The sequence below is a fragment of the Nicotiana tomentosiformis genome, chromosome 9 (assembly GCF_000390325.3).
Source record: "Nicotiana tomentosiformis chromosome 9, ASM39032v3, whole genome shotgun sequence".
NCBI classification, from domain to species: Eukaryota; Viridiplantae; Streptophyta; class Magnoliopsida; order Solanales; family Solanaceae; genus Nicotiana; species Nicotiana tomentosiformis.
This window is the reverse complement of record NC_090820.1, coordinates 5,513,447-5,585,535: the sequence shown is the minus strand read 5'-3', so window position 1 is coordinate 5,585,535 and position 72,089 is coordinate 5,513,447. Positions and strand designations below refer to the sequence as shown.

General features: G+C 38.7%; 1 long non-coding RNA gene across 2 annotated transcripts; it reads right to left on the bottom strand.

Annotated features, from left to right (window-relative positions):
* Positions 1 to 36,720: 36,720 nt before the first annotated feature.
* Positions 36,721 to 41,649, bottom strand: LOC104110662 (uncharacterized). 2 transcript variants are annotated; one of them, XR_689519.4, is made up of 3 exons: positions 39,797 to 41,528; positions 39,377 to 39,444; positions 36,721 to 37,393 (listed from the first exon to the last, which is right to left on the bottom strand). It is a non-coding gene; the product is annotated as an uncharacterized lncRNA (long non-coding RNA). The 2 variants fall into 2 exon arrangements; XR_689518.4 differs by having other exon boundaries at positions 36,721 to 39,444; positions 39,797 to 41,649.
* Positions 41,650 to 72,089: the final 30,440 nt, after the last annotated feature.

Sequence of the window (72,089 nt, the reverse complement as noted above, 5' to 3'; positions counted from 1 at the left end):
GGTTGGTTTGATAGGTTCCGGCATGAGTTTTCAAAGTTGGAAGATTTGAAAGTTCTTAAGTTCGATTCATGGTGCAATTCGTATTTTCGGCATTGTTCGATGTGATTTGAGACCTCGAGCGAGTCCGTGTTAGGTTATGGAACTTGTTTGTGTGTTTAGACGGGGTCCCGGGGGCCTCGGGTGTGTTTCGGATGGGCCTCGGGCCAATTTCTTATATTTTTGGATTGCTGGTTTTTGGTATCTAGTTCTCTCTTTCGCGATCGCATATCTCCAGTCACGATCACTTAGTGTTATGTTAATCTGCCACATTTTTTTCTTCATCGCGTTCGCATAGTACCTCACGCGATCGCGAAGGTCTACTTTCTTCTACTTTGCGTTCACATCAGTTCTCTAGCATCCGCGTAGTAGAAATTAGGAGTTGGGGGCTGTTGGCTATTTCTTCTTCGCGTTCGCATCATTTGTCCCGCATTCGCGTAAGCTCCTGCCCATTGTTCATCGCGTTCACGTCCCTTCACTCACGATCGCGAAGGGTCTTTTTTGGCAGCCTCAATTCTCTTCTCCGCGATCGCGACCCAATCTCCGCGATCGCAATGCATAGTCATCTGGGCAGAATATAAGTTTTCCAAATCGAGGGTTAGGCCATTTTCACCATATTTTGACTTGTAGAGCTCGGTTTTTAGCGATTCTTGGTGGGTTTTTCAAGAAATTCGTTTGGGTAAGTGTTCTTCACCTAGTATATAATATATTCCATGATTTTATCTTCATGTGTATCATTTAATTTGTGTTTTGAGTTGAGGAAAATGGTGGTTTTTGAAGAACATTTTCAAAATGAAAAATCAAGATTTGAGGGACGAAATGGTATTGGAATTTGATGATTTTAGTATGGTTGAACTCGTGAGTGAATGGGTGTTTGTATTTTGTAACTTTCGCCGGATTCCGATACGTGGCCCCCACAGGCGAATGTTTGAGTTAATTTCGAATTTTTATTGAAAAATGTAGTATTTTCTTATGGAATTGATTCTAAAATTTTCTTTTTTTGTTGACTATATCGAATTAATTATGACTATATTCGTGTCGATCGGAGTTGGAAAACAATCGAGGAAAAGGTATACTACTTGATTAAATTGGAGCAAGTCGAGGTATGTGTCTTACCTAATCTCGAGTGGGGGAATTACCCCTTAATCATCGAGTCTTATGTGCTATTTGTGAAATGTGAAAAGCCGTGTACGCGAGGTGACGAGTACGTACTCGGTCTTATATGTGCAAAATTCATTGAGATAAAGTCTTAGGCATATTGTGTAGTAAATTAGATAATTGTTGGCATATATTTAATCATCTATTTGTCGTGCCTAAATCCTTGTTGTTGAATCTGTTGTTATATGACAATTTAATGTGATTGTTACTTAATTATTTATGTAACTCCGTGAATTTGTTGGTTTGATAATTATTAGAATTTAATTTCATTATGTATTTTTCCTTTACAAATAATTAATTAAATGAGCTTAAGAAGAGGTGTTTATATAATTATTGAGAATTTGGATTAATGAAGGCTTTGCTTTATGCTGAGTAATTTCTATCTCCGTTGATTGTTTTTGGGGTGTTATACACATTGTGTGGAGCCTTCGGCTATTTGTTGTGAAAGTAATTGATTTGGTTGTATCTTTGTAATTTTGGTTGTGGCCATTGGGCAAATTGTGATATGAATTGATTTTGTTATGTTGTGATGATAATTTCCCGTATAAATTGTTGTGTTGTGTGAGTTATTATTTTAAGGATATAAGGGTGACATTTCACCATTGCTATTATGTGGGTATAAGGGTGGCATTTCACTATTGTTGTGTTTGTTGGAATATTGTCTGGGCGGAGCGATAAAGGTGGCTATAAGAGAGATAAGGGTGGCAATAGGAGCAATAAGGGTGGCTATTGATATTGTCAGGGCGGAGGGATAAGGGATGCTATTATAGGAGTGATAAGGGCGGCTATAAGAGAGATAAGGGTGGCTATTGTCAGGGACGATATGTGATGATGTGGAGTTGTGGTGTTGGTGATTTTCATGTGATGTTGTGATTTTCTTGTGTTTATTTTTATACCTTGTGCAAATTGTCTTGTTGTTGGTAAATTGATAACAATCTGATTTATGTTGAAATTGAAAGCCTGTTGCTATTGCCAGGTGGATTATAAAATGAAATGCGGGCACGAGGTACTGTGAGTAAATAATGAGGATATTGGCACGTGAATTGTCTGTGCAGTTGTGATATGAAATGTGGGCACGAGGTGCTGTGACTAAATGATAATGATATTTGGCACGTGAATTGTCCGTGCAGTTGTGATATGAAATGAGGGCACGAGGTACTGGGGAAATATAATGATTTAATTATGGGCACGAAGTGCCGTGAAAATATAAAAAATGAGCTGAGACCCATGTTTATGAAAAATATGAAAATCGGCTGAGTCACGTGGTTGAATGATTATGAAATGAAGTGTCACATGGTGACTTTTTAATTAAAGGAACTATATTCAAAATATTTAATTGGAAGACTTTTTATCCAAAAAGATTTATTGGAAAGGATTACATTCGAAAGATATTTATTTAAAGAAATTATTTTTGAGAAAAATTTATTTAAAGGAAGTATATTTGAGAAATATTTATTTGAAGAAATTATATTTGAAAGAGAGTTATTTGGAAGAATTATATGTGAAAGACATTTATCTGAAGGATTTGATTTAATTGGGTGTAATTGTAATTATTAATTATTGAGCAATATTAATAGTGTTCTTATTGTCTGATGTGCATATCACTGGTTGTTTTATGTTGCCCTTATTGTTATGTGTTTCCTATTATTTTGTATATTATGTTGCACATGCTATTAGACTAGTGAGGGTCTTGACTGTACCTCATCTCTACTCCACTGAGGTTAGTCTTGATACTTACTGGGTACCGACCGTGGTGTACTCATACTACACTTCTGCACATTTTTGTGTAGAGCCAGGTATTGGATATATCGGACTTGAGCAACGTTAAAGCGGGATCGTAAGGATTCAAGGTAGAGCTGCTTGATCATCGCAGTCCCTTGGGGTCTTTTTCATTTTATTGTACTGTTAATTTTTAATCAAACAGTATAGTATATTCAGTCCTTGTGATCAGTCCACGTATTCAGTTAGAGTTCGTGACTCAGTACTACCAGTTTTGCGAGGTTGTATATTCCTTTTGTTCCGCTGTTAGTTTTGATTACTTATTTAATTAAAAACAAATGACTTCAAAATGTAATTGAAATCGGCTTACCTAGTCTTAGAGATTAGGTGCCATCACGACGCCTGTGGTGGAATTTTGGGTCGTGACACAGAGGGCCTTGGAGTTTGATCATAATTGGGAACAAGTCAGAGTGGGTGACTCTCAACAATGGTTCTAGTAGGTTCAAAAATTCAAAGTGCAATGCCTAAGGATTTCGAGTCTGCGGTATGGTTAAGTATCGAGTTTTGGCAACGGATTATGGAAAAGGAGACTTGGAATATCCTATGATATCTACAGTCTGCGGTGCAACATCGGAGGAACGGGAGGAAATAACTTTGGATTCATGGAAGAATTTTCAGAATGGGTGTACCAGTTGAAGATGCGAATATGCGATAAGGAGAGTATGAGATGGTTCGTGGGTTTTGGAGGCAACGATGTCTCGTGAAATAAGGTCATTCAGGATGAGTGCGCATTTGGGTTCATGATGTTTTGAATGGAGCTATCATTATATTTAGGGCAAGTCCCGAGTGAATTAGAAGAAGTTGCTCGGTTGGTAATGGTTGAATCTGCACGGTTATGACCGTGGCCAGTTTCTCCAGCGTGAAGTTATACATGTAGTTTGTGGTTGTACACTTGGGGTTGAGCGCCACCACAACTTGGTTGATTTGGGAGGTATTCTAATCGTATGGCTTTGTTGTGTAAAGGGATTTTCGAAAGAGTTATGGCAGTTTAGATTACGACAAGAGGTTGTATTTTCTGAGGTTTGGGAATTAGGTTGCGTGTTGCATTGGTTCTTCCGAAATGAGCTAAGTACAATGTTTGTATATGAAGAAGTGTTTATCCTGTTAGTGAATCAGGGGTTATTATGGAATTCTGGTTCTCTCACGTATTGGCATGTTAGGTGCAACGAGCGGCATGGGAAATTGGAAGCTAAGGATCAAGGTCGCGGTTCGGTGTTGACAAGAATGTCACGAGCTCGGATGATCAGGGAAGAATTCGGATGTTCAGAGTAAGTTGGTATTGTCTTTAGCATCACCTGAGATTGGTGTCCTGTGTAAGAGGCTTTATGTACTGATTTGTGGCTTCTTGATTTGCTTTACAGCATTAGTGTGACCGGTGGTATGGATGTGCAGACTTGTTACCTAATGCGGAGGGTTGTGGGAGTGTATCCCACGGAAATGTTGTATAAGTGTGACATGTAGTCACTTGATTGATTAAAGATTTAAAACCAAGTATGGAGATTGTGGTACTATTGCTAATGTGAGAAATTATGCCTGAAGGGTGCTCGGTTCATTTGGTTGTGGAAGGTGGAAATTTGTTCCGGATTTGACGGCTGTTCTTATGTGTCGTGAATAGGCCATTGTGGGTCCAGAGTGACTATTTAGCCAAGCATGGTATGATCAGAATCAGTTGAGGTCCATGGATGGATCTAAATGTGAATGTGGGCTCTATATCGGGCCAGATGTGCTCATCTCAGCATAATGTTGTTTTCAGAAGGGTCTTCGGGCCTTGGATGTTATTTCTGTCGTCAACTATTCCGTGTAATCTATATTATACCAGGTGGGTTGTGAGGCGGTTTGATTATTCACACTCATATTGAGGTCCCATATGGTTTGTGGTATTATGTGAGCAGGATGGTTCTCGAGATGCAGATCATATATCGCACCTTAGTTATGCTTGAGGTTTATAGCGTATGACGCTACCAATCTCCCCAGGATTTGTATTATGCACTTGGCGTGCTTATAGTTGATATTCTGGCATTTCGTGAGTATAAGCGTTACGACTCTATGTGTGTTTTCCTTAGATTATTATGTGTGGATCGGGTGGCACGCCGCCACAGATATGTTGATTGAATCGGGTGGCACGTCTCCACGGGTATCGTGGTTGAATCGGGTTGCACGCCGCAACGGTATCATGTGTGGATCGGGTTGTACGCCACAATAGTGTGTTATTGAGTACAGTTCCCATATCTATTATTGCGTGTTTTTCTTCTTATTTCCCGAGGAAGGTTCATAACATCCTTTCAGTTGTTTAATTAGTTATGTGGGTTGAGTAGTTCTTTCCAGAGTTCGTGTTTCCTTATGTATCACCTTCGAGCCTGTAGCTTCTTGGCACATTGTGGCATCATAGGAGATTTTTGGTAGTGTCTGAGGTGGCTTATTGCCTGAGCAACTTGTACTGGTTGAGACGAGATTATTGGACCTGGGATCATTGCAATCAGATTTATATGAGGCATATTAAAGAGTAAATATTATTATTCAGTCCAGAATGAGGTAATGGTTCTTGTCGAGGGGAGAGACTCCATAAATTGTGGTTCGGCAGGTGGTTATGAGTTCTACACATCTTCTCTATCGTGGCAGTATTGCAAGAGTTGGAACAGGACTTATATGGGTCATGAGGTATGTTATGAGCATCAGATTCGTGGGATTTCGGCTGTTTTTATCAGGGGATGTTATTATGGTCATGTGAATTATGCGGTGCACGGTGTGGATTCCGCGAAGGTATGCAAACATGTATTGGTGCATTGTGTAGTGATTAATACAATGTTCGCATGTTGGAAACAGACCTGGTAGACGATTTCAGATGTTGGAATTTGGCTCTAAGGCTTATTTGACTAGATAAAAGGGAGGATTTTTAGGTTTGCTCGAGAAAATGTGCTCAACTGGGTTATGGTAGCACGAGTAGGTGCACGAGGTGTTAAACAACGATTGCAGACAATCCCAGAGCAGTTCTTAGCACGATTGCGGACGAACGTATGTTTGAGTGGGAGAGAATGTAACGACCCGACCGGTCGTTTTGAGATCTAACGCGTCATTCAGCGGTTTGAGACCCTGAGCAGCTTTACTTCAGGTATTATGACTTGTACGTGTGGTCGGAATTTAATTTCTGGAAGTTCGGAGTTGATTTGGAAAGAAAATTCTAATTTTGGAAGCCTTAATTTGGAGAAATTGACTAAAGTGTGATTTTTGAGTAGACGACCTCAGAATCGGGATTTGAAGGTTCCAACAAGTTCGTATGATGATTTTGGACTTAGGCGTATGTCCGGATCGGGTTTCGGATGACGAGGGAGCGTTTCAGCGCCTATTATGGAAGGTTGGCATTAGGGAAGAATTTCATAAATTTGAGTTGAAGTGCTTTTCAATGATATCGACATCCGTTTGGGATTCCGAGTATGGGAATAGCTCTGTATGATTATTCGGGTCTTAGGAGCGCGTCCGGAAGTGGATTTGGAGGTCTATAGGTCATTGTGGGGTCATTTGGGCTAAAGTTGGAAATTTGGATAATTTTAAGAAGTTTGACCGGGAGTGGACTTTTTGATATCGGGGTCGAATTCTAATTCCAGAAGTTGGAATAGGCCCGTAATATTGAATGTGACTTGTGTGCGAAATTTGAGGTCAATCAGACGTGATTTGATAGGTTTTGGCATCGATTGTAGGAGTTTGAAGTTTCAAAGTAAATAAAGCTTGAATTGGGGTGCGATTCATGATTTCTATGTTGTTTGATGTGATTTGAGGCCTCGAGCAGGTACGTGTTATGTTATTGGACTGGTTGGTGTGATTGGACGGGGTCCCGGGGGCCTCGGGTGAGTTTCGGAAGCTTAACGGATCGCTTTTTGGACTAAGAGAAATGTTGAGGCAGCTGATACCTAGTGCAATCGCACCTGCGTGAAAAGGTCCGCAGGTGCGAGCCACGACTCACGAGCCGCAGAAGCGAGAAATGGAGGCGCACCTGCGTGAGCGCAGGTGCGAGAGACGTGGTCGCAGGTGCGACTAGGCTCGCAAAGCAGCCCTCCTTGTACGCAGATGCGGAGCCCGACCAGGTGAGGGAAAGGTGTACCTGCGAGGCATTTGCCGCAGGTGCGGGACCGCAGATGCGGCCCAAAGCACCGCAGGTGCAAAAGTCGCTGGGCAGTAAGGTTTTATAAGATGGGGTTTTGGCTCATTTTCACTTCATTTCGTCCATGGGAGCCAATTGTGAAGCACTTTTGGAGTGCCATCTTCATCAACTATAATGGGGTAAGTGATTTCTTCACATTATGAGTTAAATACATGATTTTTACTTGGATTCAAGCGCAAAAATTTGTAGAAATTTGGGATTTTTGAAGAAAAATCTAAAATTGGTATTCTTGGATTTTGATCACGAATTTGGGCATGAAATTGAGAATAAATTATATATTGGAGTTCGTAGTGCTATGGGTAGTGTTTGTCTTCGAAAAATTTCGGAATCCGGGCACATGGGCCCGAGGTTTGCTTTATCGAATTTTCGAGTGTAGTTGGAAATTGTTATAAATTGATTAATTATGAGTATTAGAGTACATTTTTATTGGGTTGCATCCTAATTGACTACTTTTGGAGCGACGAGCATTGGTTTGAGGTGTTAGAGGGCTTTGGAGCCGGTTATAGAGCTTCAGAGCGAGGTAAGTCTCCTGTCTAACTCTATGAGGGGGAAAACTTCTCCTAGGTGATGTATTTAATGTGTGAAACTTGTTGCGGGGACTACGTACGCACAAGGTGACGAGAGTCCGTACATAGTTAAGTTCATGTTATTGTCTGGGTAGACTTAGATTCACACCATGCTGTACTTGTACTATAGGGATTTTCCTTGCTCGTTTAATTCTTTAATTTACCTTTCTACTTGAGAGTAGACTTACTATTATAGAGACTTCACGATTTTACGATTTCACGATTTGTCGCCGAATAACTTTACTCCTCCTACGACATGTTTTCGTGATACATACATACATACATACATACATATATATATATATATACATACATACATACATACATATATATATATATATATATATATATATATATATATATATATATATATATATATATATATATATAAGGTTTTCGTTAAAGAAATTACAAGTCACACGTTTATTCGTGAGTGGGGTCAAGGACCCGTCAAAGCCTCTTATTCTTATGGGATCGGGCCGTTCGCCTCGGCAGGAATTTGTATTTCACTTCTTATGGGATCAGGCTATTCGCCTCGACAGGATTTATGTACCACACTCTCATGGGAGCGGGCTGTTCGCCTCGGTAGTTTAATAGATGCATCTATGGTTTGTGCCGTTCGACCCTCGGCAGTACATAGTTTAAATTTTATGTTAGATCGGGCCGTACGCCTCGACATTTACTAAATCATATCCTCATGGAATCGTGCATAATATATTGCAAAAAGCTAGAGAATCAGTGAGTTTTCCCGATTTGGGTTATGAAAATCTATCCGATGAGATCCAATATATATATATATATATATATATATATATATATATATATATATATATGATCCGGTTAAGGAGGGAATTTCAAATGGAGAGCTTGATTTCCTCGTAAAGAGGGGTATTTGTACCACATGATCTATACTTGTTTATTCTTTTATTTGTTTTGCCTCATATTTACTTACCTCTTTACTGTACATGATATTATTGGACCACTAGTAAGTGTCGATGTCGACCCCTCATCACTACTCCTCTGGGGTTAGGCTAGATACTTACTGGGCACACGTTGATTACGTACTCATACTACACTTGCTGCACATTTTTGTGCAGGTACATATGTGACTAGTGGTCTTGTGAGAGTAGAGGCGTATATGCATGCGGGGACATAGGTGAGCTGCATTCCATTTGTCGATCCGCAGCCAGCAGAGTCTCCTTCAGAGTATTTACATTTTCCTGTCCAATTTGTATTCCGGATAGCTGCTGTACTATATTTTATATTCCTAGTTAATGCTCATGACCTTGTGACACCGGGTTTTGGGATGATTATGGGTTGTTCTGTATTGAATTTGTTAAAAGTATTACTATTTACTCTGTAAATCCCCATTCTTCACTATTTAAATTGAAGGAAAAATATAATTTCAAAACTAATAAAATGAGAACCCAATTAAGAAATTATTGTTGGCTTGCCTGCTAGTGGTGTCCGCCGCCATCATGACCTTTATGGATTTTGGGTCGTGACAAAAACTAACACACATGGCACATGAACTACTCAAGACTGATCAATTTCTCTTCTTAATAAAGAACAATTAGAGCAATATCATGATAACTAGTGGGCAAAGAGTCACAAAATGAGCCAAAAAGTTATCACAAAAATTATTCTTCCCCATGCAACTTACTTTTTCAATTTACAACCAAAAATCGGAGGGGTATTCTTAATTCACACTTCACATACAAGATACTAATTCTATTAATACCAAACAATCCAAAAGTCTCTACATAACAAAACAAGACTAATTTCCTTAAGAAATTATCTCGCCATCCATCCTAGGGAAAAGTCACCTGGAAAGAACCGTAGAATAAAGAAAAACCAAGGAAATTTATTGAAAAGCATATGACTACTAAAGAGATAAAAATAATATAAACTAAAAACTACTAAAGAAAATAAAATATACACTAAAAGGAATAAAAATAAAATAACTAAAAACTACGAAAGAAAATAAAATAACAAAAGCAGCTAATACTAAAGGAATAAAAATAACATAAAATAAAAACTACTAAAGAAAATAAATAAATAAAGAATAATAAAATAGAATAATAGAATCGACTAATCCACAATTATATCACCAATCACAAACTACGCCCCGACAAAGGCACATGACTAACAATAGTAAAACAAGCCCGGCAAGGGCACACAATATCCATACAAAAGTTTAAGCTCAGCAAGGGCACAAGTTAAGCATCAATGTACAAATAAATCATACTCTCTACAAGCCACCCCTAACTAAAAACACTGCAGTGTCCTCATTGCACAATATCAAAATAAAATAAGAGTAGGTTGAGGGTCTCCCTGAGGTCCGCATCAGACTAGCAGACTGCGGGAAAAGGCTCATCACTGCCGTGTAGATCTCTTGGCCTCATCATCATCAGTATCATTAGTATCAACATCATCAACATTCAACAAGAAGGAATACTCTTCACTATCATCTTTGTCCTCGACCAATATCTTCCTGTTCGGCTGTCCCCATTTGAAAAGGGCCTTGATGCCTTTCCACATCTTTATCATGAACTTGCCATTCTTCTTATCTCTCTTTCTCCTTTTTGAAGTCCGCTTAAAGATCTACATGTGCCTTGGCCATTTTGCCATAGGCTGCCTCGAGCCTGCTAATAGAAGCTGCCAACATTTTGTGAGACTCTGCTTGCTTTTTATGGTTCTCCAGATAGGTCTTCATTTATTCCCTGGTAAAATACCCGGGTATAGGCTGGAAGTGTGAGGGCCCACTAGGGAGCTGTGACACTAAGTTACGAATGGAGGCATTCTGGGAATATTGTATCCCAAATGGTCCCTCGGTGTGAGTAGCTTGTGAGGAGGACCCCTCACATACATCAATCACCATCTTCCTCTTCTTGCTCTTTAGCACAATGCCTTCTCCTGTAACTCTCAATGGGTGAAAGGGTTTGTCTGCCGGTATCAAATGATCTCCATCCCATTGCTCAACCTACGCACGCCGGCACAACTCTGTAATCAATGATGGAAATATCAATGTCGAGCCACCCTGAAGCACATACTCCTTCAGCTCCTGAACGATGTAGTAACCGACATTCACTGGAATGCCATCAATGATGTAAGCAATTATCAGTGCCCTAGTATATGTGACATCAGACACGTTCCCACAAGGAGACACTCTGCTCGCAATGATATACAACCACAATTTTGCTTCAGCTGTGAAATCACCACATTTGATGCCTTTTTTCTTTTTAGCCCAAGTCACTGTTTGACTTGTGAGACAAAGCTCTGAGACTAGCCAATCACCATTGTCGCATGTATCTCTTTCTTGCATTGGCTCAAACGGATGATTTTGAAGCCCATAGACATCATTTATCTCTTAAACTCCAAATTTCACAATCTTTCCCCTTATTGTAAGTTCATGGTTTTTGAAATGTGTACGCTCTAAATTTGCATAAAATTCCCGCACCCATTCCTCATTGGCCTTGAATGAAGTGGGGATGAAGCAGGTCCAGCCACTTGAAACTAGACGGCCATGGAAATTTGGAAAGAGCTCGAGCACTTTGTCATCGGCAATTCCTTTCTCAAGTTTGAGCTTCTTCGTGAGGAGATTATCATAATACCAGTTTTGACAATCAGAAGACATGAATCTGTTGGTATCATAGTTCAATTCCTCAGCCACATCTTCAATTTCGTGATCAAGCATCGCATTTTCATTCATGTTCGGGTCCATTTTAAGCTCAAAGTACCTAAAAATCAAAATAAAGTTAGTGGGTATTAGAGTTATGTTAAGCAATTAAAAACACATAAACTAGGCCAAAGAACCGAGTCAAACGGGCTCCCGAAGCTCCAGTTTCAAAGCTATTGGAATTGCTGAATTCGACCAGTCATCGCACCTGCAGAATGTTCATCGCAGGTGCGGCTCCACGTTTGCGAAAGATGTTTCGCTTTTGCGAACTTCCATTTCTGAATAGAAATCACACCTGTGAATAGGCATCGCAGGTGCGTGGCCATATGTGCGGCCCTTTTTGCGCATCTGCGGTGTTCATCAGAGGGTTCAAAAGCCCAGATATTGCCGATTATTTTCAATTCCAAACATGGTTTTGGCGCACAATTCATATTCAAGACTTCTTACTTAGTGCACTAGATGATTATACGACTTGATTAAACAAAGTTTTAAGGTACTTAGCAACAAAATTTCTTTCGGACAATTTGTCGAACATATAACAAGCAAAAAGTGAGTTTTGATTCTTTGAAGCGATTTGGTACTCAAAATTCCCAACTGTTTTTCATCATCAATAGCACACACAAACACACTTTCAACCAATGTCCCTCACTCCTAAAACTAACATTGATAATAAAAAGGGGGAAAACGAGACTGTGAGAATAGCAGCCATGAAAAAAAAGAAATGAAGAAGAACTTCGAGGAAGAAAAGAGAATGAGAGTAGAGATAAAGATTATATGGGAGTTGTCTTGAGCGAGAACAATAGAGTGCACGAGCAGTGGAGATGAATGTGAGAGATGAGAGGAATTAGATTTTGGGGAAGAAGGGTTTCGAATTTTACCTGCTGAAGAATATATTGACACCTTAAAATTACCCGACGAGTCGCATCTGCGGATTTTAGCCCGCTTCTGCGAAAACTCTTTTGCGGCATTGATCACGCCCAAAGCACACCTCAATAGAGATATGAAATGGTCGTATGCAATGATAGAAACCCAACTAGAGTCGGGGTCGAATCCACAGGGAGCTAAGATGGGAGTTAGGGGTATATATTTCAACTTGCGCAATTGGATTATCTAGATTGCACTTCCACACAAATATTGGTTTTCTATTTCTAATTTTACTCTAATGATTTCAAAATAAAGGAAGAAGACTAGAGAAAATTGTTTTTAAGGTTTTTTCAAATGGATAAAAAGCATAGGGCTGTGAACCTGACTTATGTGTTAGCCTAATGGGATAAAAACTTTAATGCTTGTTCTGTTGATTGGGGCGTATCATAGATATCAACTCTAAATTATCCACTCAATACCTCTCGGCCAGATAGTGATATTTCCCATTTTAGCTTTCTCAAGACCAAATGGGTATCACCCAAAATAGTTAATAAAAGCTCAAGTCGGGTTATTACTATGTCTAGGTTAAACCCTTTAATTGGGTTAATCATTTAATTGGGTTAATCAATCTCTCAATTGACCTAATTCCTTATTAGCTAAGTTATTCTAGACTTGGCCCCTCTTTCACAAGTAGAGACTAAGTCAAATAGGCATGAATTAATGTTTGCAACCATTAATTCTACAATTAAAGCATGAACTAAGATAAATAATCAACACTCAATCATAAAGAAACACTAAATTAGATACACATAAGGTTTACACACTAGGGTTGGGTCACAACCCTAGTAAAAGTCTAGCTACTCATAATTGTGTTTGAAGAAAATAAGGAAGAAAAACTAATTAAACTCATAATGGAAGCTTAAAATGATTAAATCTATTGTAAATACACCAAAGCAATGTAAAACTTCCTAAAGTAGGAAAGAAAAATGGCTACAATAACTTCAGAAGTTCAAACTTGACCTAATTTTGTGAAACTCGTCTATTTATACAAGACTAAAAATCTCGGACAAAAATACCCCTCGGGAGGTTCTGCTGCCTCACAATTCCATGTGTGGTTCGCAGATTTCTTCATATGGCAGGAGCTGGAATTCTGCGGTCACACATTTCTGAACTGCGGCCTCAAGGCATTCTTCTGCGACTGTAAGGCAATCTTCTGCGGCCGCACAAATCTTGTGCGGTCCGCAATTCACTGAGGCTCTGGATTTGGTCTTTTGCCATACTCTCTGATATTCGACTCTTAGCCCAGCTTTGTGGCCGCACAATTCATGTGCGGTCCGCAATTTGCGCAAATGTATGCTACATTTTCCTTCTTTGTTTGCGGCCGCAGAGGGAATTCTACGGTCTGCAATTTCTTCTACGGCCATATAATTTCTTCTGCGGGCCGCACATTGTGTGCTTCTACGCCGTTTATTGCCTTGTGCTTGGACTACTCTTTTTTGTGTCAAATTTCATCTCGGGAGCCCAACTTCCAGTATTTGTGCAATTTTGCACAATTTCATAAGTTTCAGGAACATAATTCAATGGTTTTAGACTGAAACAAAAGCTAAAAGGTGCTAATAAGAAGACAAAATCCCCACTTATCAACTCCCCCAAACTTAAGTCTTTGCTTGCCCTCAAGCAAATAAATAAGTTCCCACCTCCAAAAGTTATGGGTCATTTTAGCGAGTTGAAGGTGAGCCATCCACACATCAGTTGGGACCAACAATTACCCACACTACTCATGTATTATCAACAAGACGACAAGTTAAACATTTATGCACATATAGTTCTAATGTGACATATGAGCTTCAAAAATTGACTACACTCATCAAGGACTCTTGCTCTATCATGTAGGTCATGGTGGACTCCAGAATATTCCTTCTCTACGTTCCATTTTCTTGGCTCACTTAAGAAATTTAGCACTCAATCCAAAGATTTATGAAAGGTTCACTCATCTCTCTAAGGAGAATGACACGAGTATGACTTCAAGTACCATAGGCCTACCCCTCATGTAATCGCCGCTAATGTAAGCTCACTAGGCTTGAAATTAAGTAGGACTTCTTTCGGGATGTAATGAAGGCTTTTGAATTAGTGTTGGATACAGTATGGGTGAGTGGTTACACCTTTCCTTAAGCACTCCATTCTTCATTTCTCGGCTCACACTTTGCCAATTCTTTGAGGCACTTTCTTTTCCTTGGGGGAATAGAGAGACTTAACATCACTCTTTCTTGATCATTACATTCATTTTCTCCCTCTTTGATTTCTCCATGTTTTGGATCATTACCTCTCTTTGAATCCCTTCAACTCTTCCACTTATTCATTTTTTTCTTTTTTTGTTGTCTTCTTTTCTTGCCTTTCTTTCTCATCATTTCTCTTCTCTTTTTGTGCCTTGATACCTTTTTCAAGTTCCTCGTCTCTCCTCCAAACTTATGTTTTTAGCGATTTGTTTCACAAGAGTGTTAAGGAATGCTCGGGGTGCCAAGATAGGGTCACGACAAAACGGGTAAAGGCTTGTAACATGGTTGTCAAATGAGAAAGGCTCGAGGCTCAAAGGGGTTGACTAGGGATAACAACATTGGTAGGCAATAGAGAACTCAAACGGACCAAGGGGGCCTACAATCACTTTTCAAACCAAGCAAAACTTAGTATTTTGCCTCGAAACACATTCAGGGCAAGTTCTACACGCTTCACACGGATACTTGGACTAGCAACAATTCATCTCACCCCTCATGCAACCGGATTGTTAAAGAGGACAGAGTCGAGGGCCCACAATGACCATATTCAAGTATAAAAATCATTATGGTTCAACTAAACTACTCGATGGTTGCCAAAGTCAACACAAGAGTCATTAAGTCACTAACTAGAGCTATTTCTTTCAAAAACCTTATTTTTAACCATAAGCATGTAGTTAAGTGTGTTGGTACCAATTGAAGCATGTTTGACTCTTCGAGCATGACTCGATTAGGTATTTTTATTTATTACTACTACTATTATTACCTAAACACAAAAAACGGGCTCATTCCCTTAAGAAGGCTGTCACGCCATCCATCATTAGGACGAGTCACCTTGTTCACACAATAACTACCTTTGGAACGAATCGTGGAATTTGAGAAAACCAAAGGCTTATTATCTACTAGAACATAAAAAAGGAGCTAATGAATCAAACAAAGAAGCTACTAACTCAAACTAAGAACTAACAAAGAAACAAAAATAAAGAAGCTAATAAACAAAAACTACTGAATATACATAATGAGAGAAAAAGAGAGAATATATACAGAATAAGAAAGAGAAAGAAAATAATATCAAGTTATTACAGGCCAAATGTCTTAGAATATACCAAATATAATCAAAATAAACTCCACCCCCTAAATAAAGATAACCATTATCCCTAATGCTTAACAAAATAAGAGTAAAAGAGGAAAAAGAGTGAAGAGAACTCCCTATGGCTCCTTGGGTATATCTATGTCCCCAGCAATGTCACCACCCTCAGTCTTATCCGATTGAATCTCATCATGCTCAACTCTAGGTGTGACTGGGTTGGTGAACATCTAACGCACTTCCTCGGCAGTGTCGGCAGCAGAGTCTGGCTCCTTAGACTAGCCAGCTGGTGCCACCGGTGCTGATCGTGCTGTATGATATGGGTCTGAAGGATGTGGGTCGATCAACATGTTAAAAGGGATATCTCTGGTTGCAACAAGCTTGATCACCTGTCTCCGAAGCTTGTCCACCGACTTCTTGCTACCCTGGGACTTTCTCATCTTCTTTACTTCTTTTCCCAACTTTTTGATCACTAACCCGTGCTGTACCATGGTAGCCATGATGGTGTTCTGGTTCTCTAGGATCTTCTTCAATGTCTCCTCAACTGTCGGGGGAAACTGAGGTGCCTGAACAGTAGATTGTGCTGCAACAACAGTGGATAAGTCAGACAACTTGGTAATTGTTGTCTGCATCCAGTCGTTAAGGCTCTTCAATGTGTGGGAGACTCGCAATGCAGAAAGTAGAGCAATAGGCATGGGCACTGGCTTCAAAGCTGAAGTGGAAACTATAGTAGGAGCTGCAAAAGGAGATGTGGATGATGGTGGAGGCATAACATCAGTATTAGAGTAAGGCTTGGCCAAAGTGGATGGAACATCAATTGCATTCGCAACTACCACAACTGGCTCATCAGACTGGCTTGTGGTGGTAGACGTCTGACCTTTTCTCTTCGGGTTGTTCGCATCCATAAGTGAGTAGCATGAGAAAGGCTTATTCGACCTCACCTTTGTATCAAAATCCCTTGGTTCCACCCCTACATCGGTAAGATACTCTGGAATGGTGTTGGGGTATGGGTAGGAAGAGTCATCCTACTGGGCGATCACTGTGACATTGGCTGACATCACGACACCCATTTTGATAGGGTACCCAGCCATAATAGAGGCAACTAAGACTGCTTGAGGAATTGACAAGTGAGTCCTATTTTGACTCCGGTCCAGTCTACTGCAGACAAATGATTGCCACCCTTTTACTTCGAAGCTCAATGTGCTATGGTGGATAGGAGCCCCAACGGTGATCCATGGTGGTGGTGGTCCTGGTGCAGTTAGAATCTCCGCTAACCAAGGACGAAGTGCATCCCCAAGTGCACAATTTTCCAGGTATTCTTTTGGCTCGACATCATCAAGGCCCAAGTATGTGTTCAGTGTGTGCTGATCAAATCACACTTTGAGGCTTCACACTTTTGTCACATTTGTCCCCTTTTTGATATGTGTAACACCGTTTCACATATCCGGGTTGTACCTCTCTAGATCTGTAGGCAGAATTGTCGCTCAAGTTTTAGCGACCTTGCCGACCACCAAGTGCGAAAACTAGTGAAAGCTACTAGGCTGATGAATTGGTCCTCCCAAACCTTTTTCTTCTTTGTTCTTTCAATCCTAGCAGTTGTGGCATCTCCCCTTCTACCATCATCTAGTATGTCCTGAATGGATGTATCCTGTGTCATAGGGACTGCTGCTGCTAAAGGCTCATAAGCCTTACTAACAGTTTTCGATCCCTCGGAAGTGCTGTGGGATGAGGACGGCTCGTCCCTCAGTTGAAATCTCCCTGACAGCCTGGACTGTACTACCGGTTATTTCTGAAGAGAGGCTTAGTTGCCCTCTGATACGTCCCTATACGGGGCATATGAACTCCTCTCAGAGAGATCTGCACCTCTCCCTCTACCAGTTGTTATCTTTTTTCTGATTTCCTGCGGTTGGGCACTAGGTAAAGCTCTCTCGTCTCGTCTTGAACCACTGTCTGTATCAAGCAAAGGCGGTTATTAGTTCCAATTCAATGTTAAGGCATACACAGGAGATAGACAAGAATACACCAGAAAACACAGTGGGGTCACATACAGAGTATGCTTGCATTGTAGGGTTCTCCGGTCCGCACAATTTTATTATGGCCGTAGATGAAGCCTTGTGGACCGCACAATTTTGCTTTGCGGTTGAAAAAGTGAAGTGTGGTCCGTACAATTTCACTTGCGGCCGCATCTGACTAACCCAAAATATTCCAACTCTTTGATGACAGAGAATTGGCTGATGTGCATCCGTAACATGATTTCTGCGGTCCGCACAATTTGACCTGCAGCCGCACATTTGAGTCACTAAATGTAGACTCTCTGAAGACAGTGAAAGGGTTGTTTTGCGGATGCAATGAAAATTCTATGATCCGCTCAAATTTGTTGCGGTTGCAGACCCATTCTTTACTAAAGCTGCTCTAGAATCAACTTCTGTGGACCGCACAATTTTAGGTGTGGCCGCAGAATTCAAAACACTATGATCAGTCCAATATTTCAATCTAGGGTTTGAAATTTTTGTGCGAAGTTTTACATGGTAACAACATAAAGGCATGGAAATACATTGACCCAGTCCCCATAGAGTATGTACTATTTAACACACTACTAATTTACCTCACATAAATGTACACTTGAATTCTAGTGACAAATGGCCTAAAATTGACTAAAAATCTACAAATTAAAAGAAAACGATTAACAAGACTTTGAAGCATACCAAATGAATGAGTGTGATGATTGATTAATCAAAGATTTTGTATGAGTGAACATGTAGATTCACCAAGAAACTTCAAAAGATTATTGTGATTTTTCTCAGAGAGGGAAAAAATGTAACAGTAGTCCCTAGCCTTCAATTTATAGTACTTGGTTTTTCAAAGGTCAAGAGAGGTGAGTGCGGCCGCACAATTTCATGTGCGGTCTGCACTCTGTTACCCGAGGTTTCAATTATGGTTCTCCATCTGCGGTCCGCAAAATTTCTACATGCGGCCACAGTCGCACAATGACCTTTTCTCTGACAGACTAACTTCAAAGAGTTTGCATTTTGCACCCTTTATTTGTGCGGTCCGCAAGGCAATTGTGCGGTCGCAGTGTTCTTTTTGCCACAACAGTCCAAATTGTACGGTCTGCACAAATCAATTGGGGTCTGTACTTCTTTCAATACTTAGCCTCATTTTTGTCCACAGTATTTGTAAGTCACACTCAGCCCTGCAGCACACTTCAAATCAAGTTAGCACAAAAATTAACACCTAACTACAAAAGAAGAACAAGCGAAAGGAATAGAAACATGGGTTTCCTCCCAAGAAGCACCAGATTTAACGTCGCGACACGACTTAGAATACCATCAATTGAATTGAACGACCGCCACGACATGGCCATCTCCAACTTTTCCCAAATAGTGCTTCACCCGCTAATCATTGACTCGGAATACCTCATTGTTTTTATTCTTCAAATCCAATGCACCAAAAGGCGTAACACCCACAATTTCAAAAGGACCACTCCATTTAAACTTTAACTTCTCGGGAAACATCCTTAACCTTGAGTTAAACAACAACATAAGATCGCCCACCTTGAACTCTTTGTTCCAAATGTATTTGTCATGAAGATATTTTATATTTTCTTTGTACAAGGACGAACTTGCATACGTGTGTATCGGAAATCATCCAATTCATTCAAATGTGAAACCCTCAAGTTAGAGGGTACATCCCAATCAAGATTCAGCTTCTTTAGAGCCCACATGGCCTTATGTTCTAGTTCCACCGGAAGATGAAAAGCTTTGCTGAACACCAACCGGTATGGCGACATTTCGATAGGTGTTTTGTAAGCCGTCCGATAATCCCATAATGCATCATCAAGCTTCTTGGACCAATCCGTCTGGTTAGCATTCACTGTTTTGGTCAAAATACTCTCTATTTGCCGGTTGAAAACTTTCACTTAGCCGCTAGCTTGTGGATGATAGGGAGTCATGACTTTATGAGTAACACCATACTTGCTAAGTAAAGTGTCGAAAGCATTGTTGCAAAAATGTGACCCCCCATCGCTTATAATAGCCCGTGGAGTACCAAACCTTGTGAAAATATTATTCTTCACGAACGCCACCACACTTCTCGCTTCATTGTTGGGTAGAGCAACGACCTCCACCCATTTGGACATATAATCCACCCCGACTAAGATGTAGGTGTTTTCACAAGAACTCACAAAAGGATCCATGAAGTCAACATCCCACACATCGAAAATATCAATCTCCAAGATGGTGGTGAGGGGCATTTCATTTTTCTTTGAGATTCCAGTGGCCCTTTGACATTCATCACATCTTTTCACCAAATCACTTGCATCCTTGTAAAGAGTGGGCCAATAGAAACCGCAACTTAGCACTTTGGTTGCTGTTCTTGCTCCACCATGGTGACCACCATATGACGAAGAATGATAAGCCCCAAGAATTTCACCTTGCTCTTCTCCCGGTATACATCTTCTAATCACCCTATCCATACAAATTCGGAAATGGTATGGTTCATCTCAATAATAATCTTGACAATCCCGTTTGAGCTTCTTCCTTTGGTTTGAAGAGAACTCATTCGGGATGATTCCACACACAAGGAAATTTGCTAGATCCGCGAACCATGGCACCTCTTTCGTTGAAATAGCCAAGATTTTCTCATCGGGGAAGGAGTCATTGATTTCAAGCACATAATGCGGCCTCCCCTCCTCCTCCAAATGAGACAAGTGGTCCGCCACTTGATTTTCACTCCCTTTTCTATCTTGGATGTCAATATTAAACTCTTGCAACAAAAGACCCATCTCATCAACCGATATTTGGAATATTTCTTGCTCATAAGATAACGAAGTGCCGCATGATCCATGTGGACAATGACCTTTGCACCCATCAAGTACATGCAGAACTTCTCAATTGCAAACACAATGGAAAGGAGGTCTTTCTTCGTAACGGTATAGTTGACTTGGGAACCATTAATGGTCTTACTAGCATAGTAGACCGGATGAAAGATTTTGTTGATACGTTGCCCCAAAATAGCCCTAGCATCATATATGAGTTCAAAAGGGACACTCCAATTTGGAGCGGTCATGATGGGAGTAGTTGTCAACTAGAATTTTAACAATTCAAAGGCTCTCATGCAATCATCATTGAAGTTAAACTTAGCATCTTTCTTAAGAATCTTGCACAACGGGTTCACCACCTTAGAGAAATCTTTGATGAAACGTCGATAAAACCCCGCGTGGCTTAAGAAACTCCGCACACCATTCACCGAAGTTGGAGGTGGAAGTTTAGAAATCACCTCAATCTTTGCCTTGTCAACTTCAATTCCATTCTTTGATATTGTTTGGCCAAGGACAATGCCTTCCTCGACCATGAAATGACACTTCTCCCAATTGAGCACAAAATTTGTTTCTTCACATCTTGCCAGTACTTTATCTAAATTTGCAAGAAAATCATCAAACGAATCTCCAACCACTGAGAAGTCATCCATGAAAACTTCAAGGGAGTTCTCCACCATGTCCGTGAAGATAACCATCATACACCTTTGAAAAGTCGCCGGTGCATTGCACAAACCAAATGGCATCCGCTTGAAGGCGAAAGTACCATAGGGACATGTAAAGGTTGTTTTATCTTGGTCCTCTGGAGCAATAAGTATTTGGTTGTAGCCCGAATACCCATCAAGAAATCACTAGAAAGCACGACAGGCCAACCTATCAAGCATTTGGTCTAAGAAAGGAAGTGAAATATGATCCTTCCTTATGACTTTGTTGAGCTTGTGATAGCCCATACACACTCTCCAACAGGTCACCATTCTTGTAGGATTCAACTCATTCTGATCATTGGTGACCACTGTCATGCCCCCCCTCTCCGGGACACATAGAACTAGAGAAGTCTACGAACTATCGGAAATGGGGTAGGGCATCCAACCACTTGATAATCTCCTTTTTGACAACTTCTTGCATATCCTCATTGAGTCTCCTTTGATGTTCAATAGATGGTTTGGCGCCTATCTCCAAGTTGATCTTATGCATGTAAAATGCTGGGCTTATCCCCCGAATATCTGCCAATGTCCACTCAATAGCCTTCTTCCTCTTATGTAGCACCGCCAATGTAGAATCTACTTGCACGTTAATCAAAGTTGAGCAAAACGGCCTCCAACATATCACCAACATTGATTTTGGCACTTGTATCATCAACAATAACATTGGTCACCAAGTCCATAAAAGAGCACACCTCGTTGCTATTTGGTTGTCGCATGGACTTACACACATGGGATACCACGTTTTCCTCACCCACCCAGAATGTGAGTTCTCCAGCTTCAACATCACAAAGAGCCTTCCCTGTAGCCAGGAAAGGTCTTCCAAGAATAATCGAAACCTCATAATCAACTTTACAATCTAGAATGACAAAATCCGCCGGAAGAATGAATTTATCAACACGAACCAAGACATCTTCAATCACTCCCAAAGGTCTCTTCATGGTACGATCAATCATTTGCAATCTCATAGAGGTGGGTCTTGGTTTCCCAATTTCCAAGGTCTTGAAAACTGAACAGGGCATCAAATTAATACTTGCCCCAAGATCAAAAAGAGTTTTAGCAAACTCGGCACTTCCAATTGTACAAGGAATCGTGAAAACACCGGGATCCTCTAACTTAGGAGCCATTGAATGCACAATTACACTCAGTTGATGAGTGACTTTGATAGTTTCAAAATTCATTGACCTCTTCTTTGTCACGAGATCCTTCATAAACTTTGCATAACCGGATATTTGTTTCAACTAATGGCACATTGATTGAGAGACTCTTCATCATTTGAATGAACTTTTTGAATTGATTCTCGCTATTTTGTTTGGCAAGTCTTTGAGGGTATGGAGGTGGAGTCTTTCGTATTGGTGCCTTAGCCTTTTGCGCTACCGGTTCTGGTATGTCAATAATGTGATCCCTAGACGGGTTCACATCCTCTTGAATCTCATCCATATTATCATCAATATCAATCCACACTTCATCATTTTATTGCACCACATTGCTTGGGGCCTCTTCTGCTTGTACCACTTGCTCATCATCTACAACTTGATTTTGACTTGAGGTGGGTGCATTCCGACCTTTTCCACTTCTTGTAGTAACGGCCATGGCATGCCTCGTGTTGTTTCCACCCTTTGGATTTACCACCATGTCACTTGATAGTGCCCCCTTAGGACGTGAATTTAGAGCTTGAGAGATTTTCCCCATTTGAACTTCTAAGTTGCAGATCGATGTGTTGTGTGAGGCAAGTTAGGCATCCGAATCGGCATTCTTTTCCATCATTTGCTTGAACATGTTCTGAATATGCCCCATCTTATTGTTTGAAGAACTAGGACCATGGGAAGGATAAGGAAGGTTAGTTGCTCGGTTGTTGATATATCAGAGGACTTTGAAAACCCGACCCCCGATTGCCTTGATTATTGTTCTATCCGCCTTGATTGTCCCCCCCCCCCCCCATTTCCTTATTTATTTCCACTCCAATTTCCTTGATTGTTGTTGTTATGCCAATTCCCTTGATTGTTTTCACCACTCCAATTTCCTTAGTTGTTAGAATTCCAATTGCCTTGATTGTTTTGAGGTCGCCATTGTTGTTGGTTTGGGCCTTAAAAGTTGTTTTGTTGCCCTTGAAAGTTGTTCACATATTAGACCTCCTCTTCTTGTTCATTGTAAGAGTCATCTTTATCAAAACCACTATCCTCTTGCACATAATTCTCCACTCGATGTTGCACTTGTGGATCCTTGGTCCTTCTTTTGTTCACCATCATGTTCACTTCCTCCATGGCATTGACTTGCTTAGGATTTTACACTTGTTGAAGTTGAGCCTTTGCTAATTGATTCATGGTGGTAGTCAATTTGGAAATGGTTTTCTCAAGAATAACATAATAAACTATTCTAAAAAAGAAAATTTCAAAAATGACTAAAAATTTGAAATCGATAGGTTGCCTTCCACCAAGTACCGTATTTACCATCGTGGCACGACGCAAATCAACTTCACCACTTTTCTCTCCACTTGGAGGATATGAACTGGGCACCTAACTTGGAATCAAGTTTGTGAACACGAGAGGTGGGGGGGGGGGAGGGAGGTGTGGTGGTGGTAAGTAGATGATCAAGCCAAATGCATTTATTGACTTTCTTTTGAGGAATGTCATTTTGCGTTCTTGAATTTTCAAATTGCAAGATATATGGATTTTGTATTTCTTATTTGCACTCCCACATGGATTCACATGGCTCGATTCTCATGTCACCATACAAGTCCAAAGTTGACAAATGCTTGGATTGTGATATCAAACCTCCAAATTGTAATTTTCCCCATATTTTGACATCCTCTTGGTCCACCGAACTAGAGACAAATTCAACCATCTTTTCAACTATACCGGTTGACTCTAATTCTAGTTTTTTCTCGGCATCACCAACAAGTATGAAGTCGGTTGGAGGATGTTCAATTCTTGATTCCTCAAAATAAAGCTCACTTTCTCGCTCGAAGTTGGACTTTTCTTGAGCTCTTTCCGCACTCTCAAGTTGGCGGGTATAGTGAGCCTCAATCAATATTTTCATTTGATCTTCCAAGGTGCGGATATTCTCTTCATTTTAAGTTAGTACTTATTTCAAGTCCTCGAGTGCCAAGTTGTGCTTCTCCTCATTTTCAAGAATGACCTCCAACATGAGCAGTATCCTCTCATTTTGAGCATTTGAGAGTTCTTCTTGGTTTTGATCAAGTGCCAAAAAAGGATTTTCAGCTTCAACCTCTAAGGAAGGTTCTTGGCTATCATCTTCTTCCGAGGCCTTTTGGACTTCTAAAGCTTCAAGCATTTCTCCCATTTTTGAATCCAACCTTTCAAGCGCCAAATCATTTTGGAGACTATTTTTCAAAAGCTCCTCCAAGGTATTTTGCTCTTTGTTTCCTCCTTCAAGTAGGCATTCCATCCTGATCTTGAACTCTCTGTTTTGACCATGATCAATTTTTTCACTCCCATATCCCTATACTTATCATCACAAAAAGTAGAATCATCATTGCGGGGGATCGTGGAAGGGAAGAAAAAATATGCATAATTATCCCAATGGCCATTTTGACCACTACACTAATCACATATACTCCACTCATGGATTTGATATTGTACGCATAATCCACCCCCCGGAGAATTAAAATAATTTTGCCAAGAGTGTGGTCCTCCACACCAAAGACAAGGGTCATCAAATTATGAACAACTACCATCCGACCAATTTTCATTACATGATGCCATTTTTCAACTCTAATAAAATAAACAAGAAAACAAATAAGAAGATAAACAAAGATAAGAAAATAATTACACAAATATTCACAAGTTTGGATCCACTACTAAAAGGTAAATGGATATGGTCGCATGCAATATAATTTACCCAACTATGAGTCGGGGTCGAATCCCACAAAGAACAATATGTAGGCGATTAGGCGTGTAAAAGAATTATCACTTATTATGCTAAGCCAAACACTTAGAAAGGTTTTGAGAAAATATTTATGTCTAAACGCAAAAATATAAACTAACCTAGAAAGCAAGTAAAATGATCAATGGATAAAAATATGGATACACAGGGAATTACACTCAAGTACCGATCCAATGTATTTCACGATTTTACAAATATGAGCGAGTTTATATTAATTAGCCTCAGGTAATAGTTCTTTATTAGATTCTTCCGAAAACTAACAAGACTTCTTAATTGAATTATTCCTAAAACAATCAAGAGATTAAACACACCCGAATATGGCTACAAGTAGTTCAATCCTATCCCTAGGTCGAATCTATATAGTGAGGGTTAACACCTCAAGTTCTTGTTAATTAATTATTCCCAACTCCAAATAATCTTTTCCAAAATTAATTCGAAGTAAATGGGCGAGTCCTAGGGTTAGCTAATCCCTATAGAAACATTAAAGAACAAGAATAATTAAAGAAACAATAACTCACTTTAATATAAATAAAAATCGTTCAATACATAAGCACAACAAGATATTTAATCCACACTTTAAATATGAATATTCCCATAAACAAGATTCAAGTGTTGGAAAAAATACTACCCACTTAGATATTCAATACAAAGCAAGAAAATGAAGAAATAAACATAAATGAGTAAGCAATTCTCAACCAAAAGCTTCAAGACCACTCATCATATAGTTATTCAACCACTCATCGAGCCACAAATTCCACTCATAGGGACACTACCGGACATATGAGTCCAAAAGTAAATGTTCACACAACTGAAATTACCGAGCCTAAGATGCGGTCTAAACCTGGCCTCAAGTCCTCTAGATCGGTCCATCACCAAAACACAGAAAACACGCCTCGTACCTTGTTCATAGAATCACAAGTCATCGATGCACGATTGATATTGAGCGTTCACATACGCATACGAGTGAGTGGAAGAAATTCAAAGATATACGCTTCAAGCTGAATCGAGGTCGCACGATAAGGAAGGAAAGATGGGAAGTTTTATCCTAAATGCCCTGTAGCCTCTCGAAGATAGGTATGGACGTCACCATACCGATCCACAAGATTCTACTAGATACTTGCTCCTCGTAGAACATATGAACCTAGATCTCTGATACCAACTAGTCACGACCCAAATTCACATCTGTTGTGATGGCGCCTATCGCAATACTAGGCAAGCCGACAACCCCAATAAAACAAAAAATTCTTAAATTTGGAAACATAATAAAATAAGTTTAAGAGAAAAATTCCAAAATACGGATACAACATTCCCCAAGGACTGATAGTACAAATCATGAGCTTCTAAGATTGGAATGTTCAAAGTTGGTGTGAAATAAAATACATCATCTATTTGAAATATATATGAACAGATTAATAATTCTAAAGCTACCAAGAACAAAAGGCAGCTGTGACTGGATCGCTGGTACATCTTCAATGCTAGCTCCCGCCATACACAGCATCATCAATATCCAAAATCTACATGTAAGATGTAGAAGTGTAGTATGAGTATAACCGACCCCATGTATTCAATAAGTAACAAACCTAACCTTAGGTTGAAAGTAGTGACGATCTTGGACAATGGTTAAAATCCAACATTGATAGTCAAGAAACAGCTTAGAACAAAATAAATAAACAATGCAAGTAACATCTCAAAATATGATACTCCGCTCCTTCATATTTTCCGGAAAAATAAGTATGCAGTTTTCAAGTACAATAGTAAAACCCAAATCTTTCACTGAAATCACTAAAAATGCGAATAAATTTGAAAACTGTGATTTTTCCTAAAAACTTTCTTCCACAATAAGAAATTGCATTATCGAATGGCAGGAGGAAAGTACATCTCTATGCCTATATGTCAATGTGCATGCCAATGCAATGAAACCTAGTGATAAAATCATATGCATGCACCTTGACTATCAATTCACTCAGTCCTCCCATTCACTCAATCCTCACATTCACTTATGCCTTACAGCCACTCATTCCTCACAGTCACTCATGCCTCACAACCACTTAATTCTCCCAAATCACTCGGTACTCGCACTCAGTAGGTACATGCGCTCACTGTGGGTGTGCAGACTTCGGAGGGGCGGATCCAGCCTAAGTTCTATAATAAGACTATCATGGCATGAATCAATAAATCATGCTGCGACGTGCAACCCGATCCCATAAATATCCTCACAATTAGGCCCTCGGCCTTACTCAGTCATCAATCTCTCCAGTCTTTCGGGCTCAAAATGTCATGAAAATCAGTCTTTCGGGCTCAAAAGCATAAATGACCTCAGTGGGTCCCAATAATACTAGCATATGCCTAAGCATGATTTTCAACATGAGTCACACTTTAGTTTCTCTAACACATGGAAAATAAAAAGTCATTTGACAACACAACTCCACATAATCGAATCTCTACGGTGCACACTCACACACCCGTCACCTAGCATGTGCGTCACCTCCAAACCAATCACATAACATGAATAATAAGGGGTTCATACCCTCAGCACCAAGTTTACAAGTGTTACTTACCTCAATATGCCTTTGCCTCACGAATTAGCCTCCGGCCGCCTCGAATCTAGCCACAAATAGTTCGATACAATCAACAGAAGCTATAGAAATCAATTCCAAATGATAAAGGGCAAAACGTTAATCAAAACACCAAAGTCAACCAAATTGAAACTTACGGAAACATCATGGAATTCGATTCCAAGAGAGAAGTTTAGCCAACATACCTAAAATTCGCCCCTTAAAGATACTACACCGATCCACTACACTAAGCAACTTCAATCTACAATATCAACATTCAATGGGACCAACATTAGTAACAATTCCATAGTTTATTCCATTTAGACACTTTATCAAATACCTAGTAGCCATAAATCTCTATATCTCTTAACCATAAAATTAGTTCATTCAACTACCACCATTTACCAACAGTTTATCCCACCATCATTCCTAAATAATTCATACTCCCAACATAAGTTTCAATACTTAATTCATACTCACATACTCATAATAAATCCATGCACATATGTTTAGGGGTGAAGAATTACCTTTTGGAAGAAATCTTGCAAAATCCAACTTTGAGTTCTTGAAGACATTTCTTGAAAATCTAGGTATTTTATGTGTAGATTTCATCAATACTAGTATAGAAATGATGAGATTTCACACCAAGATAATTAGGATTGCTTACCTTGAAGAAGAGAGGAGTTGGTGGTCTTGAGAGAGTGGAGAAGAGCTCCAAAATCCGTCCAAGTGAAATGGGGGAAATGAACCCCCAAGGTGAGTACATGAAAAGGCTTTAGGTGGGGGTAGCGTGCCAGGTCCAACGCCAAATTCCTATACTTCACTGGTTTTTCACAGTTGCTTAGAGGGCTGGCATGCCACAATTCGCACGTTGCACAGACCTTAGCACGCTCCCAATTGTTTTCTTTTCCATTTCTTGCTTCTCCACTCACCCTCATTTGATACCTTGCTATGATATAAACCAGAATTGACTTCAAATTTTGTACACAATGAGAGTACGAACCTATTCCAACTTCCAAAACCGGGATCCAAGCCCGATAACCACAAAGTCAACTCTCGGTCAAACTTCTAAATTTCTAAAACTTATAATTTTTCAACTTTCGTCGTTTCAAGCCAAATGCAACTACGGACTTTCAAATGAAATTCTGGGCATACACCTAAGTCCAAAATCACCATCCGGACCTAACAAAACCATCAAACTCCATTCCGAGGTCAAATACTAAAAGTCAAACTTGGTCAACTCTTCCAACTTAAAGCTTCCTATTTGAGAATCTTTCTCCCAAATCTATTGATGTTGGGCATATTTTATATGTGTTGATGTTACTTTACCCATGTTTTAACCGCTTTTTAATGCTATTTGATCCTTAAAATGCCCAACATGGTTTAATTATTGGTTTTATGACTAATTGAGTTGTGTGTGATGAATTAGGGTGTTTGGAGTGCAAAAATATGAAGAAAAGATGCTCTAGCTAGAGGAAGAGGGGTTGGATGCGTCGCATCCAATCTAGAAAAAATCAGATTTTGTGCACCCTTAGCAGTGAAGTCGGCCCATAGCATCCGCCTTAGCATCCGCACCTGGGCAAAGCTGAGAAGTGGAGGACGAGGTGGATGCGAAGCATCCACCCTAGCATACGAGGTGGATGCAAAGCATTCACCCTAGCATGCGAAGCTGAGAAGTGGAGGACGAGGTGGATGCAAAGCATCCACCCTAGCATGCGAAGCTGAGAAGTGGAGGACGAGGTGGATGCGACGCATCCACCCTAGCATCAATCCCTGAAGCTGATTTGGATTAGAAATAGGAGAACTTTGGCCCACGACTTTTGTACGCAATATATAAGCCAAAAACGCCTCTTTTAGGTCATCTAACATATTGGGAAGAGGAAAAAAGCCACGAAAAAGCTGTGGAGGCCGGAATTCATCAAGTTCCATCTTTCTCCCACCAAACTTAGTAATTTTTATGTTTCTTTGTATGATTTGTTGTTTGGCTACCATGTCTATATGGATCTAAACTTTACATTCTAGGGTTGTGGTTCTTTCATGACTATTGTTATTCGGATATTGATTTTGCCTTCTCGATTTATCATATTGGTTTATTTATTCAATCTTGCACTTAATTATTTAATTGCTTGATCACCAATTGAATACTATCTACGAATCTAGAATTGAACTCGAAAGTGGGAATTCTATATTGCATATAGGATTGAGTAGGGCAAGTTCTTGAACTCAGGCATCGGGGAACGGATTCGTGGTTAGGATAGACATATACCTAATTGCCTTGCTTGGTTGATTTACAGGAATTATACATGCGTTCTTGTTGATTCTAACTCCATAGACATATAGGCATTAGGTTAGCTTGAATAGGCGAGTAAGAACTCGACAGATTCTTATGAGAAATATTAACTCTGTCAACCAATAAGCTAGATAAATTAGTCGGTCAATTCAATTTAAGAATACAATATGATTGTTAGATAGCCCATAACCCTAGATCATTTTCATTACATTGATATCATAAACATCTGCTCTTTCTTTATTCAAAGTTCATTATTTATATTTTTTTATTTAATTAGTTTAGAATCAAATATTTTTAGGTTTAATTCTTGTTTAGATAATTAGGATAGTCTAATTTAGTTAATAGTTAATCACAAGTCCTCGTGGGTTCGACATCCGACTTTTAGTCACTTTATTACTTGACGACGGCGTATACTTGCGTGTGCGTTTGGCTGCAACAAGTTTTTGGCGCCGTTGCCGGGGACATAGAAATTAGCTATTTTTCTAGATTAGACATTTTTTTTATCTATTCATTTTTTTTAGTTTAGTTAGTATTTGTTATTTATTTTAACATGGCATCTTAGAATGAAAATTATTCGAATGATGGTTATTCTTATTTTGATGATCCTTGTCCATATTGTGGAGGACCCCACTGGTGAAAAAATTGTCAGAATATTTCCGGGATCGATTTGTGCGCACAATCTCAATCCTTTGAGTGGAATATTTGTAATATGTGTGGTGGTCAAGATGGCCATTGGGATGGTTGTCTTAATCCTGTTCATCCTTCTCTGAGCCCTTATTATGATCTTTCTAATGATGTTTCTGAGTTTGGTAGGGGCAATGAAGTGCAGGATATGGAGCCTGATGCATATATTAGGGATATTCTGAGGCAAGTAGCAGAGCAACAGGATGAACTCAAAAAAGATATGAAAAGAATGAGGGCAGCAATCACAAGAATAAAGGCCAATATGGAAGAATTGAATGAAGAGAGCGAGTACCAGCAAGAAGATAATTTTGAAAAAGTGGAGATTTTGAGCCATATGTCGCTGGTGGAACAATCCGAAAGATTAGAAATATATGAGGCTCAACGTGAGGAAATTACAAATGAGATGAGATACTTTATAGAAGGAAGAGCCGAATTGGGACAAGAGATCGATAAATTTGGTACTACTATTCACAACTTAGAGGCTCAATTGAATACAAAGGTTGATGCGTCTAACGCCCAACAAAACAGTAATGAGTTGTGTAAAGCTGAAAATGAGCTTATACGCCAAATTGAGGAGCTAAAAGTGGAGAGCCAATCACTCAAGCATATTTTTGTTGATGATTCCCATGTCGAGAAAAGTACACTAGAGCCATGTGAGGAAGTAGATAATGTTATATTTGAAGATTCTTGTGTATGTAAATATGAGGATGTAAAGAGTAATACAATTCTAGAGTTAGGGCGTATTGGTCCTCATTCCAATTATTTTTCCACATTGTGTTTAAATAGTAAGATAGTAATCGAGCCATCTGAGCCTATGGGGGAGTCAAAGGGTGAGGATGAGAATTTCTATATTCTTGAATTTGTCGTGCCAGAGAGAAAAAATTACATTCCTCATATAAAGGCGAAGAAGTATAGAGTCAAAAATATATTACTTGCCTTGGTTATCGTTGTAGCCCCCACCACTGGAGCATAGCCGCAGACTGGATGCCATGTTAGGGGTACAATTTATAAGTTCAAGGTGGAGGCAAAAAGTGGTTCAAGTCATACTGCGACGTTAAATTAGGCTCTTGTTGGGAGGCAATCCAGCTTTACTGCTTTCTTTTATTTTTGTTTACTTTCTATTTTATTTTATTTTTATTATTTTATAGTATTTATTTTTGTTTTGTAGGATTATGAGCATAGGAAGCAAAGCCATTAGAAGAGTGCAAAAGCGAGCTAGATGGTGAGGACTAAGTGTGGGGTGCCCACACAAAGGACGATGCCTGGGGGAAGTCTGAGTACCTCGTGAGCCGCTATTGCTTCGGCCTTTGGCCTACCAGGGAGTCTCGTTTACCCTCTTATTATTTATAGTGTGCATTGAGGACATTGCAAAATTTTAAGTGTGGGGTGAGGAGATCGTTTGGATGAGTTTCTGTGCTATTTTAGCTTAGTTGTAGTACTCATTCTTAAGTGTAGTAGCTTTTGTGAAAAAAAAAAAAAAAAAAGAAATTAAAAAAAAGACTTTTCCCGACGATTGATCTCCTAGACAGTTTTCTTGAGGGGTTAAAGTCTAAACAAAAATCCAAAAATATGTCTTTTAGCTTTCTTTAGGTAGTAATAATCCCCTATGATTTTTTTTTGTGCCTTGGTTCTTTTCCATGGGATGTAGTTTGAACCGGGTAATTTGTTTTCCTTTTAGAGTAGATTAGAGTTTAGGAAATAAATGGAAGAAGAAATATAAGATTTCCAGTGGCCCTTGACTTGTTTCATAGTAGCATATTTATGCTTTGGCATGTGTAGTATCTCCCCTATATTTTGATATTAATCTTGATGCCTTTATATATTGGATAGCATGTTTTGTGACGACTATTTCTCGTTTTCTTGACTTATGTTCACCTTGTGCTTAATGCTTAATATCTCGTGGCTCCGTGAATATTTGCATCTTTTGAGAGTTGGAATGTGACCGTCCTTAGTGAGTCATGTGCCATGTGTGGTGAGATTTTTGTGTAGTCCATGTATTGTACTTGTGTCTAGAACTTGCCCGGTATGTGAGTTGAAGCGAAATTTTAGGTGATGCTCGGTTTGAGAATTGATTTTAGGCTTTCTTTGATCTTTTTGAGCTTAATTGCTTATCACAAATAAAATATATCCCTAGTTAACCCTTTTGAGCCTGTAGACCTGTTATTTGGTACCCACATTACAAGTCTATACCCTTTTTGTTCTTAATTGATATTGTTTTGATCCTTTTACCTCTTAAAGCACTTTAATTGTTAGATGAGCGCTAAAAGAAGTAAGAAGGAACTAAGTGTGAGGTGACTTTTGAGTGGAACCAATGAAAGAAAGAAGGGTGCACTTACTTTGTAAAATAATACACCACTAGCGAAAATTGAAAAAGAAAAAAAAAAGAAGAGAAAAATCTGAAAAAAAAGAAAGAAAAATATAGATGAATAAATTGTTGTCTTGTTCTTGCTAGTGGGTATGAATTAAAGTAGTGCTTAAAGAAAGAGGAAATATTGTTGGGGGTGATATTATTTGTGAAATTGAAGTGGTGTTGAAGAATTTGCGCTTAAGTTATTTGGTGATGTGTTAAAGTGCTTAGGAGGTTGAATCACTATTCCTAAAATATATCCTACCCGTCCCTTAGCCCACATTACAACCATAAAAAAGTCCTAATTGATTCTAGATCGAGCGAGCTTACATTAGTAGAGATTTACATTAAGGGCAAGCCTATGGTACCAATTGCATGCATGTGACTTCTTTGTGAGAGTGAGCGATTTTCTTTGATATATGTGAGTCATTAAAATATATTTGATCATGAGATTCGAATGTGTGGATTGAACTCGCTCTCTTGTTCTTGTTGTGAGGGCACATGGTTTCACGAGGGATAGGTAACGTTATTAGACTTCTCTATGATGTTGGGTGTTCAAGCCATGAGTACATAGTGACATTGAGTCGGTTTTTGAGGTTAGGGTTGTTGTGAGCATGTTGTCTTTGTTCGAATATGTTTAAAGAAGGGCATAAGTAAAGGGAAGTGTATGTGATGCATAGTCTAGAGCCTAATTGTTGCAAATAACCATGGTCATAGGTGCAGTGTGCTTTGAATGATAAGAGCTTAATTTTGTTTCGTCTACTATATGATGGTTTGTTCGAGGACGAACAAAGGTTTAAGTGTGGGGTAGTGATGTTTGGCATATTTCGATATGTGTTGATGTTACTTTACCCATGTTTTAACCGCTTCTTGATGTTATTTGATCCTTAAAATGTCCAACATGGTTTAATTATTAGTTTTATGACTAATTGAGTTGTGTGTGATGAATTAGGGTGTTTGGAGTGCAAAAATATGAAGAAAAAGTGCTCTAGCTAGAGGAAGAGGGGTTGGATGCGTCGCATCCAATCTAGAAAAAATCAGATTTTGTGCACCCTTAGCAGTGAAGTCGGCCCATAGCATCCGCACCTGGGCAAAGCTGAGAAGTGGAGGACGAGGTGGATGCGACGCATCCACCCTAGCATCAACCCTAACCTCAAAGCATCCACCCTAGCATGCGAAGCTGAGAAGTGGAGGACGAGGTGGATGCAAAGCATCCACCCTAGCATGCGAAGCTGAGAAGTGGAGGACGAGGTGGATGCGACGCATCCACCCTAGCATCAATCCCTGAAGCTGATTTGGATTAGAAATAGGAGAACTTTGGCCCACGACTTTTGTACGCAATATATAAGCCAAAAACGCCTCTTTTAGGTCATCTAACATATTGGGAAGAGGAAAAAGCCACGAAAAAGCTGTGGAGGCCGGAATTTATCAAGTTTCATCTTTCTCCCACCAAACTTAGTAATTTTTATGTTTCTTTGTATGATTTGTTGTTTGGCTACCATGTCTATATGGAGCTAAACTTCACATTCTAGGGTTGTGGTTCTTTCATGACTATTGTTATTCGGATATTGATTTTGCCTTCTTGATTTATCATATTGGTTTATTTATTCAATCTTGCGCTTAATTATTTAATTGCTTGATCACCAATTGAATACTATCTATGAATCTAGAATTGAACTCGAAAGTGGGAATTTTATATTGCATATAGGATTGAGTAGGGCAAGTTCTTGAACTCGGGCATCGGGGAACGGATTCGTGGTTAGGATAGACATATATCTAATTGCCTTGCTTGGTTGATTTACAGGAATTATACATGCGTTCTTGTTGATTCTAACTCCATAGACATATAGGCGTTAGGTTAGCTTGAATAGGCGAGTAAGAACTCGACAGATTCTTATGAGCAATATTAACTCTGTCAACCAATAAGCTAGATAAATTAGTCGGTCAATTCAATTTAAGAATACAATATGATTGTTAGATAGCCCATAACCCTAGATCATTTTCATTACATTGATATCATAAAAATCTGCTCTTTCTCTATTCAAAGTTCATTATTTATATTTTTTTATTTAATTAGTTTAGAATCAAATATTTTTAGGTTTAATTCTTGTTTAGATAATTAGGATAGTCTAATTTAGTTAATAGTTAATCACAAGTCCTCGTGGGTTCGACATCCGACTTTTAGTCACTTTATTACTTGACGACAGCGTATACTTGCGTGTGCGTTTGGCTGCAACAAGTTTTTGATCGTCGGGAAAAGTCCAAAAATAAAATTTCAATTTTTTCTCAATTGTTTTTCTGTTTTTTTAATATATTTTTATCTTTTTTAATTAAGGTACTAAAACTACTACTACTACTACTACTACTATACTGCACCATTAATTCTACTAACTATGCTATTAAAAATAAGAAGCTAGCTAACAATAAAAAGATAAGAGACTAACAATATACTCACACACATCATAATATATTTCTCAATTGTTTTTCTGTTTTTTTTAATATATTTTTATCTTTTTTAATTAAGGTACTAAAACTACTACTACTACTACTACTATACTACACCATTAATTCTACTAACTATGCTATTAAAAATAAGAAGCTAGCTAACAATAAAAAGATAAGAGACTAACAATATACTAATATATTCCGATTAATCTGAAAAATCAAAACCGACGATTCACACACATCATAATACATCATACAGAGGTAATCAAGAATCCTAATAGCCGAGCGGAATGGAAATGCTCAAAACGACCGGTCGGGTCGTTACAATTCGGGAAGAGATGAAATATTTTATTGGATGATTATTACTTCCTCTAGTCCATTTTAACTGACTTTTTAGCATTTTTTGTAGTCCATAATGTTTAATTTTTTCAGATATCAAGAAGGAATTAACTTCTTTTTTCGAAGTTTTCCCCGGAGTAAATAACCTGGAAGTATTTGTTGTATTTCCCAACGAACAAATTAAAGTTAATATGGTTAATTTTATTGTTAATTAATGCTAATAGGTGAATTTCTTAATATGTGTTAAAATAACCAAAAAATTAATTAAAAGTGGACCAGAGGGATTATTATTAATTTGTTGTTATTAATGATGGTTTAAACTTTAAACCCGTTAAAACTTCACGTAATGTCATGATTGCTTATGAATTAATTCCTGCCGTCCATATAAAGTCATCCTTTAAAAGCAATCATTTAGGGTTCATGTGTTTGGTATTAAAAATGAAATGGAACGGTTTAATACGAGATCTATGAATTGAATACAAGTGAGATATATGTTATGTCCTAACTAGAAAAAGAAAATGACAATTATCTTTCTACTTTTAGTAAACCTTACTATATATTGTACTCCATTTCCTATTTCTCCTAGCCAAAACAAATAGGGAAAATGTTATGCCACCGGGTCCTCTAGGGTTGCCTTTTATTGGAAATTTGGATTAATATGATAGTTTAACCCCTCATCTTTATTTTTGGAAACTTTCCAAGAAATATGGAAAAATCTTCTCTTTGAAACTTGGCTTTGCTACTATGGTAGTACTCCATCCGTTCACTTTTACTTGTCTCGTATTCTAAAAATAGATTTTTACTTTTCCTTGTCACTTTTAGCATATCGGGAATGATTTAGAAGATCCAAAACCAAAAATAGTTGTATTTGCTAGCAACAACATAATGGACAAGGGCAGGCAAATTTTTTTCCATGTTATACCAACAATATTAATTACTCATTTCAAATCATTTTTTCAAATCTTGTTAAGACTAGAAATCAACACAAATGAGCAGATTTGCGATTAGGGATCATGAGGAAGAAAAGGGGAAAATCGACTCAGAGAGAGGATATTATATGATGTATTAACAAAATGAATGGAAAAGAATAGTCTAGAATGTCACTTAACCCCTATTTATATTTGGGCCTTTACAGTGTAATAGCAAAAGAAAAAGAAATTTTGATACAAATAAATAACGGGCTATGCCCAATTACTCCAGCTCTTGTGTTGGCCCAATCTTCGTGGCCCAATCTTCAGCTAACTCCAACATCCCCCCTCAAGTTGGAGGGTGGACACATGTCCAACTTGCCAGTCAAGGTGCGATGGTGCTGGCTTGTCAAAAGTTTAGTAAAAATGTCAGCTAGCTGTGAACTAGTAGAAACATGGGACTAGAGATATAAGAGCATTCGCCAACTTGGTGCGAATGAAATCGACTTCGATGTGCTTGGTACGCTCATGGAACACCAGGTTCTTGGCGATATGAATAACAATCTGGTTGTCGTACAAAATGGGAACTGGAGAACAATAGAGATACCCAAATCAGATAAAAGTCGAACTAACCAAGCTAACTCGGCTACCACCCTACTCGTGGATCTGTATTCTGCCTAAGCTGATGACAGGGAAACAATGTGCTATGTTTTAGAATTCCAACTGATGAGACTCCCACCCAATTGAATACAAAAACCAGAAACAGATCGCCAAGTCTCGGGGCAAGCAGCCCAATCACTGTCACAACTGGCCAACAAAGACAAATCAACAGAATTATTCAGTAAAAACCCCAAAATCAGAAGTGCCTTTAAGTATCTCAATACATGTAAAGCGACAGTCATATCTGGAACTCTAGATCGTTGTAAAAATTGACTTAAATATTGGACGAACAAAGTATAAATATGGTCTTGTGTGGGTCAAAAAATTTAGTTTCCCAACTAGACTCCTATAACTTTAAGGTTGAGGCAGTAGCTTCCCAACATCAGAATGCAACTTGTGATTTATGTCCAAAGGACTAACAATAGCAGAAACATTAGCACAATTATATTCAGATAGAAAATCAGAGATAAACCTCTTTTGAAGAAAAAACAAAATACCGGACTGAAGATAACAGACACAATATCCAAAAAGTAGTTAAGCAACCCAGGTCCTTAATTTTGAATCGGTCATCCAAAAAGGCTTTAAGAGTAAAAATTTCAGATAAGTCATCCCTAATTACAATGATGCCATCTATATAAATAGATATAAGGGTAGTAAAATAGTGAGTTTTCTTAATGAACAAGGAGTAGTCATTCAATGAGTGATTATACCCCCAGGTAAAGAGCATGAGACAACTTGGCGTACTATTGCCTAGAAGCCTGTCTCAAGCCATAAAAAGACTTTTGCAGTTTTCATACCAAAGTAGTAGACCTAGAAGAAACAGAAGAAGTAGCAGCCACAGAAAGACCTTGAGGAAGTTTCATATAAACTTCTTCATCTAGATCTCTATGTAGAAATGCATCATTACCATCCAACTGAAATAGGGACCATTAGGAGTGTTAAGTATTTGAGCAGTAGGGAGAGGAGCATCTGGAGGGACATAAGAAACAATAACATGATCAGGAATAGAATCATAAAAAGTAGGCATTGAAGGAGGAAGATGAGAAAGTATAAGGAAAAACACATTCATGAAAAATGACATCCCTAGAGTAGATAACAGACTTAGTGGTGAGATTGTACAGTTTGTACCCCTTTTTAGCAAAGGGATAGCCAATGAACACACAAGGAGATGCTTTAGGTTGAAACTTATCTCTATGACACTTGGGAACACTGGCATAGCAGAGGCATCCAAAAGATTTTAAATGGAATAAGAAGGAGTAACCCCATAAAGTAATTCAAATTGAGTCTTATTGGACAAAACTATATAGGAAAATCTATTAATAAGATAGGTTGCTGTTAAAACACAATCTCCCCAGATATTGGTAGGAAGATTGGATTAAAACAACAAAGCTCTTGAAGTTCTTAGTAGATGTATATGTTTCCTTTCTACCACACCATTATGTTGTGGTATGTGTGGGAAAGTTATTTGATGTATGATACCATTATCAAAAAAGAACTGAATGGCTAAATTGGAGGAGCCAAGCTCCAAGGCATTATCACTCCTAAACTTTTGGACATAAAGGTGAAACTATGTCTTGACCATGACTATGAATGCTTTAAGTAGGGTAAAGGAATAACTCTTGGAATGTAAAATGTGTCCATGTTGCTCTTCTATAGTCATCAACTATTGTCAAAAAATATTTTACTCCAGAATAGGTTTGGATGTGGTATGGTCCCCAAGTGTCAACATGAATAAGTTGGAATAATGAGGTGGAATGGGAAGAACTATCTGAGAATGGTAACCTAGGCTGTCTAGCTAAGGGACAAATAGGACTAATAAAAGACATCTTAGCAGACAAGTCATTAGAGATAGAAGATATATGGTTCATTTGAACAAAAGGAACATGCCCCAATCTATGATGCCAAAGAGCATCATTTTTATTCACATTATTTTGAACAGTACAAGAAGGTAAAGTAGAAATATAACAAGGGTTCTCATTTTGCACATTTTGAACAGTATCACAAGGTAAAGTAGAAGCAGAACTGTGGCTCATATTTTGAACATTTGTATGCAAAGAAAATTCAAAATTTTGTACTACATTATTGAAAGCAGAAATAGAATTATCAGGTGATGTAGGAGGAACAGAATACTTGAGGTGAAACTTGTATAATCCTTGGTTCATCCTACCAAGTTCCAGAAGTTTCTTCATAGAATAAGCCTGTAGAATTATACAAGAAATATAAGTGAACAACACATAACAATTGAATTGTGTTATTAGCTTACTCACAGAAATTAGATTGCAATGGAAAAATTGAATATACAAAATATTTGTAGAGTGAAAAATGGTAACAAAGTGAGAGAACCTGTACAGGTTACCTTAACTTTGTAACCATCAGGTAGAGAAACTAAGAAAGGAATAGGAATGGGTGTAATATTAAAAAGGAGGTCCTTATTTAAAGTCATGTGGTCAGTTTCCCCTGAATGAACTATCCAAACCCTTCCAGCTACACTAGTCAACATGCGCATATTAGAACTACCATTTAAACACACATACAGAGAAGAAGTACTACCAGCAAAGTTGGCAGATCCCATTAGAACAGGTTGAGGACCTAAATCACCCAGTGTAGTCTGACTGAGCAACTGCATCAACTGGGAGTACTGCTCTTTGGTGAGACCAGGAATCAAAGAATTTTGATCAGTTAGAGAATATAATGCAGAATATTCGAAGTCTGCCCCTCAACACTTGCAGTAGTACCAAACTTTTTACCCTTTGTGTATTGGAAATTTGGTGGAAATCCATGTAATTTATAGCATTTTTCAATTGTATGACCAGGTTTCTTTCAATACTTGCAAGACAAAGTAGCCTTAGACTGATCAAAATTGGATTTTTGGTTGCTTGGAACAAAGTTCCCCTTTTGTATATATTATTTTGTAGATGGGAATTGAGGATGGAATTTGTTAATATTGGAATTTGCATTAAAGAGGCTGACTCTGTGTTACACTGGGTAGTGGCAACTACATGTCTCTGTTTTTCATCTTGCAACAAAATACTGTAAACAATATCAAGGGATGGCAGAGGTTGCATCATCAAGATATTGCTCCTCACCCCCCACACAAATATTATTTAGACCCATAAGGAATTGGTGAATCCTGTCCTTTTCCTTCTCCTTATGGAGACGCTTCTTAGCAGCACAAATACAAGAATTTGCATGCCTGGTACACATAACCCCTAATTCATCCCAAATTCTTTTAAGTTTGTTGAAATATGAAGCTATGTCGAGAGTCCCTTGATAAGTAGATGCAAGTTCGCTCTTTATTTCAAACACCTTGGTTCCATTAACAGTCCCATACCTATTAATCAATTATTTTCAAATGCTTTCAGCAGTTTCAGAATATTGTATACTTTTAGCTATATCTGGAGAGAGTGAATTGATTAATCAGGATATGACCATATTATTGCACCTGTCCCACTGCCTATGCTGGGGAGAATCCACAGCACGCTTGGTGCAAGACCCTTTGATAAAACCTATTTTATTTCTAGCAGACAGTGACACGATCATACTTCTCCAACCCCCAAAACTAGTCCCTGAAAAGGCACGACAACCAAAGACACCCCTGGTACACCAGAAGGAAAGAGAAACAATGGATTTGAGGGTTCAGGAGTATACGTAGGAGAGGAAGAACTCGAGTTCGGAGTAGAATTAACCATGATAACAGAGTATAACAACAAAAATTTCACAGCAAAGAATATTATCAACTCATGCAAGAGAACAAACAGAGAAGGATGTACCACACTTCTTCGCAACCTAAAGACGAAAAGACTTGAGAAAACTCAACAACCGCAACCAAATAAGTGCTCAAAGTCAAGATTGAAAAAGGAAACCCTAGCTCTAGCGAAGAACAACAGAACTCCGATAATCACTGGAAACCTAACTTTGGCGAAGAACAACAAAAGTCTGATAATCACCAGCAAACTCGAACCAAAATATATAGTCAAACAGTCAAGAAAACTCCCTCAATTTGAAAATTGAACAAAAAACCAATGAAAACTCCAGATTTTGAAACCTAGCGAAAATTGAAACGATGATGATAAACCTGATGAAATTGGACGAGAGTAACATCAGTCGATGTAGAATGGTGGGGACTACCAGATTACCCGCTCTGATACCATGTTAAGACTAGAAATCAACACAAATGAGCAGATTTGCGATTAGGGTTCATGAGTAAGAAAAGGGGAAAATCGTCTCAGAGAGAGGATATTTTCTGATGTATTAACAAAATGAATGGAAAAGAATAGTCTAGAATGTCATTTAGCCCCTATTTATGTTTGTGCCTTTACAGTGTAAAAACAAATGAAAAGGAAATGTTGATACAACTAAATACCGGGCTAGGCCCAATTACTCCAGCTCTTATGTTGGCCCAATCTCCGTGGCCCAATCTTCAGGTAACTCCAACAAATCCATTACAAATATACATCAATTAATATGAGTATCATGGTAAATTATACATTTCATTTATTATTTCTTAAGGGTGTGCAAAGTCCATAATGGACACGTAAAAGTGAACGGAGGGAATGGTTTCTTTAGCAAAACTAGCAAAATAGGTAACAAAAATACAAGATTTAGAATTTTTTAGTTGACCCTCTAGTTTTGGGCAGAAAAAGTTGTCTTACAATGGTCATTATATTGCCTTTGCACCTTAAATGCACAAAGTCTGTGTTCGTTTATTCAGTCTCAAGAAAGTGCAATCGTTTTAGTCTGATTCGTGAAGATGAAGTCTCAAGAATGATAAACAAGATATCAACAAGTTGCCCCTTCACAAATTACCAATTTGGTTATTTCATTAACTAAATTGAGAGGAAAAAAATGAGTATGTCTCCTGTGGCGGATCCACCCCTTTAGCAAGGGGTGAAATGGCACCGCTAAGATGATAAATTTTTATATACTTATGTTTAAATTTTTTTAAACTAGGTTAAATATTTGATCCTGCTACCCGCGGCCATAAACTAAAAAAAAGGTGTCATGACTGGTAGATCTTTTTGAAAGCTTCTCTTGTGGGTAAACTTCAAGTTAGAATTTATCTTGAACCTTGTCCGACATTCCCTTTTCTTTGTGCTTTTTATTTTCTTTTGTCCCAGTGATTTTCTTTTTCGGCTATCCCCCAATTTTTTATTTGTCATTTTTATTATTTTTATATTTTTTCTCTATTTTATTATTTTTTATGTGGTGTCTAGCAAGAACACTAAAAAAAGAGACTCCAAAACATTACAATTATATAAAATAAGCATTCTTCTTAATCTTAAATTTATGAGTTTTCTTCTTTCAAATCCGAACAACTTGGGTCTTAATGGAAATTTTGGATTGAGATAAAAAATATTTCATTTTTTTATTATATCATAAGAATTTGTGTTATTCTATGGTATTTTGGTAATAAATGTGAATATATTACCATAACAAACCAACAATTTAATACAACCCACGAGCATCCCATGTTACACTAATATAACCAAAAGGACCTCCCCTATCATCTTTATCCTCCTTATAATAAATTCCAATAGAAAAAACTAACACAAAAACACACTGTTTTATCGTCTATGCTATCTACATGTATGTTGAATCAAAGAAATACATTTCCGCGCCTTCTTTATTGTTTGTAAGTCTTCCAGCCTTGCTCCGATCTCTCTTTGTATTTGTTTTGCCACAAGATCTGTATTTACATCTGTACTGCTAAATATTTTCCAATACCTTGCTTTCCATGTATGGTATATCAGTGCTCCCCATATAGCTGAGGCCACTTCCTTCTTCATCTGCTTCTACTTTCTAGTTTTCAACCAGTGCAGTGTTTTAATCACCCCTCTGCTCCCTAATTGTATACCCCAACTATGTGCTAAGTTGATCCCTCAATGCTGTAACCCATGAACACTCCATGAACAAGTTTTTTTGTGTTTCTGTTGCTGCAATATCACATTGTTGACAAGTTCCATTATCAACTGGAATATGCAGCCTTTGTAATGTCTCATTCGTAAGAAGTCTATCTTGATATGCAAGCCATACTCTAAATTTATGCCTTGGCATCATTGCCTTGGTCCATATCAAGTCAGCTTCTTGTAATTTGGTTAAGTCTGTTAACATTGCATTATAGCTCCTTGTCATATAATATTCTCCATTGGTAGTTAGTGTATACCTACCATTCTGATACCACTCTGCCATATTACCTTTTAGTGCATTTAGTTTTCTCCAATACCAGCTGCTGTCTTGTGGTGGAGTATGCCCTCATATGGTTTCATCTTGTTCTATATAAATCTCATGCACCCATTTCACCCATAACAAGTATCTTTTGCCATTCAATTGCCTCAGTAGCTTACCTATTGAAGCTTCATATTATTTCCTGCATCTCTTGATGTTAAGACGACCAAACTTCTTTGTCTTGCACACCTTTTCCCATGCTACCAATGTTACTTTCATCTGCTACTCTGAATTTCCCCACAGGTAATCTTTGCATCTCTTATCAACCTCCTTAAGGATAATTTGGGGCAGTATAAAGACAACTCCCAAGAAGTTGTAAATAGAAAATAAAATTGCATTGATTACCTATAATCTTCCAGCATAAGATAGTTGCCTAGAGTATGCCTTTATGATTCTGTCTGTCATCTTGTCCACCAGCTGGTGTCACGACTCTAATATTTCCATCGTAGGATGTCGTGACGGCGCATAGTCTCTAAGACTAGGTAAACCGATTACAGTAAAAATTTAAGCCCCCTTTGTTTTAATTTGAAACAACGTTTAATACAAGTATCGAAAACAAAAGAGGAAATAATCATAACAGCCTCCCAAGACTAGTAATACAGAGTCAAGAATTCTAACTGAATATATGAAAAGATCTGAGAGATCGAAACACAATACTGTCTAAATAAAAGCTAACAATACAAGAAAAGAAAGAACTCTAGGGACTGCGACGACCAAGCAGCTCTACCTTGAATCCTCGCGATCAATATGTTAATTCTGCCCGAGTCTGATAGCTCAAATATCCAGCTCTGCATAAAATGTGCAGAAGTATAGTATAAGTATACCACGGTCGATACCCAGTAAATATCAAGACTAACCTCGATGGAGTATTGACGAGGTACAGTCAAGACACTCACTAGTCAAATAACATGTGCAGTATAATAGTATACAACTAATAATGGAAAGTAGGAATCAGTAAATAGCAACAAAATCAACATGTGCATATAGACAGTAAAGCATTGAGAATACTAGGAAAACATCATTTAAAACCAGATAAAGAACACACAGGACAACCAATTAATCAAGCTTCCTAACGCATGTTTTCACAACAAAGTCTCTCTGCGGTACCTCATCTCATAGTTACAAATTACGGGTCTCAACCCACTTTAATATACTCAGGGCAACTCGTACCCACATCTAGAATCTCAATCGCACGGACAACTCATGTGACAATAACATCAAAATTCATCTTCTTAAATCGATATGAGTCATTAATTACGTGTATGCATGTGTGAGTGTTCTATCACAATTCAAGTCAACAAGTAGAGTAGAGACAATGAATGGAACATAAGAAACAATTACCACACAAATGTACAAGGTATAACTCACACAAAATAGGCGTACCACTACACAATTATCATCAATAAAATGCCCCGAGGCCATCACAAGTCATCACACACTATTCTTCAACATAGCTCACCTTGTCTCGCCACGTGCACAATAATAAAGTAAATGCCTGCCTTGTCTCGCCGCATACGCAAAATAATATTCCCACCTTATCTCGCCACATACGCAACCCACATAATAGCCCTCATTGTCACGTCGCATAAGAAAATATCGATAGTAACAATAGCACAGACAACTCACGTGCGAACACCCCGACAATCCCCTCAACAATGTCACGTGTGCCAACAACATAACAACACAATATAATGACTTGCACTACATATTCCCATATGCCATAACATTTCTTCAAAATAATTTCAATATCACTACCACACATAGCCCCCGACTCAACAACACCAAGTATAACAACAACAATAATGACAACAATAGGAATGAGACGATTAAAGAAATACACTGGGAGTAGCTACACCGAACTAAGGCAATTAATGCATCATAGAAGAAAATAAGGGATATTATGACACAGAACAAAACAACCAAACACAAATTAAGAATTAAAAAGTATCAACAAGAGTCACTACCGAGGTACCGCCTCGTAAGCTCAAATCATAAATAATTCACAATCTTTCCTTATATCACCGCGGGAGCCTTATATTTAGTTTTAAAAATTATTTTTTTCTCGAAATAGCATCCCACCTTTTAGACCACCTTATCACACCACATGACTTCTAACAGCTCCCTTATTAGCCATGCGTATCAATCCTACCTTATCTCACCACATGCGTTTGAACCCCGAACCTTATAGCATCACATGCGTATCAATATCACAACATATCACAAATCGTACCTCAAGTGTCCAAATATTACAACTTGCCAAAGAAATCAATAATAAAATTATTCTTCATAATAAGGAGCCCACGGCTCAATCACAATGTACACAAAGTCTCAACAACAACAACATGAATGGAAAAGTAACTCAGCAAAGGAATAACATCTCCTTTAATCACAACTTCAGGAATAATAGATTAATGCCTCTTGATAACTAAAATTCCTATTTAATTATTCGAAGATAAAATTAATAATGAAAGTGTATCCACGAAACGGCTACTTAACAATAAAAGAATCCACGAAATGGTTTAAGTGGTAAAAATTCCAAATAAGCATAAAAGAGTAAACTCGGCAAGTAAAAAATGTACATGTAACTACAACTTCAAACAAGGCATGTAATAGTGGACATGGCGAATAAAGATATAACAATATGCCAACAATTTTTAATTAAATACATAAAAGATTCCTTAGATTTTAAACCTATAGAAATTTTTACATATAAGTCGAGTACGTAATCATCACCTCACATACACAACTTTCACATTTCAAAATTAGCAGAAGTAACTCAATTCCTAAGGGGTATTTTCCCCACACAAGGTTAGACAAGATACTTACTTTGGTGAAGCTAAACCGATGCTTTAAAATGGCCTTCTCGCGCGAAATAAACCTCCGGACGGTTCAAATCTAGGCAAAATAATTTCATAACATCAATAAAACTCATAGGTATTATTTTCGAATAATAAAATTTAGATTTTCAATTTCAACTAAATAGCCAACCCGAAAGTCAACCCTGAGCCCGCACCTCGGAACCCGACAAAAATTCATCAAATCCGAATACCCATTCCAATACGAGTTCAACCATACCAAAATTATCAAATTTAGATAATGAATCGCCCTCCAAATCCTCATATTTTATTTTTGAAAGATTTTACAAATTTTCCAATTTCTTCCATTCAATTCACTAATTGTGAGCACCTAATTTTTGACCATATTTAAATTTTTATCACCTTCTACTATGTAAATATTTTTAGGAGTTTAATCTATAGTTTTTATTTTTTTCACCTTTTTGATAGGGTAAAAAAATAAAAAATACTTTGAAAGGTCAATTATTATTATTAATATTATTTTTTAAAAATAACTGAAAAAATTAAATATTTTTTTAAAAAATTAATAATAAATTTTTGAATGGGAATGAAAAAAGAGGAAAAGGGGAATTTAAAAATAAAAGTTAAAGGAAGGTGGAAATTAAAAAAAAGAAAAGTAAAAGAAAGTGGAAAATAAAAAGGAAAAGTAAAGTAAAGGTAGGTGGGAATTAAAAGAAAAGTAAAAGAAAGTGAAAATTAAAAAAAAGTAAAAGAAAGTGAAAATTAAAAAAGAAAAGTAAAAGAAAGTGAAAATTAAAAAATAAAAGTAAAGGAAGGTTGGGAATTAAAAAAAAATCTGAAAAATCTGAAAATTTGTCTATAAATAGAAGAGAAATATATGAGAAAAAAGAGAGTGGAAAGGGAGAGAAAAGAGAGAATTTTGTTGAAAAAAAAAATCTTTTTCTGTGCTAAAGGAATTTCTACTCGTCTCATTCTTTCTTCCTCTTTCTTTTGAATAATTCAGCAATTCATCACCCTATTTAAGACCTGAAAATGCCCCAATTCAAGCCTAAAATTACCCTTGAACTACCTTCATAAACGTAGCAAGGTTCCGACTTTGTCTCTCCGTTTCCATCAAGTTCGAGGTCGAGCTAAAGCTCCGGTCGATTTTGGTTCATAGTCTATCCGTTTTTGCTTGTTAAAAGGAAAGCTTTGAAGGTCCGTTACTTCACTTTCTTTGTTAAATATGTAACTTTGTTTAATTTTTTTTTCTTGAATTTAAAGATCACAAGTTTGTGTTCAAATGCTTGATATCATGTCTATGGCCTTAATTTGAGTTGATATAATCACCTATTTGTTAGAGTAATTTTTGACATTTATCTTAGTTGATCTTAATTGGACCTCTTGTTAAGTGAGCAAATAAATATAATTCCTTGTCTATGTAAGGTCACCTTGTTAGAATTTTAGATGAGCTTCCACATTTATGTTGTCAATGTTCTTAATGATAAATTAAATCTAGGTGAGTAAAACTAATTATTGGGCCATGTCATCATATTCTACTTAGTTTTAATTGATTTTCTAATATCTGCTAACAAATGAACTAGTTTTAGACTGAAAAGTTGGTCTGCAATGGGCCGTAGAGAATAACTTGATTTTCCATGTGATTTTCATTTATCTCACTTTATTGATTGGGCTGTAGCGCATTTTCAAGAATTGAAAAGCATTCGAGCTAAATAAATGTAATTCTAGTGGCCCACCATTAATAAGAACCTGGCTAGCCATCCTTTGTAAATTAATAGATAAATGTTTCGCAACTTCAAAGATAGTGTAGTAAGTTTATTTGTCAATACTCCAAATTGCTAAAATATTTCTCGACTTCCAAACAACTCTATGTCCATAACTATAATGACCCGGCTGGTCATTTTGATAGTATTAGCCCCGAACCCCTATTTATTGCTCCCGCTATTTTATTCTGTGGTTACGTGACTCGCCGAGAGGTTTGGTTTTTGTTTTCGGAGTGAAATGGGATACATAGCCCCTAAAATGGAGGCTTAAGTCGTAGGAATTGACCGTAGTTTAATTTGGTCTTAGGAGCGTGTTTGGATGTTGAATTGGAGATCCGTAGGTCATTGTAACGTCTATTGGCGAAAGTTAAAAAATTGGATGATTTTTGGAGAATTTTTGATATCGGGGTCAGATTCTGATTTCGGAAGTCAGAGTAGCTTCTTAATGTCAATTATGACTTGTGTGCAAAATTCGAGATCAATCAGACTTGATTTGATAGGTTTCAGCATCAGATGTAGAAGTTTGAAGTTTTAAAGTTCATTAGGCTTGAATCGATGCACAATTCGTGTTTTTAGCATTTTTTGATGTGTGTTAAAGGCTCGACTAAGTTTGTATGATATTTTAGGACTTGTTGGTATGTTTGGTTGAGGTCCGGGGGGCTTCGGGTTGATTTCGGATGGTTAACGGATCAAGTTAAAGTTTAAAGAATGGCTGAAATGCACTAGTTCTGGTGCAACCGCACCTGCGCAAGATTGACCGCAGGTGCGGGCCCACAGAATCGTGAGGCCAAGCACAAAAACGGAACTGGAGAAGGTAGCTAGTGGTCGCAGCTGCGACATGAAGGCTGCAGAAGCAGAGTCGCTTCTGCGGAAGAATGAGCGCAGAAGCGGAAAGGCCAGGGAGGCCTGTTGGTCGCAGATGTGGACGAGGTCCACAGGAGCGCATGCACAAAAACACTCCTTGGTCATAGAAGAGGAAGCGCAGATGCGCATTTGGGTCCGCAGAAGCGGACGTGCCTGGACTAAGTTAGAACCGCACCTGCGATGGAAATTCTGCAGGTGCGAAGCAGCAGATGCGACTGAGGACTCGCAGAAGTGAAATCACTAGGCATATTATATTAAACTCTAAAATCATCATTTTAGATTTTGCCATTTTAGCTCGGATTGGGGCGAAATGTTGAGGCTTTTTCAGAGGAAATATTTGGATAAGGATTCTACACTCATTTGGGTTTTTCAGAGGAAATATTTGGATAAGGATTCTTCATTTAATTAAGGATTTGGGTTGAGAAATTTGGGAAAAAAATGGTGAAAGTTCTTAGGCCAAATTTTGAGGTTTCGATCAAAAATTTTGTATCGGATTTGAGTAATTATTGGATGGGTGGACTTGATATGGAATGAATGTTTGTATTTTGTGACTTTTACCCGATTTCGAGGTGTGGGCCCAGTCGACCTTTTGGGCCGAATTTTCAATTCTTTGCTAAAGTCGTACTTTTATTATTTAAATTAGTTTCTTGTAGTTATATTTATAGTATGTAATTGTTTTGGATAGATTCGAGTCGATCAGAGTCGGAAAGTCGAGGGAAAGACATTCTTATCGATTGATTGAGCGAGATTTGAGGTAAATGACTTGTCTAACCTTGTGTGGGGGAAATCCCCTTAGGATTTGGTACTGTTGTAACAATTTGTGATATGTGAGTGCCGTGTACGCGAGGTGACGAGTGCATACACAGGCTAAATGTGAAAATTCTGATTCTTGCTGAGTAGTCTTCTTTTAAATTCCTTAACTGGGTTGCCTTAGCATGTGTAACTATCATGTTTAGCCTAGTATCACATGTCTACATGTCTTAACTTTTACTTGAAATTTGTGCAACATGCTTAGTTGAACTACTTGCCTCCGTAATCTTATATTCAGTCTTTAATTGTATGATTCCTTGCTGTAAATTCATTATTCCATAGGTTATGAGTTGTGTATTTACTTTTAGGACTACGAGGCGGTACCTCGGGAGATCCCCATATTGCATATTTATTTTGGGACTACAAGGCGGCACCTCGGGAGATCCCCCTGTTGCATATTTACTTTTGGGACTATGATGCGGTACCTCGGGGGATCCCCTTGTTGTGTATTTACATTTGGGACTACGAGGCGATACCTCAGGAGCTCCCCTGTTGTTTACCTTTATTTGTTGTGCTGTTACCTTTCTGAAATTTCTCATTGTTCATTTCTCAGTCATTTCATTATATTATTATATTTTCTGCCTCGTTTTCTTTTATTCTAGCAGGGCCCTGACCTGACCTCGCCATTACTCTACCGAGGTTAGGCATGGTACTTAATGAGTACTATTGTAGTGTACTCATACTACACTTCTGTGCATCATTTTGTACAGATCCATGTTCTTCCTACCAGGCCAGACACCAGCGAGTTGGACCGTACGTGGAGACTTCAAGGTATATCTTGTAAGGACCCGTAAAAAAAAAATTTAACCAAAAACTCGGGGTTTCGTGGTGCCAAGTTAGATTCCTGCGTTATTATAGTAGAAATTCTTCGCGGCGAGAGGAAAATATTTCGCACCCTACGGACTGAGAGCAAAAAACAATTACGACCTCAGATTCTTTTTGGATTGAACAGTACCCTACGGACTGAGAGGAAAATATTTCGCAGAAGAACGCGTTTCTGCGGCCCATTATGCGGCCGCATAGTCACTCTGCGGACCGCATAATGGCCGCAGAGTGAAGCAGTAAGGTTGGCTAATTTGAGGTTAGTTTTGTGGTCGATTATGCGACCGCATAATCGATATGCGGACCGCATATCGGTCATATAATTCCTCTTGGGTTTCTGCGGAGGGAGTTCTGCGGTGCATTATGCGGACCACATACTGGTCGCATACCTGAGCCGAAAGTTTAGGCCCTTAGGGCCATTTCTGCGGTCACTTTACGGACTACATAACCATTATACGGTCGCATATGCGATCGCAGACCTGTGTCGGGGCACCATTTTTCTTAATTTAAAATCCGACCCCCATTCCATTAAAATACCCCTTAGGTCTATTTTGAGCTGATTTTCTAATAATTCTAGAGTGAGAGAGAGAGGGTTCAAGAGGGAGGGCCTAATTTTCATCAATCAATCTTCAACCATCACTCAAAGCTTGGAAATACTCAAGTAGAGCACCCAATTTCTTCATCCAAAAAGGTAAGATTTCATCACCCCATCTCTTAATTTCAAACATAGCTATAATGGGGTACTAGGGTAATACTTCATGGGTATGAGAGTGATTCTTCTTGCATGCATGTGATAAAGAGTGTGGAAAAAATAAAAAAAAAGTGAACTAGAACTATGAACATTTTCCTAATTTTTGGTTCAATTTATATATTGGAAAAATAGATTGAGGTTGCTAAGGGTTCCGAATAATTGTAGAGTCTAAAGAAGCGCAATTGAGGTATGTATGGCTAACTATCTTCTTCTTAGAGTCGATCTCCTGGTGTCCGAATAATTGGTGTAAGTTCCAACTTGATTGTACTATAATTGTTTGCCTTAGTGTGTTTGATTGAAAGATTCATGTTCCCTCGTTATTTTAGATGGTTACCATGTCATCATGCTATTTGAGAACGTAATTATGATTTTTCCAAGCTCCTCCCCTTATGTGTGAAATGCATTATGTGATGGTACTTATCGACATGAATGATGATGTTATTTGAACAAATAAAAAGGGAAAGACTTGAATTGTAAAATGTGCCCAAGTGCCAAGAACTACTTAATAAATGAGGTTGTTTGTGCCATGTAAGGAAGATGGGAAAGAAAAGTGAATTGAGTGGACAGTTGCAAAAGGTTATGTCTCAAGTGAGATGGCTTAGCCGATCGGGCCGAGATCGGATGCCATGCTGTACACATGGTGGCATTTGTATTGGATTTATTGAATTACATTGTGGATATGGATATGTCTCACTTGAGATGGCTTAGCCGGTCGGGCCGAGATCGGACTCCATGTAAAAACACGGTGGCATTGTGAGTTGTGGCTTGGCACTAAAGATTATTAATCTAAAAAGATGGAAAGATTGAATTGGAAACTGTGTTATCCTTACTTGGTATTTTCTTTGTATTTCTATGAAGTACTTATTGATTATTATGACTGCCTTCTCTTTGTTTCACTGTTCATTCTACTAAGATTAGTGTTTGCCTTATATACTAGTACTATTCGACAGTACTAATGTCCCTTTTGCCGGGGGCGCTACATCTTTGAGTGGATGTAGCTGGTTCCATTGCAGATAGTGCCGATCGCAGATAGTGGTGCTCTCTTCCTCTCCTCACAGCAGTTTTTGGTGAGCCCCATTTCTCCCAGGGGTCATGTAGTCCTTCTTTTGTATAAGTTTTCACATTTTGAGGTATAGGCGGGGCCTTGTTACCGGCATTGTCATGTTGATCTTTTGTATCCTTAGAGGCTTCGTAGACTTTTTTATGGGTCATGTATGTATGTTGGGACGGTCGTTGGATCGAGTTGTATTTTGGAAACTCAACTATAGCATAATGCTTATAATGAAAAAAAATGAACTAGCAACGTTTATATATTTATATAACTGATCTCTCCCCTCTTTTACAAATGGTGACGCATTCCCTTTTCGGATCATGAATGAGTCGTGTAGGAAAGGTTTACTAGGCTTGCTCGACCGGGTTCACTCGGTTGAGCGTCGGTCGCGCTCTCCGAGGTTGGGGCATGACATATCTGCCAGCATCCGCAAATCTAGGAGTCCTCCTCTATCCTTATTATGTTGTTTTCCTTATTCTCTTTAGACTCTGATGTATAGAGACACTAAGTATTTTCTCTTAGAAGCTTGTGACTTATTTCTACCGGGTTTTGGGAGTCGTAATTATCTTAATCGCAATTTTTATATGTATTTCATATGTTGAGATTTGAGTTCAATTTCATATTCAGTTTATTCCGCAAATTGTTAGGCTTACCTAGTCTTAAAGATTAGGTGCTATCACGATACCCTGCAAAGGAAAATTTGGGTCCTGACAATAACTATTGGACTTACAATAATCTCAAATTAGTTTTAGGAAAATAATTCAAGTGCGCTAGTTTCTTTAGGCGCGCGTTAAATAATTAAATATCATGGCTTGTATACGGTTCCCGTGGCATAGCTGTGATACGTAACCCCAAATACAGGTGCGTGTTCACGTGACTTGACCAATCAACTTCGGATAATAATAAATATGTTATTGATTGTGTACACATACGCGTGACATGATTCTTGACACGCCAAACAAAAAATGAGTACACGTACATGTGACTTATTTTAGGATAATTTTCATTAAACTAATCAAGCAATAAAAGCGGACATAGGTAAAACATAAGAACCCATAAAATACAGGTTATCCAAAAATAATATAAGCCAAATGTAGTCAATAAAGTGACTGTGCTAGAATCACGCGACTCAGGGAATGCCTTACACCTTCTCCCCGGTCAACATAATTTCTTACCCGTACTTTGTTTTCGCAGACCAATAATAATTTAGAATCAAATTTTCCTAGAATTGGGATTTAAAATAAATGGCGACTTGGGACGCCGTCAATAATTATTCCAAGTGGCGACTCTTAAAAAATAAAATAAATCAATCCCATCTCAATAATGTCATTTAATTAGAAAAAATGCATTTCATTCCCCTTACCCCGGAAGAAGGAGGTGTGACACTAATTAATGACGAAAACCAGTATGGAATCATGAAATATACATATAAATTGAATAAGGGCACTTACCCAACAATTGTAGATGAATTTTCAGAACTCTCGGACTTAGGGTTCAAAAATATCAAAAAATGAAGCAAAAAACCCAAATTACATAGATGAAAACAAGCTGCAGATGTTGTATTTGTGATCTAGGGTTCGTATTGCGAACCCTCGCAAAAGCGAAGAAGCCTTAGCAATTGCGAACAAGAATATGGCTGGAAAATGTCGCAATTGCGATAAAATGTTTGCAAATGCGAACTGGAAAAGGGAAGAAGTCGCAAATGCCAACAAATGTTCGCTTTTGCGAGCCCTAGGATACTACACCAGAAACCAGCATTCTTTCCAGACTCGAAAATGGATATTTCTCTCATACGATGTCCGAATTCAATGATTCTTTTTTGCTATAGCTCCGTAATTACAATACAGATATAATACTTCAATAAAAATTGAATTTGGAGCTCATTTTCTTAATATGGTACCATTTATGATTGAATAAACGACGTCGAAACATCAATAACAAGCACAACACAACCTAAACCTATCAGAAACTCACCTAAGCCTCTCGGGACCCCGTACGAACATACCATCAAGTCCCAAAACATAATACGGACCTACTCAAGGCCTTAAATCCCACATAACATCAAAATCATGAATCATATCTCAATCGAACTTATGAATTTTTAAATCTTCCAACTTCCAAAACTCATGTCGAAAGCTATCAAATCAATTCCGATTGACAAAGTCAACAAATTATGTGGGATATCAACAAAGACAACTCCCGATTAAATCTCTTAACCTTCCAAAACTTCAACTTTCCAATTTTTTTCAAAATGCATCAAATTATCCTACGGAGCTCCAGATCCAAATCCGAACGCACGCCTAAGTCCAATTATACCATACGAAGCTATTGGAATTATCATTACACCATTCCAGGATCGTCTGCACAAAAGTCAAACTACAATCAACTCTTACCGCTTAAACTTCCAAAACAAGAATTGTTCCTTCAAATTGATCCTGAATCATCCAAAATCCGAGCTCGACCACACAAACAAGTCATAATATATAATACGAAGCTGCTCAAGACCTTTGATCTCGTCCAATTTCACTCCTCTATTTGAGGTTATGAAAGCGGTTGTTGCAATAGTAATACCCAACAAGAGTCGGGGTTGAATTCCGCATGGAGCTATATGAATGCGAGTTAGTAGTATATATCTTAGCGCATGAGTTTGTATATCTAAATTTGCACTTCTAAAATATTTGGTTTGCTGAAAAATCTAAATTACACTACGATTGCAATTTAAAAACTGAAACTAGGAAATTATTTTTGTTGTTTTTCAAATGATATAAAAGGCCTAGGGCTATGACCTTCACCTAGGTGTTTGACTAATGAGTTGTAAACTTTAAAGCTTGTTATATTGGTCAGTGTGTATTATAGCTATCAACACTCGGTTACCCACTCAATACCTCTCGGTCAGAGAGTGATTTTGCTCAATTTGATTTTCTCAAGTCCAAATAGGTATTGAACAAAATGATAGAATAAAAGCTCAAGTCGGGTTTTACTCTCTCTAGCTTCAACCCTCTAATTGGGCTTATCAATCTCGCGATTGACCCAATTTCTTGTTAGCCAAGGTTTCTTAGACTGTGTCTCTTTCTCAAGTAGAGACCAAGTCAAATAGGCATGAACTAATATTTGCAACCATTAATTCTTCAAATAAAAGCAAGAACAAGGCTAAATAATAAATACCCAACCATAAGGAAGCAATAAATCAAATACCCATTAAGTTTACACACTAGGGTTGGGTCACTACCCTAGTAAAAATCTATCTACTCATGCTTAAACTAGAAGAAATAGGAGAAGAAATGATAATTAAACCCATATTTCTAATTAAATTTATACAGGGTTGGAATTTTCGGACAAAAATGCTCTTTCGGAGGTTCTGCGCACAAATCCATTTGCGGTCCGCACTTTTCTTCAGCTTGACAGGATTGGAAATCTGCGGCCGCATAATTCTGATCTGCCGCTGCACTGCTCTCTTTCTGCGGTCCGCACAATTATAATTGCGGCCGCACCTTGCTCTTCTGCGGTCCGCACAATTGTAAGTGCGGACCGCACTTTGCACATTTCTCCGATGACAATTTCTTCACAACATGCGACGGCATATGGTATTCTGCGGTTTGCACTTCTGAGCTTTTGTGCCTATTTTTGTCCTTGCATTCATATTACTCCGTCTTGAGTTAAATTTCATCTTGAGAGTTTATTTTCCAATATTCCTGCAATTAAGCACATTTCATCAGTTTTTGGGAACATAATTAGGTGCTTTTGGACTAAAACGAAAGCTAAAGGGCGCTAATAAGTAGTCAAAATTCCCACTTATCAACTCTCCCAAACTTAAGCTTTTGCTTGTCCTCATGAAAATAAAGTAATTCCCACCTCCACAAGTTAAGAGCTATTCCAGCTAATCAAAGGTGAGTCAAACACATCAATTGGGACCAACAATTACCCACACCACTTATGAATTATCAACAAGGCAACAAGTTAAGCATTTAAGCAGAGATAGTTCTAGTGTGACACTTGAGCATCAAGAGTTGACTTTGTTCATCAAGGAAGTTCGCTCTTTCATATAGGTCATTGTGGATCCCAAAATCCTCCTCCTCTACTCTCCGTTTTCCAATCTCACTTAAGAATATAACATTCAATCCAAATATTTGTGAAAGGTTCGCTTAACTCTCTCAAAAGAATATCGCAAGTACGGATTTAAGTACCACAGGCTTGCCCCTCATGTAAATCACCACTAATGTAAGCTTACTCGGCTTGAAATCACATAGGGCTTTTTCGGACTACAATGAAGGATTTTGGACTAAGGTTGGATATACTATGAGAGAACGAGATCATCTTTCCTTAAACACTCCATTTTCTTTTCTAGGCTCATGCTTTGCCAACTTATTGAGGCATTTTCTTTTCCGTAGGGGAACCAGAGAGACTTAACATCACTCTTTATTGGTCATGTTATTCATTTTCTCCTTCTTTTATTTCTCCATGCTTCACGTCATTACTTTTCTTTTAATCCTTCAACTTTTCAACTTATTCGCTTTCTTTTTTTTTGCATTTTTCTTTTTCTTGGTCTTTCTTTTTCTTGCCTTTCCTTCTCTTCATTTCTTTTATCTATTGTGCCTTGATACCTTTTTCAAACTCCTTGTCTCTCCCCCAAACTTACGTTTTTAGCCAATTGTTTCACAAGAGTGTTAAAAAAATCTTGGGTGCCAAGAGAGGGTGACGACAAAACGGGTAAAGGATTGTAACATGGTTATCAAATGAGAAAGTTTTTAGGCTCAAATGGGTTGACTAGGGATAAAAACATTGGTGGGCCATGAAAAATTTCAAGCGGGAAAAGGAGAGCCTACAATCATTTTTCAAGCCAAGAAAACTTAACATTTCGCCTATAAACACATTAGGGGTAAGTTCTAGACTATTCGCACGGGTACTTGGACTTGAAACAACAACATCTCACCTCTCATGCATCCAGATTGTTAAAGAGGATAGAGTCGAGGGCCCACGATGACCATATTCAAGAATGAAAATCACTATGGTTCGACTAAACCACTCAATGATTGTCTAAGTCAACACAAGAGTCAAAAGGTCACTAACAAGAGCTATTTCTTTCCAAAAACTTTATTTTTAACCATAAATACGTAGTTAAGTGTGTTGGTACCAAGTGAAGCATGTTTGACTCTTCGAGCATGACTTAATTATGTATTCTACCAAAAACGGACTCAATCCCTTAAGAAGGTTGTCACGCCATCCATCGCTGGGAAGAGTCACCCGGTTCACAAAAAAAAATCACCTTTGGAAAGAACCGTGGCATTAAGAAAACCAAAGGCTTATTATCCACTTAAACATAAAATGAAGCTATTAAAGAAAAAAGAAGCTACTTATTGAAAAAGCAAATCCAAAAGAAGCTACTAAGTCAAAAAGAAGACAAACATAAAGATAAAGAAGCTATAAAACAAAAAAAACCATTGAAAGCTAAACGAATATACATAATGAGGGAATAAAAAGAATATATACATAATGAGAAAGAAGAAGAAAATAGTAATAAGTTAATTACAAGCCAAATGTGTCATAGTTATCAAAATACAGAATCAGAATCATCAAAATATTAAAGAAACTCCCCCCCTCCCCCCCCTCCCGGAATAAAATTAAGCGTTGTCCCTAATGCTTAGAAAAATAAGAGTATAAGAAGGGTGGAAGTGAAGAAAACTCCCTGTGACTCTGTGGCCATCTTTGTGTCCCCAGTAGTGGCACCGGCCTCAGTCTCCAATTGGATCTCATCATCCTCAAGTCCGGGACTAGCTGGGTTGGTGAACTTCTGATGGACTGCCTCAGCAGCAAGGTCTGGCTCCTCGGACTTGCAAGCTACTGCGGTGGGCTCTGTGGGATCTGGGCCTGGGTAGTGCGGGTCTATCAACATGTCAAATGGAATGTCTCTCGCTGCTACAAGCTTGGTGACCTATCAGCGAAACTTATCCACTGATTTCTTCGAACCCTGTGACTTCCGCATCTTCTTTACTTCGTTGGCTAATTCTTCAATCATGGACCTATGCTGTACCAGAGTGGCCATGATAGTGTTCTGGTTGTCCAGGATCTTCTTCAAAGTTTCTTCGACTGTGGGAGGAATCTGGGGTGCCGACATAGATGACTGTGCTGCAATATGACCATATATGTCAGACAACTTTGCAGTAGCTGTCTGTATCCAATTGTTGAGGCTCGCCAAAGTCTGGGAGACTCGCAGCGTAGATAGTAGAGCAGAAGGCATAGGCACCAGCTTCAAAGCTGAGGAGAGAGGAACTGAGGCTGAAGGTGGAGGCATGGCAGCTGTACTGGCAGAAGGCTCTCTAAGGTGGAGGGCATATCTGCTGACTCTATAGCTACCACCGAAGGCTCATCAGACTAGCCTATGGTAGTAGTCGGCTCATCCTTTCTCTTAGGTTCCTTCGGATCCATCAGAGAATACCAAGAGAAGGGCTTCTTTGCCCGAACCTTCGTGTCAATATCCCTGGGCTCTACCCGTGCATCTGCAAGGTACTCAGTGAGGGTGTGGGGATATGGGTAGAAAGTATCAGCCCGCCTGGCGACCACTGATATGTTGTCTGACATCATAAACCCACATTGATCCGGTACCCGGCCATAATAGATGCGACTAGAACAACCCGTGAAATAGGTAAGTTTGTCTCGTTCTGGCACGGGTCTAGTCTGCTGCATATGAAGATCTGCCATCCCTTCGCCTCAAAATTTAGGGTGTTCTGTTGAATAGGAACCCCTGCAGTGATCCATGGTGGTGGTGGCCCCGGGGCCGCAAGAATCTCACCTAGCCATGGGCGAGCTGCATCACCCATCGCCCGCTTCTCCAAGTACTGCATTGGCTCTACGTTCTCAAACCCCAAGTAGGAGTTCAGTGTGTGCTGGTCGAACCGCACCTTCAGGTTTCTCACTTTTGTAACTTTGGTCCCTTTCCTTATGTGTGCCACATTGGCATAGAATTCCCGGACCAAATACTCCTTGGCATCAACCACAGTCTCGGTGAAACACATCCACCCCTTCCTCTCTCGGAAATGTCTCAACACGGATGGATTATACTTGTCAAGATCTTTGAGTTGGAATTGTTGCCCAAGAGTGAGCGATATCACTGGCCACCACTTATGGAAGCTGATGAAGGTAGCGAAACTCAAAAAATGGTCCTCCCAGACCTCTTTCTTCTTCGACCTCTCAAGGCTGGCAACTGTAGTATCACCCCCTCGACCATCGTCTAAAATATCATCAATAATGGTTGCTGGTGCCTCAGGGGCAGGTGTAGAAGAAGGCTTCGAAGCCTGACTGGCATTCTCTGAACTCTCGGAGGTGATATGTGAGGAGGAAGGCTCATCCCGGAGTTGATACCTTCCCTGTGGCTGCTGTGGCTATGATTGGATAGCAGGCTGCTCTTGCACTGAGTCGCCCTCTGATGCTTTCCAAGATGGGGCATATGAACTAGATTCGGAGGTCTCAGGCTGTCTTCCTCGGCCTACAGTAGCTTTCTTAGTGATTATCCTTTGAAGGGAGAGGGGTAAAGTGCTTTTGCCTCTACCTCTGGGAGGTTCACCCCTCCCTTTTGATGTATCACCACGACCTCGAGATCTGACCATTTTCTGTTACAAGCAACAACAATAGTTAGTTATGGTTCAATTGCAAATCAAGAGTATCATACAATATAGAACATGAGTGCAGGATGGTGAAGTGTGGTCTGCACAATTACAAGTGCAACCACAGACAGGGTTGTGCGGACTGCACAATTTGGACTTGCGATCGCAGAGATAGAACTGTGGTCCGCACAATTTTGAGTGCGACCGCATAATAGAAGTGCGGCCTGCACATTTCTCATTGCGGCCGCACATTGGATTTTCCAAAAGTGCCAACTCTCTGATGACAGGTGATTGGCCTGATCTGCGGCCACGCACACTTTTCTACGGCCGCGGTGGAATTTTTGCGGTCCGAGTAGTTTCAAGTGCGGTCGCAGAATCTTACTTCACCAAGGACCCTAGATTTCAACTCTGCGGACCGCACAATTGCTTGTGCAGCCCCATATTTCAAAATCAACTCGATCAGACGTCTAGGGTTTTCTAGTTTTTGCACAGATATGAAGGAGTGCAACTAAGTGATCACACATGTGTATGGAGTGTGGCAGATGATTGAACAGATGAATTCAAAGTGTTAGAGTTTAGAGTGCTCAGAGAGGCAAAACTTGTATAGTAGCCCAAGGCTACTATTTATACTTAGATGCAGACTTGGGAATACAAAGGAGGAGTGCGGCCGCATAATTCCTTTTTCGATCCGCACTCTGTTACCTGAAGGCTCAATAGCCTTGTTGATGCGGTCCGCACAATTTGTGGTGTGACCGCAGATTTTGGCTGCAGACTACATAATTCGATGTGCGGCTACAGAATGGCCAATTCTCTGACAGACAAAACTTCAGAGAGTTTGCATTCTCCCATCTCAATTTGTGTGGTCCGCACAAGAATTATGCGACTGCAGTTACCTTCTGCTATAGCATTCAAAATTGTGCAGTCTGCACAATACATGTGCGGTCTGCACTTTTTCCACACTTAGGCAATTTTTCTGAGCGCAGTTCCTATAAAGCACACTCATTCCTTCAACACACTTCAAATCCAGTTAGCACAAAATAACACCTATCTACAAAAGAAGAAAAGAAAAAGAAAAAGAAAAAGAAGACATGGGTTTCCTCCCAAGAAGCACTGATTTAATGTCGTGGCATGATGCAGATTACCATCACTTCAAATGAATAACTGCCACTAAGTGGCCATCATCAACTTGTCCCAAATAATGCTTTTCCTGATGACCATTGATTGGAATACCTCATCATTTTTATTCTTCAAGTCCAATGCGCCAAAAGGTGTCACACCCACACTTTCAAAGGGACCACTCCATTTGGACTTCAACTTTCTAGGAAACATCTTCAATCGTAAGTTGAACAACAAAACAAGATCGCCCACCTTGAACTCCTTGTTTCGGATGTATTTGTCATGAAGGTACTTCATTCTCTCTTCGTACAAGGATGAACTTGCATATGCATGGTACCGGAACTCATCAAATTCATTCAAATGTGCAACCCGCAAGTTGGCAGCTACATTCCAATCAAGATTCAACTTCTTTAAAGCCCACATGGATTTGTGCTCAAGTTCCACTGGAAGATGACAAGCTTTACCAAACACCAACCAGTATGGAGAGATCCTGATAGGAGTTTTGAAAGAAGTCCGATAAGCCCATAGTGCATCATCAAGCTTCTTTGACCAATCCATCCGGTTAGCATTCACTATTTTGGACAAGATACTCTTTATCTCCCGGTTGGAGACGTCCACTTGACCGCTAGCTTGAGGATGATAGGGAGTGGTAACTTCATGAGTGAAACCATACTTACTATGAAAAGTGCCAAACGCCTTGTTGCAAAATTGCGACCCCTCATCGCTTATGATAGCCTGCAGAGTACCAAATCTTGTGAAAATATTCTTCTTCAAGAACACCACCACACTCCTCGCTTCATTGTTGGGTAGAGCAACGACCTCAACCCATTTAGACACATAATCAACCGCGACCAAGATGTAGGTGTTTCCACAAGAACTCATAAAAGGACCCATGAAGTTAATACCCCACACGCCAAAGATATTGATCTCCAAAATAGTAGTGAGAGGCATTTCATTCTTCTTTGAGATTCTATCGGCCCGTTGGCATTCATCACATCTTTTCACCATATCACGTGCATCTTTGTAGACAGTGGGCCAATAGAAACCACAACTTAGCACTTTATCCACCGTTCTTACTCTGCTATGGTGACCACCATAAGGCGAAGAATGGAAAGCCTCAAGAATTACATGTTGCTCTTCATCCGGTACACATCATCTAATTACCCCATCCGTGAAAATCCCGAAGAGGTAAGGTTCGTCCCAATAATAATCTTGACAATCCCATTTGAGCTTTTTCCTTTGATTTGAAGAGAACTCATCCGGGATGATTCCACACACAAGGAAGTTTGCTAGATCGGCGAACCATGTCACCTCCTTTATTGAAATGGCCAAGAGTTTCTCATCGGGGAAGGAGTCATTGATTTCAAGGCCGTCATGCGGCCTCCCCTCCTTCTTCGAACGAGACAAGTGGTCCGCCACTTGATTTTCACTCCCTTTCCGATCTTGAATGTCAATATCAAAATCTTGAAACAATAGAACCCATCTCATCAACCTAGCTTTTGAATCTTTCTTGCTCATAAGATAGCAAAGTGTCGCATGATCCATATGAACAATAATCTTTGCTCCCATCAAGTATGGGCGGAACTTCTCAATTGCAAACACAATGGAGCAGGGCTCTTTTTTAGTAACGGTGTAATTTACTTGGGCATCATTCATGGTCTTACTAGCATAGTAGACTGGATGAAAAATCTTGTTGATACGTTGCCCCAAAACTGCTCCAACCGTTACATCACTAGCATCGCACATGAGCTCAAAATGAATACTCCAATTAGGAGCGGTGATAATGGGAGTTGTTGTCAACTTGAACTTTAGCAATTCAACGGAGCTCATGCAATCATTATTGAAGTGAAACTTAGCATCTTTCTCTAAAAGCTTGCATAACGGGTTTACCACTTTGCAAAAATCATTTATGAAGGGCCGGTAGAACCCCGCGTGACCCAAGAAACTTCTCACGCCTTTCACTGATGTTGGAGGTGGAAGTTTAAAGATCACCTCTATCTTAGCCTTGTCGACCTCAATGACCTTCTTTGTAATTTTGTGGCCAAGGACAATGCCCTCCTCGACCATGAAATGGAATTTCTCCCAATTTAACACCAAGTTCGTTTCTTCACACCTTGCCAATACTTTATCCAAATTTGCTAAGCAATCATCAAAGGAATCCCGACTACCAAAAAGTCATCCATGAAGACTTCAAGGTAGTCCTCTACCATATCTGTAAAGATCGCCAACATACACCGTTGAAAAGTTACCGGTGCATTGCATAAGCCAAATGACATCTGCTTGAAAGCGAAAGTGCCATAGGGACAAATGAAAGTTGATTTCTCTTGATCTTCCGGGGCAATAAGGATTTGGTTGTAGCATGAATATCCATCTAGAAAGTAATAGTAAGCATGACCTGCCAACCTATCAAGCATTTGGTCAAGAAAGGGGAGTTGAAAATGGTCTTTCCTTGTGACTTTGTTTAGCTTTCGATAGTCCATACACACTCTCCAGCCGGTCACCATTCTTATGGGAATTAATTCGTTCTTTTCATTGGTGACCACAATTATGCCCCCCTTCTTTGGAACATATTGCATCGGAGAAGTCCACGAACTGTTATAAATGGGGTAGACAACCCTGGCATCTAACCACTTTATGATCTCCTTTTTGACCATGTCTTATATGGATTCATTGAGTCTCCTTTGATGTTTAATGGAGGGTTTGGCATCTTCCTCCAAATTAATCCTGTGCATGCAAAATGGGGGCTTATTCCCCGAATATCCGCCAAAGTCCACCCAATAGCTTTCTTCCTCTTGTAGGGCATCACCAATGTGGAATCAACCTGCACGTTAGTCAAACAAGAGGAAAGAATAACCGGTAAAGTAGAACAAGGGCCAAGGAATTCATACCAGAGATGTGGAGACAATGGCTTCCACTCCAAGATAGGAGGCTCTTCAAGGCTTTGTAGGAGGAGTTTTCCAATTCTCAAGATCTAAGTAAAGTTTCCGGGGTGCATAGTTGTACGGCCCCATTCCTTGCAAAGAATTAACACATTCCATGAAGCCATCCAACTCGTCATCATCAAAATTTAGACAAAACGACCTCCAACATGTCACCCACATTAATAGTGGCACTTGTATCATCAAAAATCACATCGGTCACCAAGTCCACGAACGAACATACTTCATTGCTATTCGGCTGCCTCATAGATTTGCACACATGGAACACTACATTTTCATCACCCATCCGAAAGTGTGTTCTCCGGCTTCCACATAACCAAGAGCCTTCCCCGTATCAAGGAAAGATCTACCAAGAATAATTGGGACCTCATAGTCCACTTCACAATCAAGAATAACAAAATCCGCCAGGAGAATGAACTTGTCAACTCGAACCAATACATCATCAATCACCCCTAACAGTCTCTTCATTGTACCATAGGCTATTTGTAATCTCATAGATATGGGTCTTGGTTGACCAATTCCCAATGTCTTTAAAACTGAATAGGGCATCAAATTGATATTCGCCCCAAGATCACAAAGAGCTTTTGCAAACTCGGTGCTTCTAATGGTACAAGGAATTGTGAAAGAACCGGGATCTTCCAACTTAGGAGCCATCGAATGCACAATTGCACTCACTTGGTGAGTGACTTTGATAGTTTCAAAATTTATCGACCGTTTTTCATCACCAAGTCCTTGATAAACTTTGCATATTCGGGCAATTTCTCCAAAGCTTCAACTAATGATACATTTATCGAGAGACTCTTCATCATATCAATGAACTTTTTGAATTAATTCTCGCCATTGTTCTTGGCAAGCCTTTGAGGATAGGGAGGAGGTGGCTTAGGCAATGGTGCCTTAGCTTTTTACACTATCAATTCCAGTATGTCAATCACATGATCCCCAGATGGGTTCACATCCTCTTGAGTCTCTTCCACCGTGTCATCAATATCAATTTGTACTTCATCATTTGCTTGCTAAACATTGTTTGGGATCTCCTCTTCTTCTACCACTAGCTCATCATCTACAAATTTCCTTTGACTCGAGGTAGGTGCATTCCTACCTCTTATACTTTTTGTATTAACAGCCATGGCATGCCCCGTATTATTTTGGGTTCACCACCGTATCACTTGGTAGTTCCCCCTTAGGATGAGAATTTAAAGCTTGAGAGATTTGACCCATTTGCACTTCTAGATTGCGGATCGATGTGTTGTGTGAAGAAAGTTGGGCATCGAAATCGGCATTCTTCTCCATCATTTGTTTGAACATGTTCTCAATATGGCCCATTTCATTATTGGACAAACTAGCACCATGGGAAGGGTAAGGAGGTGGGTTGCTCGGTTGTTCGACCCCCGATTTCCTTGATTGTTGTTCCACCCTCCTTGGTTGTTGCCTCCCATATTGCCTTTGTTATTATTATTATGCCAATTCCCTTGGTTATTGCTTCAACTCCAATTGCCTTGATTGTTGTTGTTCCAATTGCCTTGATTGTTTCCACTATTCTAATTACCATGGTTATTTGAAGTTCTCCATTGTTGTTGACTAGGGCCTTGGAAGTTGTTTCTTTGCCCTTGAAAATTGTTCACATATTGTACCTCTTCCTCTTAGTCATCATAAGAACCATCTTGATCAAATCCATTATCATTTTGCACAAAATTGTCCCCTCTTTGTTGCACTTGTGTATTTCTTGTTCTTCTCTTGTTCACCATCATATTGACTCCCTCCATTGCATTGACTTGCCTCGGGTTTTGCACTTGTTGAAGTTGAGCCTTTTCCAATTCGTTCATGGTGGTTGTTAACTCGGCTATGGCTTGTCCATGGTCATGTAACTCTTTGTGAAGAAGAATCACATTTGGATCACCTTGTGGAACATTAGCTCTAGATTGCCAAGCCGATAAAGTATCCGCCATCTCATCCAAAATCTCACACGCCTCCCCATAGGGCGTAGTCATGAAGTTCCCACTGGCAAGTTGATTAACTACACATTGGTTGGTGGTATTGATCCCCCGATAGAAAGTTTGTTGAATCATGTTCTCTGTCATATCATTGTTGGGGCACTCTTTCACCATTATTCTATACCTTTCCCATATCCCGTGTAGTGGTTCATTGGGCTCTTGATTGAATGCTAGAATGTCATTCTAAAGAATATCCATGTGCCCGGGAGAGAAGTACTTTGAAATAAATTTTCCCGCTAGTTCATCACAAGTGTCACGCCCCAAACTCGGGGAGCGCGACCGGTGCTCAATTGAGTGAACCCGGCCGAGCAAGCTTATTAGATTTCCTTCTACCCAAACTCATCCATGAATAAAGTGAAGATGCACTACATAAATCAAACACTGAAAATATTTTATTAACAACTCCCATTTCATTCCATTAGCTACTTCATTCATAATTTCCAAAGTATTACAAGTTTATAGATATAATGCAAAACATGTTTTGCTAAATAGCAACATTTCTAGTTCAATTCCCAAAATCATACACCACCCACAACCTGTCTACGGAGCCTCTAAATATAACAGAAGAATAGTATGGAAGTGTCGGCAACAAGGCCCCGGCTATACCTCAAGACACAAAGTGTAACATCAAGTGACATCGGGCCCGGAATAGAATAGGGCTCACCAAAACCTGCTGAATAGGGAGTAACTGCTAACAGTGATCAATGCCACCTGCTGTAGAACCACCTGCATCCATTAAAGATGCAGCGTCCCCAGCAAAAGGGACGTTAGTATTGTCGAATAGCACTAGTATGTATAGCTAGAAATCCTCTTTCAAAATAGAATTCCCATATGATCTATACGTAGAACACATAATATAATGTAATTGAAACAACCTGTACAAACAAGGGCAACGAAAGGGGCACCTCTTGTCTGCATTAATAATGTGTCTCATTAGACCGTCCTTAGTATTCACATATCATATTATACACTTATGCGTTTCATAGACCGTCCATATTGTTTATTCATACCGTAGACCTATACTTCTTATACACAATGCACCTATGCGTTTCATAGACCGTCCACAAGATTTCATATCACAATGTACCTATACATTTCATAGACCGTCCATAGGATTTCATATCACAATGTACCTATGTGTTTTATAGACCGTCCACATGATTTCATATCATAATATACCTATGTGTTTCATAGACCGTCCACAGGATTTCATATCACAATGTACCTATGCGTTTCATAGACCGTCACAGGATTTCATAACACAATATACCTATGCGTTTCATAGACCGTCCATAGGATTTCATAACACAATATACCTATGCGTTTCATAGACCGTCCACAGGATTTCGTAACATAATATACCTATACGTTTTATAGACCATCCACAGGATTTCATAACACAACATAATAAAGCGTTTCATAGACCGTTCATAGGATATCATAACACAATATACCTATGCATTTCATAGACCGTCCACAGGATTTCATAATACAATATACCTATGCGTTTCATAGACCGTCTATAGGATATCATAACATAATATACCTATGCGTTTCATAGACCGTCCACAAGATTTTGTAACACATTGGAAATAAAAGTACAAATACGTACATCTCATAACCTTTCACACCACATATTACTTAATTCGTACTTTCAACTACTTACAACATTATTATTTCATTGGCTATCTTGGCCATACATATGATTCGTTATTTATGGCGCAATGGCCGTATTTCATATTCCACACTTTTATTTCTTCCCTTTCATAGATCATCATCAAATATCAACATATAGAATATTCCGAAAATCATAACTTTAAGTTCATTAGAAATGAACAATTTAAGCACAATAGATTTCTTTCCGATAAATGGAGTAAAATAATTGGCAATTGATGCGCAAGTTAAAATCATCAACAAGTAACACACCATTTATTCTTGAAATACTTTTCCCCAAAAAGGACACTACACAATTTCCATTCATGAATATGTAAGAATGCAAAACACATTGAAAATACTCACAAAGCATAACATTAGTTGAAACAACCACATATGGATATGACTTGAGTACATAAGCTTTTAGGCAAATTCTATTTTCGAAGTCAATTTTGGAATAGTTGAATCAAAGTTCATTTAATAATCTTTCTCACATCATCTTATTTCATTGGCACCATTAGCCACAAGTATAACCTTCATTCTTGGCACATTGGCCACACTCTAAATTCCCAATTCACTTATTTCATTTTCAAACATCATTATAGATTATCAACAACAAGACATTTCCAAATCAAGACTTTAGGTACACATTTGAACAATTAAGAGTCTTAAGCATATTGAGTTTTTCTCACACAATTTGGCATACTAGATTTTATTTGAAACACAGCTCAAATCCATAACATTTTAATACACATATCATTCTTGAACACATTCCCGAAGGATGACATAATGTGATAGAACATTCGGAACAAGTTTTGATTACATAATTCTTGACACTTTGCTTATTCGGAACAATCGAATTTATTGGAAACAACTCGGAACATAGAATAAGTAACTTGAGATAACCATACTTGGAACCTATGGAAACATCATGGAATTCAATTCTAAGAGAGAAAGTTTAGCCAACATACCTTAATTGAGCTTTCCTTAAATTACTACAACGTTCCGGAAATTCTAGCAATCCCAATCAATTTTGAGACATAAAAAAATTGAACCATAATTAGGAAGATATTCATGGTCTCAGCTCATTTGAGCATTTTATCAAAGACTAGGTGCGCAAATTTCACCACAAGGTTCTTCTACCAGATTTCCTTCACTACACACCCCAATCTTCGTTAAGCTCAACAACAATCTCCCCACAAATCTTTTGGTACATATATATATGTATACATAATACTCTCACACCCAATAATCATACTTCTCATGACCTACTTTTAATCAAAATCCCAAAATTTAGGGCTAGGGAGTAGAATCTTACCTATTAGATGAAGTTCTTGTGAAATCCTCAAGCCTTGAGCAAGAATTGATGAACAAAATAGCTAGGTCTTCTCTTTCTCTCTCTAAGATAGCTCTCTCCTCTCTCTTAAAAATCACATTTTACCTTCAAAATGACCCCCTAAGGCCTTATATCAAAATTGGATCGGATATGAAAATCTCCAAAAATGACCCCCGAAGTCAATTATGTGGTGCAATTATGCTATAGCATAATCATTTTGTAGGTAGCAGAATTGCAGCATAATTAATTATGTGACAGCATAATATTTTGTTTAAAATTTGCCCATCTCTGCTCCACTTTGCGTTGCGTATGCGGTCTGCGGAACCGTTTTGCGGTCGCGAAATTGATCGCAGATCCAGCCTTTGGTAATTTAGTCATAACTTCTTGTAGGAGTGTCCAAATGATGAACAGTTTGAATCATTGGAAACTAGACACATAGACCTTTATTTTGATAGGTAATAAACCATATAACTCTCTATATCAAGAGAGGTATGCTCGTTTGAAATTATTTCTTATGCGAACTCACTTGAAACTTTATCCTATCATAAAAGTTTTAACTTGACTTAGCCTTGGGGCTCTTCTTAGATCATAAACTATTCTTAATCCACCTCATACGTATATTGTCATGCTAATTGATATCATTCATATAATAGTCCTTGTTTGCATACAAAATAATATAATTAGCGCACATCAACTTTCTTACTAGCGCTCAAGTACTTCGAAAATTTCCGGGGTGTTGCATTCTCCCTCACTTAATAAAATTTGCCCTCGAATGTTTTAAAAGTCACTTATAAGAATAGAGTTACCATTATTTTACCTCCAACCATTATACATAGGCGCTTATGACTACATGGGTCTTATACTTCCCTTCCAAAATCTCAACTTACTTATGGCCCTTAAAATTGGCTATCTTTACAAATTAGTAAAAATTTTGACAGAGTTTCCCCTGTAACTAGGCCTATCTTCCTGTCAGAGAATCCCAAAAATCAATCCTAACAATATATCCATTACTCAATGACGTATCGCAGTATATATCAATAACACCGATCTCAACATTAGGGCATTACATTAACAATAGTGGTATCTTGACATGAAATGTACACATTTAAACTATAATGCATAGAAGGTACATTTTTGAACTACAACCATTTTTCTCTACAAACAAGTGAGAAAATTTCCTTTCCTCAACACTTTTGACCTTCGAGGTGATCTCCTCAACTCACAGATTTAGCCTTAACACTTGACGGAGGCAATCTTAACTTCCGGACTTATCTAACAAGGATAGCAAATAGTTTCTCCTCATAATCCAATTATCCATTTACTTCACCTTCTTAGACATAGACACATGAGACATCGGGTACACGGAGAACAATAATAGGGAAACATCATACTCATAGTTTGGCCTATTTCCTTTAAGATTTCATAAGTCCTAATGTGACTACACATACTTTACCTTTATTAGGAATTCACATAACATATTCATAGAGAAAATCTTTAGAGTAACCCGTTCACTTTCTTCAATTCTAAATCTCTACACCAAACACCCAAACTAAAACTTTTGCAACCTCCAACAATTACTCTAAGATGTGCTAACATGAATATGACCCTAAAACTTTCTATCCGATATATTTGATCACATGATGATGCTTCTTCTTTGACATGTTTGAACCTTCAACCCCCATAGGTTACTATAAATATGAACAACGAGGTTCGAGATTAGATAGAACTATTCAAGAATCCATCAATGTGCTGAGCACGGTATTTTAGGAGGTTATATCCTAAGAGACATGAAGGAAACTACCAATAGTACTAACGCGGTTAATCATTGTGATAACTTCATTGATTCGACACATGAGGCACATAGTTGCATAGTAGGCATTGATAATGTAGGGGACATGTTCATGATTCTGAGATGTAACAGAAGTGAGTCATGAAAAGGACATCAAGAATTGTTTCATTCCATTCGTGCCTTATTTGGCAATAGTAGGCCTCAAAGAGAGATAACACATATGTGACACCAGTCGCCTCCTGGAGTGTAGGGAAAATCAGTTCAACTCGAAATGAGAATATTTTGGCACCCTGAATATGATATGAGTTTCAAGATACACAAAGTTGCAGTACGCTCTTAACTATATTTGACACAAGAAATCTATGCCACACCCCCATAAGGTTGAAAAATAAGTTGAACTCTTGTGAGGTTATTATCATTCTCACAGCTTAACCTTTCCATGTTCCAACCATAGGAGCCACATACACCGGAGAGAAAAGGAGTAGCTCAAGAAGGACCTCAACACTAGGCCACTATACATTGGATTTGATACCACATAGGTGAACTTTATGACTGTGCATGCATAAGCACAAGTGAGACGATGTTATCCATTTGAATCAAAAGGTTCTGTAAGAAATTCATCAAGTATAGTCTCTTGTTGAGAATTTAGGGAAGCAGTGGAAAGTATTAAACTGGGGTTATAACCCAATTCAAGGAAATCATTATAGAGCTCAATTTCTCAAGATGTTGTAAATATAAGAGAATTTTTGATAGAGTGAATTCACGAATAATGTGTCTCGTTCAAAGAGTAGATACATGCAGTGTTTTGTGATTCAACGTATTAGTTAAGACCACATTTATGTAGGCTTCTTCAATATGGATGTACATATACAACAAGGAAAATAATGTGGTGTTCATAATGATGTACTAAGGAGTGACTTACTTGATGACTTTAGATTGATAGGGCAGTACCTTAATTAATGCCCCTCTACTCCACATCCAAAATATACATTAGTACCATAGTGACATACCCCCGAATGACATCTCATACACTTCACACAATAAGGATGGGGTCCGCTAAACTAATTCGCCCCAGTTACCCGATATTTACCCTTTTTGCATACATCATAAGCATTCCACTTAGTCTTCCTTCAAGCCTTCATGGCGGTAGTAACAATCTCTGCAACCGCTCATTGTATGGACTTTTGGAATTGCCCAAATCTACCACCCCTAACATGCTTCTGAGCATACTCACAACATGACGCAAATTATTTTCGCCCGCATATCGGGCAGACCGGAATAGGTGTATACAAACTAAGGGAATTTATTCTTCTTGTGCC